The 60,948-nt window shown below is 40.0% G+C and overlaps 5 protein-coding genes across 5 annotated transcripts in view; 2 read left to right on the forward strand and 3 right to left on the reverse strand.

The window, feature by feature from the left end:
* Positions 1-4,663, forward strand: part of NMT2 (N-myristoyltransferase 2) — a gene marked incomplete at its 5' end in the record, with an annotated part of 67,398 nt that extends 62,735 nt beyond the window's left edge. Inside the window, 2 exons of the mRNA XM_081051821.1 lie at positions 1-135; positions 315-4,663. The exon at positions 1-135 is cut by the window's left edge and continues 3 nt beyond it. Of these exons, the coding sequence (XP_080907947.1) occupies positions 1-135; positions 315-335 (156 nt within the window). The 3' untranslated portion in view covers positions 336-4,663. The remainder of the gene's footprint in view (positions 136-314) is intronic.
* On the reverse strand, positions 3,429-8,137 carry RPP38 (ribonuclease P/MRP subunit p38). Its single transcript, XM_081043071.1, has 2 exons — positions 8,033-8,137; positions 3,429-4,369 (listed from the first exon to the last, which is right to left on the reverse strand). Exons 1-2 carry the CDS (start codon positions 8,035-8,037, stop codon positions 3,517-3,519), a joined length of 858 nt encoding a protein of 285 aa, XP_080899197.1. The 5' UTR covers positions 8,038-8,137; the 3' UTR covers positions 3,429-3,516.
* Positions 8,138-12,680: 4,543 nt separating this feature from the next.
* ACBD7 (acyl-CoA binding domain containing 7) lies at positions 12,681-21,809 on the forward strand. The gene is made up of 4 exons (XM_081047682.1): positions 12,681-12,818; positions 19,919-20,036; positions 20,142-20,204; positions 20,287-21,809. The coding sequence occupies exons 1-4, from the start codon at positions 12,807-12,809 to the stop codon at positions 20,358-20,360; spliced, it is 267 nt and encodes an 88-aa protein (XP_080903808.1). The 5' UTR covers positions 12,681-12,806; the 3' UTR covers positions 20,361-21,809.
* A 943-nt stretch (positions 21,810-22,752) lies between these two features.
* Positions 22,753-41,497, reverse strand: OLAH (oleoyl-ACP hydrolase; the record flags this gene model as incomplete). Its single annotated transcript, XM_081051827.1, has 6 exons — positions 22,753-22,800; positions 22,964-23,058; positions 29,255-29,358; positions 31,407-31,545; positions 41,055-41,185; positions 41,466-41,497. 6 exons carry the CDS (start codon positions 41,495-41,497, stop codon positions 22,753-22,755), a joined length of 549 nt encoding a protein of 182 aa, XP_080907953.1.
* Positions 41,498-52,370: 10,873 nt separating this feature from the next.
* MEIG1 (meiosis/spermiogenesis associated 1) lies at positions 52,371-58,065 on the reverse strand (the record flags this gene model as incomplete). Its single annotated transcript, XM_081047167.1, has 2 exons — positions 57,922-58,065; positions 52,371-52,499 (listed from the first exon to the last, which is right to left on the reverse strand). Exons 1-2 carry the CDS (start codon positions 58,057-58,059, stop codon positions 52,371-52,373), a joined length of 267 nt encoding a protein of 88 aa, XP_080903293.1. The 5' UTR covers positions 58,060-58,065.
* Between the last annotated feature and the right edge of the window lie 2,883 nt (positions 58,066-60,948).

The raw sequence follows: 60,948 nt of genomic DNA on the forward strand, positions 1-60,948 counted from the left end.
GGATTTGATGTATTCAATGCACTAGATTTGATGGAAAATAAGACATTCTTGGAAAAACTCAAGTTTGGTATAGGAGATGGCAATTTACACTATTATTTGTACAACTGGAGGTGTCCAGGAACAGATTCTGAAAAGGTATGAGAAGTTGATATATACCCTTTGTAAATGTTAACAAATTTACCAAGGAAATTCCATACTTGCTTCCCTTAGGATTAAGTTTTTTAGTAGCTTTTTAAAAATACAGATCTATTGTACTACATTATAATTTTTCTTGCTTACCTGTTCTTACTATTCCATTTCTTCCGTCCCTTTAGGTTGGACTTGTATTACAATAGGTGGATATTTACATGTATAGAACTTTGACACCACCGTGTTAATATTCCACTTACTGATTCCTGGAACTGCCACTCCAAAGAAGAATAAAAGCACAACTTAAGTGAAATCAATGCAGCTGGTAACAATCAGAAAAGATGAAAAACATCCGTGTGTGACCAATACTACACATTTCTAGCTAGGACGTTAACATTCTTCCTTTTTTTCACTGTTTACCCATTTGTAGGAGGGATGACAGGGTACAAAAAGCACATTCCTCTAATTTTCAGACTTTTGGCTATCTCTTGATGAAGAGGAGGTATTTTTCCATTCTCTAGAAAAGGGACATTTTTAATGGACGGAACAGAAGTCACAGAATTGTGTAAGAAAATCTTGCTATTGTGTGTAAACTGCTACATTTCTATTTATTAAGTTGTGGTCTGTCTGTGTAACAGAATGGAGGATCCATGTGGGAAATTTTTACTTATATCCCCTTCCTTGCTATCATTGGGAAGTTATGGAATCAGCACTTCCGTAACTCAGTGATGAGTGGTGGATGTTTACGTGTAAAGCGAGATAAAAATGTACTGGTGACTACATTTATTTCTCCAGAAGCAAAGTTGCCAAATCAATAAACAACACATTTGTACTTTAATTTTCAACAGGTCGGTGGATTGGTTCAAAAGCAAAGTTTTGTGCAAGTAAGTGTGCTCTCTGAAATAGTATACACCATGACTGACTAGACGTTTCCGCTGCTGCAACAATCCAGTTTCTTCTCAACAACAGCAAGGATATGTGAGGAAAAGAAAAGGAAAGCTCTAAAGTCAAAAGAAATGCCCGTGGAATTTACTAGTGCTATCAGGACATTGATAGTTTGAATGTTTTTATTACTTATGCAAAATTGCACATATTCCTTTAGGCTGACTTTAATTTATCATGAAGGTGTCATACTAATGGAAAATGTCTTATTTGTAAATAAGTATTCATAATTTTGTTACTGATGGTGTTTTTATCTAGAATTTGAAAAACCAAGTTTCACAGTGTACATATATATGTATATATTGCCAATAGTTCAAGTTGAAAAAAGATGCTAATTGAATCCACAGAAACTGGCCTTCACTCAAATACCGCAAAGTAAATACTTCTTCCTGCCTTTCCTCTTCCAGTGCCTAGGCTGCTCAGTTCCAGAAAATTTTAATTAGACAACGTGATGGCTTTTCCTTCATGTTGTAAGTAGTCAAATGAAACCAATTATATCTTATACCAGGCAGGAACTAGCAAACTATGGCCCCTTAGCAAAATCTAGCCCACCGCCTGTTTTGTAAAGCCCACAAGCAAAAGATGTTTTTTACATTTTTGAGTGATTGGGGGACAATAACAACATTTTGTGACATGTGAAAATTATACAAAATTCAAATTTCAGCATGCATAGTTTCATTGGAACACAGCCACCCATACATTTATGTATTGCCTGTGGTGGCTTCACGCTACAAAGGGCAGAGTTGAGATGTTTTGACAGAGACTGTCAACCAAAAGGCCTAACATGTTTGCTCTCTGGCCCTTTACAGACAAGATTTGTTGAGCCTGATTTACACTAAGGAACTGAAAGCCACTCCTGCAGCTTGCCATTATCCTCGCACCCAGCGCACAGCTGTGGTATCCCTGAATTACCAGTAGAGGGCGCACATGGGCCCCACAGTAGAGCAGAATTAGGACAGCGCTGTTTACTTTATTGCAGACACAAAGTAAGACCTCTTCATTTGGGATGATTCAAACTTAGTTGCATTACCATTTTTTCTTCACAGAAGATGAAAGGCTCCGAGAAGCAAAACTGAACCAATTCACTGAAACTTTTTTTTTTGAGATACCAGCATTAACTAAATGAGATTTTAATTTAATCTGGCATTAAGGCTAGTTGGGAATTCATGTTCCATTCATTTTTATGGCACAGTCATACAAAGTAGGTTTTCAGGTAATCGCAGAATTGCCAGTCAGAAATTTTGTCATGAGCTTACCTCATGATGAAACTATGGCACTGTTAATTTATTCATTTATAAAATTCCAGTTGTTACACATTTATATTTTTGTCATTTAAAAAGTTAACTAGCACATTTTCCTCTATAATTTAAGCAGATTGCCAATGAACATTTTAAAATAATCAGTAAAATTGCTTGTGTTTATTAAGTAGCAATTAGAACCAAATTTCAATGTAACATGCAGTCTTATATATTCAAAAAAAAACTTGTCCTGTATCCTTTGTCAACATTGGAAATGTTAATTCATGAGGTATCCCTTCTTTTCTTATTTTGCCAAGATGGCATTCAGTAAAATCTAAATGAGTGGAGTTGGCATAGTCCATGAGTCAACCAGAATGTAGGCTGAAAATAAACTTTGGCAACCCTTCCCCCTAAACTAGAGAAAGGAGCTTTTCCCAACACACACTGTAAGGAGCAGACACTTTAACACACAGCACTGATTGTGCTCCATTTCCTAACATGAAAGATGCCCATCACTGCAGACCCACCTCTGCAGAAGAGTCCGAGCTCCTCAGTTACCTTTTTATTCTCTTCTGCCTCATTTCACCTAATTACCAGCATACTTTTTATACATGTTAAATTTCCACAGAAGTTAACCATGAAAAGGGGTGAATTCTGAGACCTTATTTGGCTTTTTCTGTAAATGTCATGCCTTTCTCCGAAGCCCACGCGTACACCTAACTACAAAGTCAAATAGACAGGAAGGAAAAATGATGTATTTGTTCCTGAAGACAATGTATTGCTTGGCATTTAATATCTTTCCTTTCACTGATGACGTATCTGCCCTCCAGTTTCATCCGCCCTTCTAACTAGAACTATGTAACTGTGGCGCATTTTCCAACTTTGATAGAAAGATGGTAAGAGCTATAGGACTCAGATGTTCTTGCTCACAAGCAGTGTACCAGCCTTTTAAAAAATGAACTTATACAAGCATGGACATTAGTTTCAATAAACTTTTGTTTTGATATGCATACTTCTAAATATTTTCTGCACTTAAGCGTTTTTAAGCTCAGCATATCTGTGCTGTACAGAGTCTTACCCATTTAAAAGGAACATCACCAAACAATGTCCCAAGAATATATGTAAAAGTTAACTCATTTTATTAGTTTCAAGGCTTTTTTATAAAGCATCATTTTCCAATTGTATGAAATGATAAGTTTATACAAGATTACTTTAAAGCAGTTTTTTTACTTTTAGGTGGTTTCCTTTTTTTGTTAGGGTTTGGAATCAGTTTCTTTATTTTAAGCGGTTGTAACACCACAGCCTGCTGACCTTCAACGCGTTTTCTATGTTTAGAGAGGTCTTCAAAGGAAGTTTCCAGAATCTCTCTGCCGTGGCTTTCCAAAGATTCGGTCTCTGAATTGTCTCTGGAGTCTTCAAGTCCGTCTTGAAGCCACGGTACATTTAAACTGGGGACTCGAGGGATTACAGCCTGCACTTCACTGACGAAGTCAGGGGTGTTCTTTCTGAATCCCAAGGCCAGGACACACTTTAAGCCAATGACAGGCGCGATTCTCTCACTGAGACGAGGAACCTGACAAGCAGGAACCATTCTGCTTAAACTTAAGGGAATCAGGTGTGAGGTGATGATGGCAGGCCTGACGGACTTACACACCAGAACTAAAAGCAGCTCGTTCCTTTCCAGAGCCCTGGTGACTTCATTCACGCCAATGGCGAGCTGCCTCCGGACGTGCACAGGAGTCCACCCCGACACCTGTAGGGTGTCTTCTGGTTTCTTCTTCAGATCCTCACGCACATCAACATCTGTGCCACAATTGTCTCTGCTTTGTTTTTTCAAAAACGGCTGCTTTTTCTTTCTCTTCTTATCTTCAATCTTCTTAAGCCCAAGAGATTGAAATCTGTCTTCAAGTGTCTGTAAGATAAAGTGCATATCCTCGCTCTCCAGAGCGCTCCAGCAGAGAGTGTATGGGTTGTTCAGCGACGTCTTGACAGTTAAAGGTCTTGTCTTCCGAACAGAGCCCCTCCCTGGTGCTTGAGGGGCTGCAGCCATTCTGAAACTCCTTCATCGAGAAGCAAAACGACAAAGAGAAGCTCATATTAACGACCAATGCATGTCTTATTATCCCATTGTACTAGTTCTGATTCGTGCTAGGCTATCACACGCCTAATCACAGAGGACCAATTATATGACCGCACACTTAACCTCTCCTTTAAGATTCAGTAATTTATTTTACCGTTTTTTTCATATGACTTTGTCTTTATTCATATACAGGCAATATATGAATGTTTTGCATTACAGCAGTTACAGTGAAAATCTGTTTATTTTTGTTTATTAAAGATGTTCCATGTTTCTACTTGTTCATAATTATTTACCTTTTCAATGACTATGGTATTAATTTTACAGATTTCTTACCATGTTCTAGAATGCTCTCTAGTTAGGCTTCTATCCAACAGATATTCCCAAGCCCCTCCAATTGCAGGCAGTGTTCTAGGTACTGGGGTTCAGCAGTGAACACGTCCCCATGTCCACCTGTATGGAGCTCACAGTCTGTGAGAGCCCCAGAAGTCTCTGCCATTTATAATTAACCAGTTGTGATATTTTTTAAGAACTAGAACAGGAATATATGCACGACTGAAAATTTAAATGATACTTACATTGTATGCCCTTTTGTAAGCCTTCCTCCCTCCATCCCTTGCTGGACCAAGCTTTTTATATATCCTTCCTAAAACATTTAATACATATGCAGGCGGATAGTCACCCTTGCTATGGCTATTTAAAGCTGACTGCTCCTTCAGCTGGCAATTTGATTTTATAATGAAATTTTATAATGAAATTTAAAGATACGAATCCATTAAGGAAAAATAACCAGAAGGATCCTTACTGGGAAAATGTTATAAAGCACTGGTCTAGGGAGCATATCCTGTTTCTGCTGCCCAGAGGCAACTGCATATCCCTTTCTCTTCCCTCAGTTTTCTTCCTCATTTTCTTCCTGGGCTCAGCTAAGCACCGTAGGGACCCACATGGCAAAACTCAAGGAAGTTAAATAAGCCAGCCCTGGAGAAGTCTGCAGTTTGGAACTGTCCCTATTTTCAGGTAACCAGATTCTAGATGTTCCCTTATTCCACCCAGGTCCTTTATCACACCAAGGCCAACCCTCTGTGAAAGCCCCTGCAGGATTAGTAATTAAGTCTTCTCCAGTTAAATTCCCGGTTACCAGGCTGGCTACCGATGTTCACGAGCAAGTGTCTGTGGAGTGTGTCAGAATATATACGGCACTTTCAACATTATTTGAGTCTCATAATTCCTGTATAATTGCCCAATGTGAGGATGAGGAAATAGACTCAGACCAAATACCTTGCTCAAAGTCACAGCTGGTTTCCAAATGTAAATTTTATGCTCTTCCAATCCTGGCTGCGTCTCAAAAATAACCTGTGGCCTTTAAAACATAGAGATGGTTGGTCCCTACACTGGATCTACTCAACTGGAATCCCTGGGAATAGGGCTGTGGCATCTGGACTTGTAAAAAGCTATCTGGGTCAATCTGATACGAACGGTAATTAGGAACAATCTGCAGATGTAGGACAGGCAGCCTTTCCATGCTGGACACCCCTGAGAAACGGTCTCCTGACCTCTACTGGTCTCCAGTGCTGCTCATAAGTCACCTTACACAAAACCCCAACTGTGCTCCTTGGGGTGAGAGGTCAGACCTTGTCCATCTCAGTAGTACCCACTGCCAGAGACTTAGTGTCTGCAGCCTTCACACCAGCCCCACTGCACAGCCCTCCCCAACCCCCACTATCTCCATGTTCCCCTCCAGCTCAGGGAACCAGGGAGTAGCTCATCCAAATCTAAGGGTGATTGGCAGAGACTGGCATCAGGTTGGAGGTGGTCAGGAAGACAAGACAAATAGGATCTGACAGCTTTTGCCACACTGCAAGTCAGTTAACTTCTCAGCATTCAAACACAGAATAGTCGGATACTTAAGAGTTATGTGCTTTGGAGGGAAAGCAAGGTAGGCATTTAACTCCTGTTTTCAGAATCTAGTGGGGGAGACGACAGCCAAGAAGTTCAGATAAGCAGAATCTTACGACCTATAATCCAAAAACAGTACTGACTGGTAAGGAGAAATAACAGCTTTGGAGGAGAAAAATAGGAAGCCCTTGGCAGTGACTTTTGAGCTATTGGAGGCCTCTACTGCCTATAGGATCAAGTGCAAACTCTTTAAGGTGACATACAAGACCCTTCTCTGTCCCCATGTCCCTACCAGCCCTTCTCCTTATGTGCCCCACCATGCACATTTCACCCACTGCCTCACCTCCACGTCTGTATACACATTATTCCTCTGCCTGGAATACTACTCCCACCCTTAGCCCAACAACCGCTTTTCTTAACTCCCACAAGTAGTTCTAGATTATCCACAATGCACCAAGTCATAAAGTATTAGAAAAAAGTCATGGACTCACTGAGCTTAGAATCTATGAGCAAGACATACCGTGTTCCCCGGAAAATAAGGCCTAACCAGAAAAGAAGTCCTAGCATGATTTTTCAGGATGATATCCCCTGAACATAAGCCCTATCGTGTCTTTTGGAACAAAAATTAATATAAGACCTGGTCTTATTTTGGGGGAAACACGGTATCAGCAGGTAATAATACAATTAGGGTGCACATTCAGGTCAGGTAAGTACAGGACACTAAGGGAACAGGGAACAGGCCTCCTGGAGGAAGCGACCTTTTAACCCACTTCTAAAGAATGCCTACCAAAGGAAGTAGAAGTGGGAAAGAGTATCCAGGAAACAGCGTTAAAGGACATGAAGTAAGTTCGGTGTTGCTGAGGTAGAGATGCTCAAGAGTGGTGACATATTAGGAAAGGTAGGTAAGGACCAGACGATGAAGGTCCTTGCAAGCCTCGCAGGGGGAAGTGAGTAACGTTTCAAGCAGTGAAGTGGCATGATTACAAAGACACTGCAGAAAGATCCTTGTGGATGCGGGCCTGGAAGGGTCCCTTGCCAAGGATGGAAGCAGCAAAGGGGGTCCCGCAGAAGTCCAGGTAAGAAATGATGGTGGCCAGCCAGTCACCGCAGAGGAAGGAGATGGACCGATGCGTGCTAGTTGAAATAATCGAGAGGTAAACATCTACCCGACTTTGGGATCAACTGCGAGTAACGCAGGTAAGTGACAGCCGCCTGCAGGTTTCTGGGTCCGGCAGCGCGGGGAGGAGAGCCCGTTCGGAGGCTGCGGTCCGGACCCGGAGTTAACTCCTCCCTTTGCAGGTCGCCCCTAGAGCCCGTGCCTCGGTACCTGACTACTTAGCAGACGCGATGGTCCTTATTTTGTGGTCCGTCTCCACGTAAAGGCTGTGGAGCACCGAAGGGCCAGGCTGGGGCTGCAGTACTTCTCGTCCCCAAAAGACGCTCCACTCCAGGCCGAGGCTGGAGGCAGGAAGAGGCGGACGGCGGCGGCCGGGGAGCCCCGCAGACCTGGCGTGCCCGCAAGCCTTCGCACCCGAGCCCCAGCCCCGATCTCACCAGGGGCTCCCTCCTGCCCCTCTGCGTCCCGGGCGCCCTATTCCCACTCACGACCGCTGCGGCGCCGGCTCCACGTGCACCGCCACGCGCGTGCGCACAGCCCTCGCCCTCCCCAGCCCCGATTGCCAAACGCTCAAGCAACGTCACATTTCACCATTCTGCGTTAGCTCACTCCCCAGAGAGAAGGTTGGCTCACGGCATCGCGCGGGAGAGAAGCGAAGCAACCTTTGAACACCTGCTTGGGAGCGGGGCTTGGCGGTCCGGGTAGGGCCTTACGGCAGCAGGGCGCAGGCGCACCGTCTGTCTCGCGAGATCTCACGTCGCTATGGTTACTTGCCGCTACCTCGCTCTACTGCCTGGTCTGCGGGCGGGTCTGACGCCTGTAGTCTCCTGCAGGCTGGTCTTCTCCCCTGTCACCCTTTCCCTTAGGACCCGGTCTCTACCTTTCAGCGCCTGCCAGTCTTAGCCCTCTCTCCCTTCCCGCTTTTCTGTATTTCGCTTGCCTAAAGGGACGCAAAACCCCAGCCCCCGTCCCAGTGACCCCATCTCCATCGCATCCCCGCGGGAATCCCCAGCACCGTGAAAATCAAACTAAATGGGGGCTGAAGGGTGCTTTGAGGGGAAAAAAAAAACATGCTTCCAGTCAACAGTGTAGGCAATCTTGAGCCCCTTTAAAGAGAGGGAGTAAAGGCTGCTTTGAGTCCTGCGACAGCAGTTCAGAAAACTCCAAATGTCTGCTGAGGCTACACCAACTAATGGAGACTGACGGTTATGAATGGAGCCGCTGGGAAGTCATGGGCAATTGTAAACCAGCTGAAGAACATTTTCAAGGTCAGGCATCAGAATCTGCTGATTTACATTTGGCAAGAACTTGGAAGACAGTAGGTTACTTATGACACAATGAGCCTCTTCCCTCCCCACCCCCTTTCTTTTTCTTTTCCTATCTAACTTAGCGCCCCCCTTCCTTTTCCTCTTATCAACATTTTCTTTTTCTCAATCTCTTCACTGCTCGTTTTGTTCCCCCCACTCTTTTGTTTGGTCTAGTTTCTGTAGTTTCAATTTTCATCACTTACATGTACCTAATTGGTTATAAAGTAAACAACAACAAAAAAGCTGTGTTGCTTTTTGTCAAAGGTTATTGCAGGTTGCAGAGAAGAAAGTACACTGTGATTGTTTTAAAATCCCAATTAGAAAGATCAAAAGAAAAAGTTACAATGAGTTTGAATGTAACAGCAGGCTTTGTTTAATAAAATGAATCCTATTGGTTCATTGTGAGGAACTGTAAACATACAATTCTAAAGTAGCCTTAGATCTAGCTTCTAAGCTGTGAGACAAATGGAGACACATATGTCTAATTGAAATGTCTAATTGAAGTGTAAAGGAAATGTGTATCCGTTTTTGTCCCCTTAAGGTTCCACATTTATAGTTCCAGATTGTATAGTTAGAGTGACAGCATCATCTCAGTTTACATTTGTTCCATGAAGATTACCTGCCATTACCTTCCATGGCTCTGGAGCCAGGTTGGCTAGGTTGAAATCCTAATTTCTTCACTAATTAGGCATGTGACCCTAATTAACCCTCTATGAAGTGATACAAATAGTACCAGTTGTGAGGACTAGAAGAGATAATCTATGTAAGATGCTTAGCACAGTCCTGACACATAGAAAGTGCTTGATAATGAGAACTGTGATGACTCTAGTGACACCCTGAATTAAGAACTAAGTTAATAAAAATAAACTGTAGCCTCTGTGATTGCAGTGCTTGTGTTCTCGTTTAAGACTAGTCGTATAATTTTCACAGGAATTTTGCTAAAATGAATAACTGCATTTCAAAGATAATTTCTCTCTCATTTGTATCACACAAACATTGCAATAAAAAATAGAGGGGCGGCTGGATGGAGGTTCGATTCCCACTGGGCCAGTGAGCTGCGTCCTCCACAACTAGTTGAAGGACAACAACTTGGAGCTGGTGGGCCCTAGAGAAGCACACTGTCCCCCAATATTCCCCAATAAAATTTAAGAAAAATGGTTAAAATGGAGAAATAAAAAAATAAAGAGAAAACTACGTCAAAACACATTTCCTTTCAGTGTCCTAATTTGTTCACATTTATATTTGCATGTTAAAATAATAATATAGATTAAATTCTGTGTTCTGATTTCTGTTCCATATAACATTTTTCCATGTTTCTGAAACATAGTCTTCAAGTTATCACTTAAACCCATATATTTGGGGTCCTATACTGAATGATGAGCTTTACTTTGTAATGATAGCTCTTAACAGTAATTTTACCATGTAAAACTCAATTTGGTCTTTAAATAATAAAGCTTTCTTTCACATTAATTCTAGAATTGGACTGCTGTTAGATTTATATGCTTGCCATGATGTAGGAGTGGTTAAGATACTTGGTGATAAGTTATGTCATTAGCCACAGTCCTTTGGTGAACTAAATGAAAGGCTCTACAAGGAAGTTTGCCAATAATACAATAGAAGAATATAGGAGAATTCGCTGGCAGATTCTTCTTTCTTTCTATGGCATTCTAATCTGTGTTGTGTGTGTATTAGTTAGGATTCAGAATTCTTCAGAGAAGCTGAACCAGTGGGAAGTATGTAGACATATGAGGTCTGATAATTAAGTTGGCGAACTCGTCCTAGAAAAAGTGCTATATACCTCATTGCTGAATATCACTACAGTCACCTTTGAAGTACTCCCCTTGGGAAGCTGTGCACCGATGCCAGTGCCTAGTCCACCCTTCAAAGCAATTTTGGAACTCTTTTTCTGGAATGGCCATCTGAGCTGTCATCATATTACCCTTGATGTCCTGAATGTCATCAAAATGTCTTCCTTTCAATATTTCCTTTATCTTTGGGTAAAAAAAGAAGTCACTGGGGGCCAGATCAGGTGAGTAGGGAGGGTGTTCCAATACAGTTATTTGTTTACTGGCTAAAAACTCTCTCACAGACAGTGCTGTGTGAGCTGGTGCATGTCGTGATGCAAGAGCCATGAATTGGTGAAAAGTTCAGGTCGTCTAACTTTTTCACACAGTCTTTTCAGCACTTCCAAATAGTTAACTTGTTTAACTGTCCAGTTGGAACAAATTCATGATGAATAATCCCTCTGATATCAAAAAAGGTTAGCAACAGCGTTGCAACAAGTTCATGAACTTAATTGGCAGACCTCGTGTATATATACATATATACATATATATATATATCATATATACAGTTTATTATGAGGAATTGGCTCATGTGATTATAGAGGCTGAGAAGTCCCACAATCTGCTGTCAGAAGCTAGAGACCCAGGAAAGCTGGTAGTATAGGTTCAGTCTAAACCCGAAGGCCTGAGAGGAAAGGGTAGGTGATATAATTCTCAGTTCGAGGGTGGTAGAAGATGAGATGAGATGGCCCTGCTCAACCAGTGAGGCAGGGAGAAAAGGGGACAGATTTCTCCTTCCTCTGCCTTTTCTATGCAGGCTCTTGATGGACTGGATGATGTCCACCCACACTGGGGCGGACGATCTACTGAGTCCACTGATTCAATTGCTAATCTTATCCAGAAACACTCAGAAATAATGTTTAATCTGGGCATCCCACAGTCCGTCAAACTGACACATAAAGTTCACCACCACAGTTTAGTTGTTCTTATATATAACAACAATTGTTATGCAAGTAGTAATCAGTTACTTTAAATCAGTCACTAAGAATTTAATGGTGAGCTACAAAATCAAAGAACAGCCTCTTAGCCTGTGCTGTAGGAAGCTCTGCTAGGTAGGACTATATAATACTGCAAAGAAGCAGTATACATGTGACGCCTTTCAAGCAGTTAGGCAACCCGTAGGCGACAGCATGGTGGCAGTGCCACCCGTCCATGCATAAGGTCGGTAAGGACAAAAAGAACCTAACTGGATTCAGACCGTTTGTTATACTTACAAGACAGCAAAAGGAAGATCAGCATAATGTCCCTATCACAGAGGTCAGCCGTAGGTTTATGAGCGGTGGGTCACACTGCATTGACCACAGCCAAGCCGGTTCAGAGGCAACACAGAAGCCGGCAGCTGGGCCCTAAGGGGATGGAGGGTTGGGGGGGAGAGAAGAGAGGGCAACATGAAAAGCCCTCGTCTCAGCTGAAACTAGGGAAGTGAAGGAGAAACACCTTGTGGGAGTCTCCCCCTAGACAGGGAGGCCTTGCTCCAGGAGGAATCGCAAGGCATTCCACCAAGACTCCAGTCAGAGGGCAGCCAAGACTTAGAAATTTTAATCAAATGCGAATCAGGACGCCACTCTGTGTCTGCAGACTTGGAGTGACTTTGGGTTTGCTCCCTGGAGAACGGGGTCATATTGAATAGATGTGTACTCCTAGGTCTTGACCATAACTGAAAACTACGTAGTTAGGGTGTTTGCAGCATTTGTTCAGAATGTCAGTGTTTTTGCTTTATAAAGAGGAGAGAAGATGCAAAATACCGGCCTTTTTTATTCCTGATGAACTGTGCTTAGAGACAGGTGGGGAGACGGGAGAGGGCTGAACAAACGCTGTCAACCGTCCAGGTTTCTAGAAATTACTGAGAGAACAGAGGTATATACAAAAAAAGGAATCCCAAGTGAGGTCCGCGCCCTGGGGAGACCTCTCTGGATTTCCTGCAAACAACCTCTTGAGAAAGAATCAGGGAGCGAGACAAGAACAGAGAATAACTCATTTAAATTCCCTTCCCTTCGCCTTTCCAGTTGCAGGAGCGCAGGCGGACGACAACACATCGGCGCAGCCTAGCGGACCCCAGCGGGCCTAAGGCAGGGCGGGTGCCACTCACTGCCAAGCCCCGCCCTCTCGTGCCGACAGCCAATGGGAGTCGGTCGGGCTCGGAGCGCGGCCAATGGGAGCTGGCGGGCAGGGGGCGCTGCCCTTTAAAGAGCGGTGGGCCGCCCAGGTCCTGAGAACCGAGCCTCAGGAGTGCCGGAGCCGCTGGCGGTCACCACTATGTCCCTGCAGGTGAGCCGAGGATGAGCAGGCGTAGGAGGGCATGGTCCCCGGAGGGAAGCGCTCCAGGGGGCGTGGGGCCGAGTGACGCCCGCGGTGGAGGCGCCTCCGGGACCCCGCGCTTTGGCCAGCTGGGCGCGCGCCCTCGGCCCTCCGGGAGCTGTCGGCGGGGATCCGAGGACACCCTCCCTCTGCGTAGCGAGCGCCCCCGTAGTGCCGTGGACACCGCACCGGTGCCATCTCTAGACGGCGGGCCGGGGCTCCCGAGGGCAACTCTTGTGAACTCTGGGGACTCGTTAAATGCAAAGTGGGCGCCAGCCCAGGGAGAGATGACGCCGGGGGCTCCCGGAGACCGAGGCGGCTCTGCTCCACCGCTCTTTCCTTCTTGGAGACAGAGGCGAGGGCGGGGGTGGCCTCACGGCGCCCTTTTGCTCCTTGCTGCATCCAGGGGCTCTCTTAAGGGAAGGTCAGAGATCTGTTAAACTACGAGTTTAAAATACCGTTTTTCTGATAATGTGACAAAATACGTGTTCAGAGTGGAAATTTGGGGGGAAAGAGAACAAACATAAAGGAAATGAAAACCTGGGGAATTCCTTCACCCAGGTGATAACCGCTGGAGAGGTAATGGGTACTTTCTCGTGTATGTGAGAAGTGTGTATGTGCACATGTGTGTGCACGTGTGCAGGCATTCTTATATGTTCTATGCACATATCGATTGTGCTATTATGTATACAGTTTTGTTCCTGCACATAGCACTGGTATGAGCATTTTCTCATCATTAATTATTATTATAAAATATATTTTTTAATATCGACATAAAAATTTTATGGAATGAGCACGGCTCACTTCATGAACCATTCTTCAGGCAATCTGTTATGGAGGGTATGGCACATACTCCAGAGTCGGTGGGGTTCAAATACAAACCTCCCCCATTCCTAGCCTGTGACTTAGTTATTTAACCCCTCTGTGCCTCAATTTTCCTCATTTAAAAATGGAGGAGAGGGACTATTAAGATTAAGTGAGCTGCAGGTATACATATGGCACCCTAGCTTGTGCTAAGTGTCCAATAAGGGTACATGTGTCCTTGAACATTTACATGTTTTTACATTATTTATGACATAATTCCTATTGAACTTTGCACAAAATGGTCAAATCTTGCAAGGTCAAAACTTTCTTCCTTTTTAGCTTAGCACTTTGTTTCATTTTGTTAGGCAAAACAAATGGGATTCCTAATTCAGCTATAACCTTCAAATTTTATTTTAAAATTTCAATGTGGTTACTTCCACAGCAAAGCTTTTAGGTGAGCAGACAGTCAGGTAAACTGGACTTATTTCTTCCTTAGAGGAGGAAGCTAAACGGCAGACTAATTCTTCAAGAAGATGTGTCTTTTCGTGTTTAGGGCATTCATTATTTTATGATTGGCACATCACTAACCCCTTTCCCTCCACACACATGTTTGTATGAGCTAAGAACCGTGCCGTTCCTTGAGTGAGAATTTATGATCTTCCTAATTCAGGTCCTCAATGGGAAAGGATTGCTCACAAAGGCGTTGTCAGCCCACGTGGGAGGACCATGTTCTTTGACTGCAGAAAGCAAAGCTACATTAGGTGAGAGTCTCCCTGGGAGGCTGTCTTCAGAGGTGGTGAAATTTGAAAGGAAATTTACACAGAGGCCAGGTGGTCAGTGCTCCTAGGTGTTCACAGACGGGTTCCATCTCCAGGCAGTCAGGACGTGCTCACTGTGAGTGATGGTAGTTACACTGGGGTCACTGCTTTACCATGGCTGTGGCCAGGGGGCCTTGGGAACACACGAACAGGAAACGGTCTGGGGAGAGGCCTGAAGGCAGTTTATTTTGAAGAATCTCCACATTTGCCTGGGAAGTTATGCACACATGCATTCCACCAGGATGCTGAGAACGTGGCCCCAGGACGATCAGCTAGGCAGAGGCTGAAAATCCTCAGCCACAGCAGTCAGCCCTAATGTTTAAAAACATAACTAAGCGCCCCTTTTGCCCAGAATGCTTCGGAGTTAAATATAAACAGCTGCACACTTAAAAGCTGCTTCCCACCTGTGGTAACTTTCAGCCCCCAGCATCCACTCACATATCCATGTATTCAACAAGAGGCTCTGACAGGCCGTGCCACCTGGCAGCACTCTGTAAGGCACAGCTCTTGCTGCCGAGATGCACATTTATGCCCGCCCTCTACTGTAGATATGTGGGGGAGCGAGCAAACGCGGTCCCGCCCAGCCTGTATGTTGAGCCCTAATAAATGCTGTCCATGGTGCCTGAGGCCTTCCCTGCTCCCCTCCACCCCACAAGTGCTGACCCTCTGCTCAGCCGAGCTCCGTCTCCTCTGGGAAACTTTCTTTTACACCTGCTGCTGCTCCCCGCTTCGAGCCCAGAGCCCCCCAATAGCACATGATCATTGTTGACTGGGTCATCTCCCAGGAGACCCCCGCGCTCCTTGAGAGCCAGCTGCCCTTCATCCTGGCTGCCGAGCCAAGACCTGGCACCGCAACAGGTGTTCCACGTCTGTTAAACAGTACGACGCAAGTGATGAGCTCCGGGTGGATGGAATCAGCAGTGAAATCCAGAATATTTACATTCTTAACCATATTTCATCGTAGCACCTTCCTGCTGAGGTGGACAGGATCTCGTTTTCAGCTGAAGCTGAATCTCAGAGCTTAGCTGCTCCCACAGCCGCGTGTCTCGGAGCTAGAACTCAAATCCAGCATCTTGCTGTGAGGCCGGTGTTCTTCCCATTACAGCTGATGATGGTTGGACGGGGAAAGGCATCAGAGAGGAGGGCACCCCACCGCAGAGCAGAAGTAGATCAAGTCCAGATGTCCAGAAAGCACATGCCGGACAGAGAATGATCCTGGGCCCGCTCTGGAGCGGGCTCCTCTACCTAGTGAGGGAGGAGGGAGAGGGACCCCTGAATCTGCATGTGGCAGGGGCTGAACTCTTCCATAGAGAGGTTCTGAGACTTACGTGACATTGCCAGATGGTTCCATACCCCCTGAAGTATGAAGAACAGTTTTCTAGAAACTCCTTCCTGGAGGGCAGGAACCCAGTGTGGTTTTCGAGAAGCCTTAGAATTCTAATTGAGGCTTGGCATGCCAAGAGGGATAGAGGCGCTGTCACTAGAAAATGGCATGTGACTTTACAGCAAACAGAACACGGGAGACCCCTGATAAGCCTGAAGGGGAAAATCCCATAACCTCCTTGAATAAATAGCCCTGCCACTAAGGTAGCATTTTCATTTCATGCTTAGTGTAGACATAGTATGTGCACAGTATAGAAGATTCGGAGAGTACGGAAAGTATTAAAAAACCAGAAAGCTTACCAATAATCAAAGGTAATTTTTACATATTTTAGTATGTTTTTCCAGTCTTTATTTTTTCTTACATTACTCATGAAGCTGAATGTATGAAAACAACTGTATTCCTTGTTAAATTATAAAGTATTTTTCATGTCTTCATTGCAAGTACTTTTTTCTAGAACTAGTTTTTTTTCTTAAAGAGCCTTAGAATAAAAATAATAGTAGTTAAACTTCATTGACTGTTCACTATGTGCCAGATACTATTTAAAATATTTTACATGTGTCAACTTATTTAAATTCTCCTGACAACTTTGTAGGTAGGTGGTGTTATTGGCCTATATTCCGGATGAAGAAACAGACACAGAGAGGTTGAGAAACTTTCTCAAGGTCACACAGCTCTGAAGTGGTGAAGATGAGATTCAAATCAAGGCAGTCTAGCCCCAGACTCTGTGTTCTTAACCATGACATTATGTATGACACATTTGACAGTTTCTAGAAAGACACTCAGAAAATCATCAGGCAGCATATTTGTCCATCGTCACATGCACCCATGCTTCTCAGACCCCTGTAGGGAATCATTAAGAGACTGGGCCATTTTCAAGGTTATTTTTGTTGGAGACCTTGGTTTCTGGTTTACAAGTGATTTTTGTTCTTCACAGAAAACAGACCAACAAAAAGAAGTGTTCTAGTTGGGCTACTGCCCTGTCTCAGGTGCTGGATGGAAACTTTATCCAGCAGCTCTGCTGAGATCACTGTGGTTCTGATGTTACAGTGAGGCTATCACATTCTCTGCTGGGCCTTTGGATCCTTGGATCACAAGGGAGTCTGGCTTTGGAGAAAGAAAAAACGGGGTAGAAGTAGAATGCCTCATTGTGGGTCTCTTGTTTGATACCTGACCATTCCTGCTTATCCGTGGTCTAAGACAACAGAAGGTAAAATACAGTTCATTAAAAAAAAAAAAGAATGAAAACATTCTATTAAGGAAAACAATCATCATAGCCTTTGTATAAAAACTAAGAGGTTAAAAATGGGACAGGAACAAAGTTTCTAGGAGCACTTTGTCTCTGTGAAGAATATGTCAAGGGGGCAGCTGCCGGCCAAGTCCTGGGCTGAGGGTCCCTGGCCAGCCTGAGGGTTTTGGGGAGTCAGGCAGGTCAGGGTTACGTCATGAAAGGGGGGACAAGGTTTATTACAGCTTGTATACAGAGTTTCCAGGAAGCCAGTTTCTTTTCACTAGTCAGATCAAAGTTGGCTGAACAACTTCTCTTTTCTGTAAACATTTCTTAAAATAAGTCTTAAAAGTTTTGGCCTCATTGTTTAAAGGAATCTATGCAAGCAACGAAAGGAAATCAGAAACATTGCCCTCAGAAACGAGCTAGTCCACTAAATAGGTACAGTAATACCCATGGAGAATGTGGGCAGGGACGCACTGGGAGATAGATGCCGTGACAGGATATTAATTGGTAGCAAAGCTATTGCCTATAGATGGCCAATAGACATATGGCAGTGTGGATTTCGGAAGAGGAGAAAGTGTCCGTGAGGGTGGTCGAGAAAGCTGCATTGAATGTAACGCCATTAACATATAATAGAAACTTTTATTTATGTGCTTTTTGACTTATAAGAGCAAAGTGTGGAAATTCTCTGATACAATTTTTTTTCTCTTAAAAAATCTGTTGACCATTTTCACCCATTTCCCCCACATCCTGCTTCTCAGAACCACCAGTCTATTCAGTTTCTATGAGTTTGTTTTTTTTTTTTTTTTTTAAGATTTTATTGGGGAAGGGGAACAGGACTTTATTGGGGAACAGTGCGTGCTTCCAGGACTTTTTTCCAAGTCAAGTTGTTGTCCTTTCAGTCTTAGGGGTGGAGGGCGCAGCTCAGCTCCAGGTCCGGTTGCCGTTGCTAGTTGCAGGGGGACAGCCCACCATCCCTTGTGGGAGTCGAGGAATTGAACTGACAACCATGTGGTTGAGAGCCCACTGGCCCATGTGGGAATCGAGCCGCCAGCCTTCGGAGTTAGGAGCACGGAGCTCTAACTGCCTGAGCCACCGGGCCGGCCCAGTTGTTGTTTTTTTTTAAGTGAGATCATACAGTTTGTCTTTCTCTGTCTGGCTTATTTCACTTAGCATGAGACCCTCATGGTGCATACACGTTGTCACAAATGACAGGATTTTTGTTTTTTTATGGCTGAATAATATTCTATTATATATATCTTATTTGTTCATCCATCGATGGAGACGGGTTATTTCCATGTCTGGCTATTGCAAATAATGCTGCAGTGAACATGAGGATGCAGATACCTGTTCGAGATAGTGATTTTGTTTCTTTGGATAAATACCCAGGAGTGAGATTGCTGGGTCACAAGGTAGTTCTATTTTTAATTTTTTGAGGAACCTCTATACTGGTTCCCATCATGGCTGCACCAATTTGCAATCCCACCAGCAGTGCACAAAGGTTCCCTTTTCTCCACATCCTCGCCAACATTTGAATGATAGCCTCACATTCTGACAGGTGTGAGGTGGTATCTCATTGTGGTTTTGACTCGCATTTCTCTGCTAATTAGTGATGCTGAGCATGTTTTCGTATGTCTCATGCCCATCTGTATGTCTTCTTTGGAAAAATGTCTATGCCGATCCTCTGCCCATTTTTTAATCGGATTTTTTTTGGCTATTGAGTTATATGAGTTCTTTATATATATTCTTTATATTTATATTGACCCCTTATTAGATACATGATTTGCAAATATCTTCTCTCATTCAGTAGGTTGCCTTTTCGTTTTATTGATGGTTTCCTTTGTTGTGTATAAGTTTTTTACTTTGATGTAGTCCTACTTGTTGATCTTGGCTTTTGTTGCTTGTGCTTTAGGTGTCAAATCCAAAAAATAATTGCCAAGATCGATGTCAAGGAGCTCACCCCCTGTGGTTTCTTCTAGGAGTTTCCATTTCAGATCTGACATTCAAGTCCTTAATCCATTTTGAGTTGCTTTTTGTGTGTGGTGTATGGTAAGGGTCGAGTTTCATTGTTTTGCATGTATCTGCGCAGGTTTCCTAATACCATTTATTGAAGAGACTGTTTTACCCCCTTTGTATATTCTTAGCTCCGTTGCTGTGTATTAATTGACCATTTATGTGTTTATTTGGGGGCTCTCTCTCTTTCGTTCCATTGATCTATGTGTCTGTTTCATGCAAGTACCATACTGCTTTGATTACTGTAGCTGTAATATAGTTTGAAATCAGGAAGTGTGATACTGCCAGCTTTGTTCTTCTTTCTCAAGAGTGCTTTGTGCATTTGGCATTTTTGTGGTTTCATACAAATTTTAGGATTATTCTTTCTATTTCTGTGGGAAAAGGACGTTGGGATTTTGATAGGGAGTGCATTGACTCTTTCGGTTGCCTGGCGTAGTATGGACACCCCATCAGTACTAATTCTTCCAGTCCGTGAGCACAGAATCGCGTTTCATTTATTTGTGTCTTCACTTTTTAAATATAGATAAATTGAACATTTTCAGAATTAATTATAATTTATTCTCCATATCTTGTCTACATATCAGGTAAGTGCCAGGAGACAGGTCCATGAATTAAAATGAGTTATGATAACTCTGATGGAGCCAGAGCAGTAATAGTTCATTTCTATTTGATATCGCACCCTCCCACACCCTCCCAGCCCACTCCCTCCCCCCCACATACCCTTCTGTGTGTTCCCACTGCTTGGTGGTAAATGCCTTCAAAGCAGACGGGCCGCTTGAAGTTAGCAAACGCACTGTGTGCCTTTTCCCCTTTTTTGCTTTAGGCTGATTTTGACAGGGCTGCCGAAGATGTGAGGAAGCTGAAAACAAGGCCAGAGGACGAAGAACTGAAAGAACTCTATGGGCTCTACAAACAGTCTATAATCGGAGACGTTGATATCGGTATTTATTGTCATTTTTAAAATAGTGATATACTTTGTTTGGACAATGTTTCAATAAGCAAAGTTAAAAGTAGACCTGAACATATATCTATCCTTCTTTTGACAGAGTGCCCAGGAATGTTAGACTTAAAAGGCAAGGCTAAGTGGGAAGCATGGAACCTCCAAAAAGGTTAATTCTTCAATAAATTCGATAAACATTCTTAATTTCCCAGTACATCCGTCGGTGAGATCATCTGTTTGTATCTTTCTAGGATTATCGAAGGAGGATGCCATGAGGGCCTATATTTCTAAAGCAAAAGAACTGATAGAAAAATATGGAATTTAGAATTCAGCATGAGAAAACTTGCCTTTGAAGCCTTCATGACGATATCCCACACTTGGGGGAGAAATGCACTGTGAACTCTATGTAGCATGAATGGTTTTGCTAGTGACATGAATTGTAATCCTTAATTAGAGGTATGATGAAACGACACATTTAATGAAATTCTACTTGCTCAAACCAGGTGGGTTTTTTGTGGGTTTTTTTTTACATTTTAAAAAATTATCTTTATTTAGGTTTCTGAATTATCGCATGCATCAAAGACTAATCAACATAGAGGGGATTTTGAACATTCTTTTAAAAAATATTGCTCTGGTAATATATGCACAAAAACACTAACAATTGTTTGTTCTTTTGGCTTGTCTGCTTTTCTTCAACGGGTTAGTATGACTAGTGTAGTCAAAACATTTTTGAAAGAACCGATAACAAGATTGTTCCTTTGTGGTACCATGTGGCTTTGGGGTTTGCACTGATCCAGGGCCTGATTCCAGCCCTTACTCTGTGAGTTAGTTAGCAGGTGACCTGAGGCAACTTACTTAATCTTGCTATGTCTCATCTGTATAATGGGCGGGGGGGAATCCATCTCACAGAGTTGTAGGAACTGAGTGAGATAACTGTAGTTATTCTACCGTTGTTTTAAGGCTTCTGCTATATAAAACCTAACAACAAATCGGTTACATTTTTTTAAAAGATAAATGTATGAGTCTATAGCTCTTCAAAGAAAAAAAAAACCTACCATGGGACTATCAAATGTTTCTCTTACATTTAAAACAAATCAAAATATCAAACTGAAATGTATTAATGGTATCTAGTGATTATAAACTGTACAACTACTTTATCCCTTACGTTGAGCTTTATCAGAGTGAAAATGTAGAATCTGAAATACCCTATTGGCCCAGTACTCCGTCTTTCTTGCTGGTACACAGACTCTCTGAAAGGAGATGGTCTCACTTTAACAGTTCTAAAATCTGTTTGAGATTCCATGGGATAAAAGCCCCCCCCAAACACTATACCTCTATTGCCTGCATAAGGGTTCAAGTTTGGTATGATACGGCCAGAAGGATAGATTGATTTCATGTGACTTTTAAGAAAAAAAAATCTAGATCGACTAGATGAATTTCCAGAGAATTGTGCTGAGTGTAAAAAGCCAGACCCAGAAAGGTTTCATACTGTATGATCCCATTTGTCACATTCTGGAAATGGCAAAATCATAGTCCTGGAGAGGACCGCAAAGCAATTGCCAGGGAGAAGGGCAGTGCGGTGTCTCTCAAAAGGCAGCAGGAGGCCTCCTGTGGTCACGGAGTGCTCTGTGTTTTGACTATACCAGGTCGGTGTCCTGGCTGGAATATCACACTCGAATTTCGCACAGTGTCACCATTAGGGCAGACTGGGTAGCTCTTAGTTCTTACAACTGCATGTGGAGCTACTGTTATCTCAAAATAAAAACATTTAATTAAAAACAAATCTAACTTGATTTCTAACCTGGAAAATTTGGGGAAGTGCCGCTGATTCTCACGTCTCGGAATTTTGCCTTAAGATAGACACCTTCTACGATGACATCAACATCCGGAACCAACAATGAGAAGACAGCAGTGATAGGCCTGGTCCTTTTAATTGCGGGCCTGGGAACTCTTCGCGCTATCCAGAGGTGGCCTTCACCTGCTCGAGGTGAGGAGGCAGGTGAGGAGGCCCACCCCAGAAGCCTGGCTTTGGCTCCATCGTCGGCCTCCCATTGAAGGCTATATTAACTGGAAGTTGTTGAAATTAATAATCAAGAATCCAAACTACTTCCGTACCAATCCTTCTGTACAGGAACTCTGGAAATCATATCATACCAGAGAGTAAAGCACAGCACATATTGAATTAAACATTTAACATCATTTGCTTCATGCTATTTTTAGCTCAAATTTATTATGTGAATTTGAACTCAAAGCCCTCCCCCCATAATGAATTTTATATTACTTGTACTTTGTTAAAAAGGAATGATAAATTCTAAAAAAATATCTCCTGGATGTATTTCCCTTGATCTTATTTACAAAGACTCTCTATATGATTTTAAAATCATAACAAAACCATGAACCCTTATATTATATGATCATAAACATATCCACGCTTTAAAAAAAAAATGAATCATTTACCAAGCAGGAATTTTGTCGCCAAACTTCCCACAGATAAGATGCAAATAATATTCTAATCCAAAGATAAAGCATCATGCATGAAGCACGCCTGATCCACTTGTCTTCTCTTCCCAGATACATAAACGCCCCGTGGAGAAATACATTTCTACATAGCAAGTGTGTAACATTCCAGTCTCTGAATAAAACCAATGTGCTACTTCTGAAAAGTTAAGAAGAGTAGCTTGTCACTTTGACGGTTTTAAGACCTAAAGGAAAAATATTTAAACACTGGCAAGCATCGATAGTTCCAGACACTTGGTTATATAGTTCTTGATGAAGTTTTTTTTTTTTTTTAATTAATTTTATTGGGGTGACAATTGTTAGTAAATTTACATAGATTTCAGGTGTACAATTCTGTATTACATCGTCTATAAATCCCATTGTGTGTTCACCACCCAGAGTCAGTTCTCCTTCCATCACCATATATTTGATCTTGATGAAGTTTTCATTGGAAGTTTCCATGAGATAAAAGTGGTCTCCTGGAAGAACATGAACATCAAAATTTCCACTGGTTACCTCTTTCCACCCTAAAAATAAACAAAATTGGATTTAGTCACAAATGATACCGAAAACAACGAAAGATTTACTTCCAGTATTACCTTTCCAAGATCTGACACCAGTGATCGAGTTACTTCCAAGGTCTTGGGTTCTATAAGTCCTGTATTTTTAATTTCTCTAAGGCCTATCAGAATACAGCAGTATACTGTATAGCCTGCATCTCTCATTTTATACACGACCCACATCTCTCCATTTGCATTAAATAAAAAGTGGGCCAATTTTCTACTCATTGCGGTCACCACTAGTTGATATTAGCTGAAAATCATCGAACAAATATCTCAATAAAATACCCCGAACTGTGAAAATCATTTCACCTTTCATATCCTTTACAAAGTCTTCCGATCCCCAAAAGCATGTTAAGTCACAAGATATACTGGGCAAGAGAGATGATGAATCAAACCTGTAAACAGAAAAGAGCCAGTTAGTAACTTTTCATAATCCACATCCCAGGATCTCCGGTTAATAGTGTCACCTGAGTGAAGCGTGATGTGTTCTCTCTTCTTTCTTTTGCTGTTTCCAGCAATCCAAACATTTTTACCAGCAGTACTTCCGCCTGTCAGAGCCCATCTGTGGTCCAGGCCATTTTTCTAAGCTCATTTGACCTGTAGAACAATACAGATGGCCATAGGATGGCACCTGAGTCCCCAGTGCATCTCAGGGTGAGGCTGGTTACAACTAGTCCCTTTAACTGCCATTCCCCAGAAACGTCCACCTCTCTACTTCCAGCTCTCCATGCTCCATCAGAGGGTTGCTATGAACAGAACAAAAGCAGGTTCGCGCAAGGAGGGCCACCTATTCTCAATGTAATCACAACAGCAATAAGCAATTATCGAGCTAGGTGCTGGCAACTGTGTTCGCCACGAGGGCCCGGTGGGTAAAAAAGTATGCTCCCTTTCCTCCTGCAGCATAGACACTGGCTGGGGAGACAGGTATCAATGAAAGAATCAGAGGACGAGAGACGGGTAAGTGCTACCAAGTTCAGGGTGAGCTGCAGACACCTGACAGCTGGGAATGGGGGTGGCATCAAGCGAGTTCTCCCTGGGGAGAAGGAGTTGGATCTGAGATCTAAATGAATAGGACAAAGCTTGGCAAAGGGGAGGGAGGCAGCAGGGGAAGCGGGACACGGACGAGCACAAATGGATGAGTGGCAATCATTCAGAGAGCGGTGGAGGGATTGGGACAAATTAAGGTAGAAGTGGTGGGCAAGGGCCAGGGCCAGGCCTCATGAAGGATTTTGGTCATCCTTAGGATGACAGGACGCCATCCAAAGGAGTTAAGGCAAATGTGTCATGACCAAACCTAACTTTTCTCCCTCTGGGTATAATGTGGGGGCAGGACTGGAGGGGCGCAAGGACTCTATGACCAGTTCAGTAGCTCTTGCAATAGTCCAGGCAAGAATTCCCGCTCCTGCCCAGGATACAGAAAACTACAGGTGCCCTCCCAGCCTGACGAAGAGAAAAAGCCCGCCAAGCTATAAGATCGTAACTTTTCTTGAACTCATGAGACAGCTGAGTTTGAAAAGTAAACTAGAAACCGAATTCCAAGGAGGGCCAGGCCCTCTACGGAGAGGTGGGACGTGTAGACTGGCTCACGTGAGCAAAGCACGGGAGGGATGGGGCGTCTGCTGGACATTCAAGGAAGAAGAAATCAGCTAAAACAAAGTGCTGGAGACCAAGGGCAGTAGATGATGGGTGGGGAAGTTGTCAGATGCAGTCCACACTGATTCATAGGCCTTTTCCCATGGGCCTCCAGTAGGGGGTTCATGAGAAAGACTGGGAACAAGGCAGGAGGCCAGAAAGAGCCCCCTGGGTGGGGCAAGTGGGCCGTAGGAAATTGGCTGTGGCCATACAATAGGTGCTAAACCCTGGCACCTGTCCAGGCCCTTCTTTCCTACTAAGCAAAGCCTCAAGCTGCTGAAGGAGGGGCATCAGCCCGCTGCAGGCAAAGATCCATGGCTGCAGGCAATGGAAGCATTAACCCTCTACCTTTGGGGAAAGAGTGGAAAATGGTCGTGGTCCCACATCTGTACCAAAACTTCTACTTCTGGGGATGGAGGTAGGGGAGGGGGCAGAAGCTGCCGCCCATGACCAACCAACCACAGACACAAGGAGAAGGGGCAGGCATGCTGACAGAGTCCCACCCACAGGGCCCGGACATAGAGGGCCTGCCTAAGGATGGAAGTTCAAGAGTGTCTAGGCTTCCAAGAACTCCCCATCTTACCCCACAGGCTGACACCACACGTGGAGTAACAAGCAACCGCTGTTCGTCAGTGGGCAGAGGCACAGAAAGCCTGAAACACTGAGGACAATTCTCCAGCAGCCCAATTACCACGCGGAGCACACAGTGACACCAGGGGACTTGGAAGCTGTCATTGCCATGAATTAACGATAACAACAAAACCAAACGCAGCTCATCTGTCTCGATCAACTCCCCCCATTGACGCCCTGCCAGAAGATGAGAGGTGCTCAAATCTAGGTGTAAAAAAGTATGCACTTCATGATATCCATCTTTCAATTAAAAAATATATATCAGACACACAAGAAAGCAAGAACTGACTCCATTGTGAACAGGCAAGGCAACCAAGAGAGTCAGACTCAGTTAAGACCCAGATGCTTGAACTATCAGGGACTTTAAAACCCTGTGTTTGGGATGTCTAGGATTTCATGGAAAAGGTGGACAACATGTGTGAACAAATGGAGAAGTTCATTAGAGAGGTGAAAACTGTAAGAAAGAGTCACAGGGAAATTGTAGAATAAACAGCAACCCAGACGAGGAATTCTTTTGGCAGGATCATCAATCAGATGGACATAACTGAGGAGAGAATCAGTGACCCTGAACACGGCCAATAGGGGTTATCCAAACTGAAACTCAAAGGAAAAAAGAGTTTTAAAAAGACAGGGCATCCAAAAGCTGCAGGACAAAAGCTAACAGCCTAATGTGTGTGTCATCGGGGTCCCAGAAAAAGAGCTGAGAGCAACGGAGAAGCCCTGGCAAGAGATGAGGACAGCTTGAGTGAGTAAGAAGCAGCCAAAACTTTCCCACCTGTCACAGATTTCCGTTTTGGCCACCAGGCCCCAAGCCTGGACGTGGACAGGACTGAGAGATGCTCTCTCTATAGGTCTGCTTTTATTTACATTCGAAACTGCTGAGCTACAGAGATGAAAAGACAGAACAGACTGAGAACGTGGAAGGAGCAGGAGTGAACAGGGAAGAGGAGTCTGGAGAGCAGGGTTTGGGGAGAATTTTTGGAACTTGGAGAGAGGAAGCCAATCGTTGTGGGTGGCTATTGTGATCCGATTCACGGGGAAAGGGTGAGAATGTTAAGGGTTTCCGCATTGGATGGGTGCAATATCCTCATGAGTGATTTATCATGTATTGTGGTGTTGGGGAGGTGTCTTCGGAGAGCTGTTGAGAGTTTAGCTAAGATACCCCTGTAGGGTCCTTGAACTGACGCGATCCCTCCCGTCCGTGAGTGTCTGCCTGTCTTATCAACAATCGCAGAGTCACAAGTAAAGGTAAGTCTCGGATGTGACTCCCCCAACAGCCCTTTCCTGCCTCTCAGAGCCCACCCCTTCTGTGTCTCTTGTATAAAAGCCCCGGGGAAGTCTACCAGAACCCTGGGTTTTTTTTATTTGAATTGACCAATGGGTTTCAGGCCAGGAACCCCAAAGCACTCCCCCAGATGTGGCTCCAGGCCCTTCATCCTCTACCCGCAGCCTGCCTTGGCCTCCTCTGGGGCCCCCAGGCGTGTTGTGGACCTCCACCAGGACCCGTGAATGATGAACTTCTCTATTTCAATTTTTCCGGTGGTCTGGTGTTGAACGTGTGGCCTGCATAGACACCCTGGGTGGGGCTCCACTTACCAAATGTTAATGAAGCCACAGAGCCTTTGGGTAGTGAACTTTTTGTTGTGTTTTGCTTTCAGAAATTGCTGTGGTTAGTTCTGTGGCCAGCCTGACCTCAGTTAGCGCTCACCTAGAGGGAGTTACTCTGGTCCCTTCCTCTGACAGGTGAGACACAAACTGTTATGGAAACTTGCTCTGAATCTCCCAGGTTGTGAGCCACCCGCGGGCAGAGGTTTTGATCCTGGTTAGTGGAGTCTACAGGTGGCATGTTTCATCACATTGCAGGGCTTACTTATTAAAAACCAGCTTTTGCATACAAATGTCATTGAATGTCCACGGTGATGTGGATTACCTTTCCAGTGGGGGGTGGTATGTCAGACGGGTGTTTCTTTAATTCTGACTCTGTGCTAAGCCAGCAACTCGGACCGCTCACCCCTGGGAGAAGCACACGTGAGTGAAGGTGGTTGGGACAGACGTGGCGAGAGGTGACTAGACGCGGGGCATCCAGAAGTCGGTGGGTACACTTAATGACAGGTTGGAGGTGGGCAGTGAAGGGAGGGGTTGCCTCTATTCTCAACGTGTTTCAAGTCAGCTCCACTATTTGTAGCTGTTTGTGTAAACTTCTAGTCACAAGCACTTCTTGGGGTGACCCTACGCCCCGTTCTAGACTTTGTGGAGAAAATGAAGGAAACATAGGCCCAAGGAATGCACACGCAGGAGACGAAGCCCAGGCCAATTAGGAGAAAGGCATGTCAGAATTTAATGGTGAGTAAGGGCCAAAGGCTGGCCCCACAACAACTTTATGGGTCAGTTAGACTAGGAAGAGCCTTTGGTAGGTTTTGATTATTGGGAAGGCTTTACAGAATGGTAGGACTTCAGTCTTAGCAGAAGAATAAAGCATCAGTAGACCCGTTTCATGAGACAAAGGATTGGTCAGGTGCCGTGGAGTTAAACAAGTTCTGGAAAAAAAATTCACAGAAAAAGCCAACTACTTCTTTCCCTGGTTTACTTCCACACAACTGGAAAAGTAGGAATCTGCTTCTGTTGACCCCTCTAAGCAGATGAGAATGCTTTGGCATTAACTTATTCAACAAATATTTGTTATGTGATAAAACATGTATGTTGAACCACACACATATTATGTCTATTATTTTAAAAGAGAAATATGCTCTATCATCCTTTATACACACAATTTCTGTGCCCAGGTTCTATTCTAAGCCAGTAAAAATATCACAGGTGTCCCCCAAAGAAATGAAATCAAACTCTTAGAATGTTGTCTTCTTGTATAGGCAGTCTCAGAGAACTGCCAATCTACATTTTTCTATAGATAATTATTTCTTTAAAAAATCACTTATCTCAGTTACTTACTTGTACTTTCTAAAAATGTGTCCATCTGCTTTTATTTTGGGAGCAAATTGTTGTGTAAATTCCTCGTCAATTAAATCCTTGGGAGTGCCTCCGAAAGTCACAAGGAAAGACTTGGTTTGTTCTTCTGCCATTTGGAGTAATTTGGTAACTTGAGAGTTCTTTTCCTTGAAACATTGACAACAAAGTCTGACATTTCATATAATGTACTTGTTCATAAACTCCCTATCTAAGGGAAAAGTCATGAAAGCAAGGTTCAGAAGTGGACTTCTTTATGTACACTTTTCAGGGGAGACCTATTCCTTTTTAAAAGCAGGGAGAAGGAAGTTCCTCACCACTAGTAACCCCAGTATCATAATGCCACCCAAATGGCAATCAGGGCCTTCCTGCGGAAGGGGGACAGGAGAACAAAGGGCAGGCGCAAAGCGCAACAGGAACACTGACTTTAAAGCAAGTGGGCTTCTGAAACATTGACGTCATTGTCCCCTGTGGAGATTTCAAGAATTCTTTCCTGGCTCTGGTCCAGTTACTTGGCTGAAAGTTAATTAAGTTCCCAGCTAACCCAGAATGAAGAAGCACTAGGGTCAATATTAGCTACTAGGAGAAAAAAAGAAAAAGAAAGAAGAAGAGGGGGAGGGGAGAGGGTAGGAGAAGAGGGGGAGAAGGAGAAGAAGAAACAAAAGATTAAAAAAAAAAACAGTAAAAACTATATACATATGTTAGGAGATGCCAGGGATATGGCAGGCACTGACCAGGAATAGTTAAAGTGCATTTCAGAGAAAAGGGGAGATGATGATATTGAAAGAGATTTGAGGGTCTTTTCATTAGCCAATAGTATCCCTGCCATCTTCCCCAGGCTGGACCAAAATTCACCAGGTAGGAAAATAACTGTCATGATTCCCTCCATCCCCATGTCCCTCCTCTCTACTATCCACCCTAAGGAAAATGAAATTACTTACACAAGGAACAACGGCACTTGACAGAAATAAATGTATGGGTTCCAGCTTATGTTTGTTTTTTAGTTGTAGTGCAGTCAGCAAAGCAGTATAGGATCCCATACTAAATTTGGGAAAGAAAAATATAATAACTGTTCAACAAACTCATGATAATCCATTAGAAGTCAAGTCAGAACAAACAAGGATCATAAACACCGCAATAGTCATGAAATTGGCAAAGAAAAGCATAAGTTAGTTGAATGATAAGTGTATTAATAAAAGGTACCCTTTTCTGTCAGGATAAAAAGTGTTTTAAGACATCCTAGATAATTCAGTCCAAGATTTAGTACTTGTCTCCACCATGTCTTGAAATTTAAATTTCTTTTTCTCCTTTCAGATATATAATCACTATGTCTTTTAAAGTGTATATCAGCAGTCCTCAAAACAGGCATAGTCTGGGTTCTCCCAGAAATTCCTCAGACCTTTTCAGGTGGGCTCTGAGGTTAAAGCTATTTTCCCGATAATCCTACAATATTACTTGCCTTTTTCACTCTCATCCTCTCGAGTGCATAGCTGAGTTTTCCAGTGGCTACATGACATGAGATATTGCGATAGTTTAAACGCAGAAGCAGAAATGAAAATCTAGTTGTCTTCTAGGAAGCCAGACATTAAACAGATTTACAAAAGTATAAAACAATGCCACTCTTCTCACTACTTTTTTGGGGGCGTGGGGGAGGAGAAATATAATCTTTTACATAAATATATATTATTTATATCGACATTTAATGCATTGGTTAATGTTATTTTAAGATAAGTTAAATATCTTTAGAATTTCTTAGTTTTAATTTCTGATAGGGTAAATGGTGACATATCACACATAAACAAAAGCTCTTCAAGGTCCTCAATGCTTTTTAAAAGAATTAATGTAGTTCTGGGACCAAAAAGTTTGTGAACTGCTGTAGACATTAAATAGACATATTTTATAGACAATTCTGCTAGAGATTTCTTTGTAACTATCTTAGGGGACAAAAGAGGATCTCAGCCCCATGTTCATGGCTGATGGGGTGTAATTTACAGGCAATTTGGAAATATATATCAAGAGCTGTAACAACGTGCATGTCATTTAACCTAAATTCTAGAAATTCATCCTAAGAAACTTCTGAGATGTACACTAAACTTTCTACAAAAATGTTTACTTTGGTTTTGGAAGTGGTTTTATAACAGAAAAAGATAGAAGTAACTCGTATTAGTATGTTCACAGAAGGAGATTGATAAAACAAGCCAAGAAGCAATGTATTCTTAGAGCAGTAAAAGGCCTCCACAGCAATAGCAAGTGAAGAAAGGTCAGGAAAAGATATGAAACAGGACCTCACCAAGTAAAAATACTATGGAACTACAGTATTATCTAGAATGATGGATGCTTTTTTTTTGCCTGACCATATCTGTAACTATTATATAATGTAGTAGCCAAAATTTAGTGAGTCCTTACCATATACTAAGTAATTTATTATCATTATTTATTTAATTCTCACAAGAAAGAACTATTCGTATTCCAGCTTTACAGAGGAGAAAACTAATTCAGACACCTAAGGAATTTCGCCCAAGGTCAAGCTGAGCAAGAGGCAGTCAAAACTCCAGGGTTCACAGTCTAACCTTAAAATTATACAACCTAGCTTAAGGAACATATACTATTTATATATTTTTTTTAATTTCAAAAATAAGTGTAATATCAGTTATTGCTAGAGTCTTGATTTTACAAATCTTGATTTTTTTTTCTTTTGCCTAAAAGAAAAAAAGGTATAATTACTACACAAAGCAGCCAATGTTAAGAGTTGTGACTGGTCATAATTTCTCAACATCCATAATACTCTATGTTCCAAAGAGAAGATGCCAAAAGGAGCCCAGGATTTGCACACTCCTTAAAGAAAGATCTCAATCCATCATACCACCTGGCATTTACGTCTTTATGGTCCCTGTCGAGCAGTGTTTTTCAATCTCTTTTTCTTGTTCAAGAACAGCTATAACTGTATTTAATCTATCACTCCTTCAAGCAGTGATGAGTATAACCCATGCAAAAAGCATGCATCTCACACAACGCGAAGAACAGTATTTACCATGGACTGGTGATGGAAGAAACTCCCCCAGATGTCTTTTAAAACAGACTTTAAATACCTGTGGCCAAAAAATGCGAATGGTTTATCCTGGAGGACTGGTAGCAGAGCACAAACAATTTCCTCAAGTAGCTGGTCGGGGTCACTTGCGAAAGGTTCGTTCCAGCGACTTTCTCTTCCAGCAAGCCTTATGGAGTGCACTGGAGATTGAGAGACACACATTAATAGGTGCAGATGACGGAGACACGTGGGTGTTATAAAGGAGTTTATGTTAACATGACATGAATTATTTCAAATAAATGAATAATTGTGGTCAACTCCAGGGATATAAAATAGTTAGAATTTGCTGATAAAAAAGTAGCAGCATAAAATACAGCAGACTATATATCTGAAAAATACTCTCCAACTGCAAAGTAGCTAGACATACTAGAGGGAGCACATGTCGTTAGGTGCTTATTGTGGCTTAGCTCACAATAAAAGGGAATACCTAGAATAAAAAAAAACAAAATTGAAAATTCAAGTGCTGAGCTTGTTCTAATGGAGTGGCTACGCTGACGCCCATTGCCTCATCTAGCAGGAAAATAAAGCATCAGGTTTCAAAGGTTACCTAGAGGGCCAGGAGACAAGGCATTGGAATGCCCTAAGGTGGAGCGTTCCAACGGAGTCCTCTACAGAAAACCAGGAACCTCTCAGCTCGAAACTCAGTGAAAAGTAGACTAGGGAAAAAAAAATCTTCCTAACAGCAAAAGGAGATAATAATTGTCTGTGTTTACCTTGGCTCTGAATGGCGGTAAAGTCTGTCTGTGTGTGTGTGTGTGTGTGTGTGTGTGTGTGTGTGTATAACATATATTTGAACCAAAACCTTGCATTTATGTAATTTTAAAGTTAAAATTTATATCATCTTGGGAATCTGGGGAAAATGAAGCTGAAAAAAAACAACAGTGGTACGGAGTTTGTTTTTTACATTCCACAGATAAGTGAGATCATACAGTATTTGTCTTTCTCTGTCTGACTTATTTCACTTTGCATAATGCCCTCATAGTGTATCCATGTTGTCTCAAATAACAGGATTTTATTCTTTTTTATGGCTGAATAACATTCCATTATATATATCACATTTTCTTAATTCATTTATCTGTTGATGGACACTTAGGTTGTTTCCATACCTTTGCTATTTGTAAGTAATGCTGTAATGAATATGGGGGTGCAACTATCTCTTCAAGATAGCAATTTCATTTCCTTTGGCTGTACATGTACCCCCAGAAGTAGGCTTTGCTGGATTATAAGGTCTTCTATTTTTAATTTTTGGAGGAACCTCCATACTGTTTTCCATAGTTGCTGTACCAATTTACATTCCCACCAACAGTGCACAAAGGTTCTTTTTTTTCACATCTTTGCCGATACTTTTGTTATCTCTTATTTTTTTGATAGTTGCCATTCTAACTGGTGTGAGGTGATATCTCATTGTGGTTTGATTTGCATTTCTCTGATGTTTAGGGATGTTGACCATCTTTTCATATTCCTGTTGGCCATCTTTATGTCTTCTTTGGAAAATGTCTGTTCAGATCATTTGTCTTTTCTTTAATTGGATTTTTTTTCTATTTAGTTATATAATTTCCTTATATATTGTGGACATTAACCCCTTATTAGATATGTGGTTTGCAAATATTTTCTCCATTCAATAGGTTGCCTTTTCATTTTGTTGATTGTTTTATTTGATGTGCAGAAGCTTTTTTTGTTTGATATAGTCCTACTTGTTTATTTTGCTTTTGTTGTTTATGCTTTTTAGGTGGCGTATTAAAAAAAGAAATCATTAATACCAATGTCAAAGAGTTTTTTTCTCTACGTTTCTCTGTTTCTAGGAGTTTGATGATTTCAGTTCTTACATTTAAGTTTTTAATCAATTTTGAGTTAATTTTTATGGGTGGGTTAGGTAGGTGTCCGGTTTCATTTTTACATATGAATGTTCAATTTTCCCAGCACCATTTATTAAAAAGACTATCTTTTCTTCATTGAATATTCTTGTCTCCCTTGTCAGATATTAGTTGACTAGATATACATGGGTTTATTTCTGGGCTCTCGATTCTATTCCATTGGCTTATGTGTCTGTTTTTATGCCTGTACCACACTATTTTTATTATTATAAATAAGTCCCAGGGATGTAATGTACAGCAGGGTGACTATTTGAAAGGTCTAAGGTCTAAGAGAGTAGACCTTAAAAGTTATCACAGGAAAATAATTGTAGCTGTGTGAGTGTGAGGTGATGCATGTTAACTTTTTGAGATAATCACTTTGAAATATATATATATATGAAATCATTATGTTATTCACCCTAAACTTATACAGTGTTTAATGTCAATTATATCTCAATAAAACTGGGAAAAATTAAATCAGAATAATTTCATGCACATATTTGCAAAAATTCAAAAATTTGACAATAACAGTGTTATCAAGGATATAGAGCAATAAGAATTCTCATATACTGCTTTGGCAGTGTAAATCATTGCAATTCCTTTGGAGAACAAAATGGTAATATTTCATATAGTTGAAGACATTTATACCCTACCACCCAGAAATTCCACTTCTAGATATAGACTTTCTTACACATGTATGCAAGAAGACATGTATAAGACTGCTCTTAGAAGCATTACTAATAAGAGCAAACCAATGAAAATGACCTTAATGACTATAAAGATAAAAGTACATGTGTTATACCCTTAGACATATACCCTGTACAACTGTGTTATAGTCACACAATGGATGCTATATAATAGTGAAAAATCAATGAAGTAGAGATACACATATCCATGTGATGAATCGCAAAACAATAAATTTAGGAGAAAACAGCAAGTTTTAAAGAAATGTTTACAATATGATACGTTTATATAAAGTTAAAAATATATGAAATAATGCTATATCTAATTTGGATCAGTATTTGTGGAGGCCAAAAGGGGAGAGTGCATACAATTGGAAAGGGAGTACATGGAAAATTATTTAGTCGTAATGTTTTATTCTTTAAGTGGAGCAGTGGGAATGGTTAGGTATGAGGTATTATTCTTTATACATTTTTACATATGAACTACTGAAAAACGAGTTTAAAGGAGCAGCCTTTAATTGTCTATATTGAATCACCAGCTGTTGATGAAAACTTTGAAAGTACTTCCAACAATTTCTAAAGATTTATCTCTGCATTAATAACAGGCTCTCTTCTTCCAATGAATGGACTGTTTTTCTTTTCTGTTTGTTTGTTTGAGACCTGGTATGTGAGTAGAAAGAAAGGAGCTTGGAAAGTATGATTGAATATAGAGGTGTAGTGTTGGAAAGATAGCACTTGTAGAAGAGAGAGCGACATCGTGGAAAGGGGAAATGTCTCTTGGAAGTCTGATGGCAAAACACAGGAGAGGCTGAAAATAAGAGACATGGTAATATCAAAGAGTCAGAAGAATACACAGAATCCCCAGCCATAGAAATAAGGTGACATTTATTTTTTTTAAACTGCACTTCACCATAGCTGTGGAAGAAGGCACATCTGAACTAAGGAATAGAATAAGCAATGAAATACCTTGGTCTCACCTGTTGTTGCTGGTCAGGAATATCTAACACACTTCATAAACAGAAATAAACATAACATTCAGAATGCATGAAGTGATAAATCAAACCTTTTCAGGTAATGAAAATATTTTTTAAAAACTCAGACAACAGAAGAAAACTCAATACAACACTCCAACATGAATTAAATTTAATCAAACAAGAAATTAGAGCAATATAAGAACACGGTAACTCACAAATTTAAAATTCTGAAAAGAAATAGACAAAAAAAATTGCAAAAAGAGCTGATAGAATACCGGAAAGAAATTGAATCAAAAGACAATTATTTCAAAAATGACTGTAACAAAGTTGTCTGTGAGACAATAGATGCAAAGTATTACAATGGATACAGAGAACAGGAATAAAAGAGCCATGAAAAGAAAAACAAAGAAAGAGGGAAAAGTTCCCAAAAGAAAGTGATAATCATAAAGGCAGAAAAGGTTTCATTCAACAAAGGAATAAATGGAGACTCTCAAAAAAGCTAACCAAAATGAAACACTCAAAAAGAACTATTTGAAGTTATAATCCATGCAAATTTGCCTGGAATAAAATATGAAACTATGTATTGAAAGAACCTATCATATACTTGGGAAAATTGACTCATAATAGTCAAGTTAAAATATTAATAATTCTTTAGAGGAAAATTCATACACCACTATCAGTTCAAATGCAGTCAAGTGAACAGGAAAAGTAAACATAATGAATAAGGTAGGTGTTATGGGTACTCTGTTTCCCCGAAAATAAGACCTAGCTGGACAATCAGCTCTAATGCGTCTTTTGGAGCAAAAATTAATATAAGACCCAGTCTTATATGACATTAGACCTGGTATTTTATATTTATTATATTATATTATATTATATTATATTATATTATATTATATTATAATATATTATATTTATTATATCATATCATATCATATCATATCATATCATATCATATTATATATGAGACCTGGTATTATAGTAAAATAAGACTGAGTCTTATATTAATTTTTGCTCCAAAAGACTCATTAGAGCTGATTGTGTGGCTAGGTCTTAGGCTAGGTCTTATTTTCGGGGAAACACGGTATATATTGAACTTTGCCCTCTGAAATGGGGAATGCACTTTTCTTTTTTGCACTCATGATACATTCATGAAAATTGATAATATCTTATGAGCACAAAGAAAATCACTAGAGTTTTACAGAGTAAAAATAAAACAAACACAATCTCTGAAAACAAAGCAATACAACTAAAAATTCTAAATATAAGCAATACATTTTTAAAAGCCCCTATAGCTATTTTTTTTAGTTATCTAATTCTTGGGTCAAAAGAAAAATAGAAAATGAAATTATTGAAATTTTAAAAATGATTTTAAACATTTACTCCACGTCAGAATCCAGGAGACACAATTAAAACAATAATCACAAGAAAATTCATAGCCTTACATAGTTATGCCAAAAATGAAAAAAAGAAAATAAGTGAATTCAGTATCTCAACTCACAAATGTAGCAAAAGAACAAATTAAATGGAAAAAGTAGAATGGAGGAAAGAATAAATATAAAAAGTAAATTAATTTGTTAGAAAGCAGGAAAATAGTACAACTAATAAATAAAAATCACAGGTCTTTAAAACAAAAATCAATACAATAAGCAAATCACTATAAAACTTTAAGAGAAAAAGGGAAAAGTACAAATACACAAATAAGAGGAAATAACTGAAATTTGAGGAAATTTTTGAATATCAAAATATCTGTTTGGCAATACGCTATGCAGTACATTTGGAAATTTACATGAAATTTGTGTCTTTTAAAAATACAACTTACCAAAATTGATCCCCATAAAAATAGAAAATTTAAACAGATAATTTTCATAGAAGAAATAGAGGGAGTTACTGAAGGATCCCATGCAAAAAAAAGCACTAGGCCTAGATGGTTTTCTAGGAAAATTCTTCTAAACTTTCATGGGACATAATATCAAATGCCACCTAAACTCTCCGGAACATAGAAAAAGAAGGAAAGCATTCAAATTCTTTTTTGAAATAGCTATAACAATCATACCTAAGTATAAAATATTGAAAGAAAAAAACCCCAAGGAATTACAGCCCGACCTTTGTTGTGAATGAAGATGGATGTAGGGGCTGGCATAAAAAATAATGCCAAGAAAAGGAAATCCCAGAAAATGCTTGTATACAACTGTGCACACTCGTGGTTATGTTCTAACTAAGACCAATCTTTGCTTTGCAAAGAACAATAATGGTTCCCATTTACAAAGTAGGTTACATTTTCCAAAATACTTCCAAGCTGATCTGCTTAGTGCTGGGACCTGGAGAAAATCCTTCTTTCCTTACATCTATAGAGTAGAAGTATAGAAAATGTTTCTGTTTCCAAGTAAAGCAAGCAAGTGACCAGAAAAAAAAATCCCACAAATATAAAAATGCATTAAATACAAGGCAAAATGTCCCTATTTCCTCAATCATATTTCATCACCTCAAAGGAAACCATTGTTTTGTGTATTCTGCCATGTTTTTGTGTGCCTTCCGTATCTTTATCTGTGTATATTCTCCTATAGTTTATCTGTGTGTATAAATATATATATATATAGTTAACCTGTAAAGCAAAGAAAGACAGGTCACCTTGTTTTCTAACTGGAAAGAAAGAAATGGGATTAGAAAAGATACATAAGAAATTCAAATGATTTTTTTTCTTAAAAATATCCGAAACAACTCCAAATAATTTATGTGGATTCTCTCTCCTCAGGATGAGGGAGCTTAACTCCTTATACCTTGAGTGACTTGCTTCCAGAAAATAGAGGATGGAAAGGAGGGAAAAAGTAACCTTCCAGTGGAAGAACCTGGCAAACACCACTTCAGCCAGAAAATCCAAATGAAGAGACAGTTCGTGCACAATATCTGAACTGTACTCAAAACGATCATGGTCATCAAAAACAAGGAAAGTGTGAGAAACTGTTCCAGGCTGGTGAAGGAGATGGGACAACTAAGTAATGTTCTATCCCAAATGAGACAGAAAAAGAACATGAGGGAAAAATTAATGAAATCTGAATCAACTGTGGCGTTTAGTTAACAGTAATGCACCAACTTTGGTTCCTTAGTTGTAACAAATATACCATAGTTATGTAAGACATCAACAGGGGAAACAGAGTGAGGGGTATGTGAGAACTCTTTGTATTATCTTTGCAACTTTTCTGTAAATCTAAAACAGGTTTTCTAATTGTGCTTAAAAAATTAGAGACCTTATTTAATCAAGAGCAAAAAAAAAAAAAACAAATACATTAAAATGGTAATATTGAAAAGCAGGTACCATGTTTCCCCGAAATTAAGACCTAGCCGGATAACCAGCTCTAATGCATCTTAATGTATGACCTGGTCTTATTTTATTGTAATATATATAGACCCGATCTTATATAAGAGTGGGTCTACAATATAATATAATATAATATAATATAATATAATATAATATAATATAATATAATATAATACAATACAATACCGGGTTTTATATTAAGTTTTGCTCCAAAAGACGCATTAGAGCTGATTGTCTGGCTAGATCTTCTTTTCAGGGAAACACGGTAGTTGGTTTGTTATATTATGCTATGTAACCAGCTTTCCACGTCTGCTTATTCAAAAGTAGCCTGCAGCAGACCAACACTCTCATTAAACCAATAGAAAAACTGAATAACACACACACACAAACACACACACACACACACACACACACACACACTCCCACACATACATAATCTGTTTGAAAGCCTCAGTGAGACACTGAGGCAACTAGGACTTGCCTGGAGAGAAGGAAATTCTAGAGAAGTGAGCTGAGATGCTTTCAGCCTCTTTCCCACAATGGAGGTGTGTCAATAATTTGGCACAGGTCAAGAGGTCTAGACTCCAGGCTAAGGGCTACTTCTAAGAGAAAGAAACCCGCAGAGTTTTCTGCATTCCCTCACGGCAAGGTAGACAAAAATTGAAACATAGTGCTGCAAAGGCAGCTAGAAATTAAGAGGCCGTGATTTCAGTGAGACAAAAAGTACAGTGCTTTCTCCCTCAAGGCATTTGGTTTCTTCTTAAATTAGGGATATCAAGAGATTAGGAAAATATAAGCAGCAAATTACTGAAAAGAAGAATGGTATTTAATTGAGTTTCACAATGCTGCAAGAAAAAATTTAAGTCTACAACCCACCACCAAGATCCTAGAAAGGAAAGCGTAATAGATTCAAACTGAAGCACAGAGGGAAAGGGGGGCTAAAATATTGATCAGTGTTCCAGTGCACTGTTAGACAAAATCAACTGTTATAGCCTGTTTAATTAGAATGTAAGAAATGGAGGAAAGAGAGATGCAAAAAAGACATCTTTAAAGATGCAATGGCTGAAATTTTCCCAAATCAATAACAATTGTAAACCCACAGATCCAAAAATACCTCACTGAATCCCAAGTATGATAACCACACCAACGCACATCATAATTGACAAGAAAAGAGTAATAAACAGACAGTCTTAAAATCAGCTAGAGAAAAGAAGACAATTGCATATGTACTTAATAAATATTGCTGATGTCTCTCATAGAAAACAGCACAGGTCAGAGGACAATGTTATGTCATCTTTACAATGACGAAGGAAAAAAATGTCAACCTATCATTGTATATCCAGATTATATAGCTTTCAAAAATGAAGGAAAAATACAGACAATTTCAATCTTTGGAGTTTATTGCCAACAGACATGTTTTATAAAAATGTTTTCTCCAGGCTGAAGGAAGATGATTCCAGATAGAAATGCAAACCATACCAAGGAAGAAAGTGTTAAAAATGATAGAAAAGTAGATAAATATAAAATATATTTTTCTCATTTAAAATTTTTGAACTACAACTATTCAAAGTAAAAATAATAACAATTTACAAGTAAAATGTATGACAACGATAGCAAAAGGGCAGGATGGGGAAAGGGAAGCGTGTTGTAATGTTCTTCTCTTTTAGATGAAATAGAACAGTGTGTTAAAAGGATCATACACCATGACCAAGAGGAGATGCAATAATGGTTCAACACAAATCCATACATTGGATACATCACATTAACAGAATGAAGGACAAAAATCATGTGATCATCTCAGTAGATGCATAAAAAGTATGTAACATCCTTTCGTGATAAAGACTCTCAACAAAAAATAGGTGTACGTGGAAGGAATGTACCTCAACATACTAAAGGTCGTATATGACAAGCCCACATCTAATATCAGACTCAGTGGTGAAAAACTGAAAACTTTTCCTCTAAGATCAGGAACAAGACAAAGATGCCCACTCTTTCGCACTTCTATTAACATAGTAATGGAAGTCCTAACCAGAGCAATTAGGCAACGGGGAAAAACAAAGGCATTGAAGTCAGAAAGGAAGAAGTAAAATTGTCTCTGCTGATGACATGATTTTAAATGGAGAAAACCCTAAAGACTCTGCCAAGAAACTATTAGAATAAACGAATTCAGAAAAGTTGTAGGTTACAAAATCAACATACAAAAATCAGTTGTATTTCTGTACACTGACAACATACATTGAAAAAAGAAATTAAGAAAATTATTCCAAAAAAAGAAAGAAAACTATTCTATTTACAATAGCATCAAAAAGGAAAAATGCTTAGGAATAATTTTCACTGAGACTAATGTTATTTGAAGGTAGACTGTGATAAGTTAAAGATATATATTGTCAATTCTAGAGCAATCACTAAAACAATAAAAGATAAGACAATAAGGCAATAGAGGAGGTATATAGAAAACTTTTTTAAACATGCATTCATTCCAAAGAAAATAGAGAAAGTAGAACAAATTACAGATGGGACAAATTGAAAACAATTGAAAATAGTAGAGTAAATTAATTCAACCATATCAATAATTACATTAAAACAAGTACAGGGTTAGAATGCCATTCCTCAAAATGTCCTCGAGCTCTAATAATAACAAAACGAAGAAAACAGACTTTCTTTAGAAATATAAAAATCACCTTATTGAAGAGCAATCTTGAATGCCTATTACTATTAATTACCTACCAATACGGTAAATCTTTACTGTGCTTCAGATTCCTATATATGCATATTATCTGACTTTATAAATTGCTTAGAAGGTAGTGAAAATTAACACACCTTCCACTGAATCATGAATAGTTTGACCCCATTTGGCAAAGTAAGTGGAGCCACCTCCTCCCCAGGGAAAGCAAATCAGCTTAAAAATTGCATCATGCTTTGGGTATAAGCAGTTCACAACATTTTCATTCCTAGGAGAAAAAAATCATATATGTTTAACATCACATATATTAATTAATTGTTCAAACTGAATTAGGTGTGTTTTAATGGAAATCTTTATTAACTATGAGGAGAATACAAGGTATGATCAAAAGATACGGTGAATGTTTAAACAAAAAAAAATTATTACAGTAAAAGATACATTGCCATTAATCCCCCTCAAAATGCTCCCCCTTGCTTCAAACACACTTAATCCTTGCCACTTTCTGAAGCAGTTCTTGAAGTCCTCTTTTGTGAGTATCCTTACCTCACCCTCCATCATAATAACGCTCTGTGTCATACATCGCTTCTGATACAGCAATTTTTGTCAAATAAAAACATTACAGTGTGTCCTCATCCTGCTTATTCACTGGATCTGGCACCACGCAATTTCTGGCTCTTCCCCAAAGTCAAAATGACCATGAAAGGTAAACATTTTGAATCAATTCTGAACATCGAGGCAGCCACGACAGCACAACTAAAGACACTCACGAAAGAGGACTTCCAGAACTGCTTCAGAAACTGGAAAGAACGATGTGATCAGTGAGTTCAAAGTTAGGGGGAGTATTTTGAGGGAGATTAATGGCTTGTGTCTTTTCCTGTAATATTTTTTAAATTTAAACATTCACTGTAATTTTTTTATCACACCTCGTATGTTCAACTACAAAGTGATCGCCAATATTTCCAATAAGAAAAGCCAAAAGAAAAGGGTGAGGGTAATGGTGTGTGTTTTTTTGACAATTTGAATATATAAACTTTTAGAAATGTAGGTGAAATAGTCAGTATCTTTGTATAACATTTAGTAAGTACATTTCATATGCACTTTTAAAAAGATAAAAACGATTTAGAAATTGCCTTTCACACAATTTAGAAATTGCCTTTTATACAATTTGGAGAATAGTGTTATCTAAACAGTTTACAGGCAGCTTTGATCTCAGTGTCTTCATGATCACTAGTGCCACTTTTTAAGTGTTCAGGTACTCCAGAGCACATAATTTTCACTTCCTTCTGAGTGTTGGAATAATACAACTTTTTGCATCTGTATATAATTTTGTCACTGAAACTATTACCCCAAGATCCAAGCATCCATTCACCTAGTAGTAGGATAATTTGTTTTAAAAATTCATCCTATATGTATATATTTGTGCTCTTCATGATTTAAACACTTCCTATAAAGTTTTCAAATTGATCATTAAAATGTTTACAAAGATATAGAATCTTTCCAAATGTGAGGCCATCAATTCCATAATGATGGAATCTGTTTTGCCTCTTTTTTTTTTAAGTACCAATTTTATGAGTTGATCTCTATAAGCATTCAAAACCTACATCGACTGAGATCTTTTCAGGTAATACGTTTTCTCTAAAGGAGACTTGGTTTTTCATAATAAAATAATTGAGGGAGCACATAATATGAGGTAATTTACACAAACGTAAGCACAAATTTAAACTTCTTTGAGGGGGAATGACAATTTTCAAAGAAAAACTCCTTGCCTTATATTTGGGTAAATAAGTTAATAATTGCTGATTTTACAATATAAACAAAAATGACTAATTTTAGTTTTTTCTTTTGAAGAACATTCATACTTGAAGCTATATTCCTACTAACCAACCCCATCTTTGACAAATTCATTTGATCAGCCCTAAGTGAGAATCCCATAGGTTCTACCATTTTCTTGAAAAGTTCTAGAGTCATTTTTCAAGAAGTACGAAGCCTGGGCGTCCAGATGGCTCAGTTGGTTGGAGCGTGGGCTCTCAGCAACAGGGTTGCCGAATGGCAATTAGACTTGGAGCTGAGCTGTGCCCTCCACAATTAGATTGAAGGACAATGACTTGGAGCTGATGGGCCCTGGAGAAACACACTGTTCCCCAATATTCCTCAATAAAATTTTTAAAAAAAGAAGTACAAAGCCTTCAGTGGAGGCTACCACAGTTTGACAAAAACTGCATAGCAAATGGGTGATATTTCTGACCCTCATTTTTTTTTTTTTTTGGCTATTGAAGAGTCTAGAATAATCACTTGATCTCAACATTTCTTTAAAATAATTCATGTTTTTAAAGTAAGAAGCCCTACTTCAATCTATTTAAATTGTGTGCATTCTAAGTAACAAAAATGTGTTAGGACAAGAGTGGGTACAGGTTTTGCAGTACCTAAAGCCCCTGATGTAATTTGAGAAAGGAGGGGAGTTCTTTAAGAAAAACAACACAAAGTTATGAATACAAAATGAGGTGTAAAATCTTGGATCATTAGTTTCAAGGTAGACTCATCTTTCTTTGGGTCGGGACTGGGGTAGGAGCTGCCGTTCACTTATTTAGCGTGATGTCAGTCTCAGTGTGTCCTCAGAACCCATACTGATGGGATGTCTACACTGCACAGCAAAGCCTGATGGGCCAAGACCTCATGGGACAGTAGAGCCTGGGAGGTTAATGCCCATCGCTGCTGAGCCTGGACAGTTAGTAGAATGGCTCCCTCTCTCCCCATCCATCCAACCTCTTCTCTTAACCGAGAGAAAGAATCAGACCATTAAAACCTGCATTGCCTAGGGCAGCCAAGCCTTGGGTAGAAGCCTTGTACCGGAACTTGCCTTCTCTTTGTCTCCTCTTCATTTTTGAGTTAAACTGTAGCATTCTAAAATTTTAGAGTTGAAAGTGATCGACGAAATCATTTAATCCACTATTACTACCTAGTGAAGAAGACTATGGAAACAAGAGACTTGGGTTCAAATCCTGACCACACCCCTGTCGATGTGATGTTAGGCAAATGACTTTAGTGCTTTAAACTGTCAATGTCCTCATCTGTAAAATGAGAATAATAATAGTGTCTTACCTACATTTGAATTAAACGTATCAAAAATGCTGAGCATGTTTTAGGCACACACTAAGCAAAAAGAAATGTTACCTCTTATTACTTATTTGACAGTTGAAGAAACTGAGACTCAAGAAACATTTAGTCATTTGCCCAACGTCACCTAGCCAGTCAGTGACAAATCAGGAATTAGAACACAAATCCTGTTAATCCCCAAAGCTACTTCCCTACTTAACCCTTTTCCCATATTCTCATCATCAATATACCAGTGGCCACTAGGTGGCAGAAAGTGGAGAACATATCTGGGAAGCTTTGGTTAGAGAGTCTGGGACAAGAATCTTCTCTGCTTTGGTGTGTAAATTGAATCTTGCCTTCACCTCTCCTTATCCACGTGAGTGCTTCAGCCCAAGTCATGGATTTGCAAGTTCACCTTAAAAATCACTGCCAATTCAATACCATTTTACAAAGTGAGCAGTTAGTGACATTTACTATACCTTGCTCTAGGATCAATAGCCACCAAGTGAGGCTTCTGGGAGAAGTCCCTTTCAATCTAACAAGGTGACCTTCCAAAGGCAGAGTTTCAGAACACCCAGGCTGAGGGGAGAACCAGGCTACACACAGAATGACATACCTGGCCATCCCAGCTTGGTTTTCTCTTTCCACGGTGTGAGAATATGGAGCAAAATTGCTGGTTTCAATGCCCTATTGGTCAGTACGTCTTTGCCAGCAAAACTTCTAATCAGCCTTGTACACAAAGAAGAGTGACCAGATTTCTTTCTAAATCTGTTGACTGTATTTACTGCTCCAACCCTATTTTTAAAAAAGTGGGTTAGAAGCAATGTCACCAATGTAAACCAAACATTAGCGTTCTCCTGCCTCAGTTCATTCTCAATTACCAGTAAAGGCTTCCATTAACTGAACTTCCAGCACGAAGAAAAGGTGCAGCATTTCTAAACTTCGCAACTAAACAGCCCTGCAGGCAAATCAAGCAGAAAACACTTAACACCTACTAGAAAATTTGGATCGGAGGGGATGTTTGCTTTAAAAATATGAAAGTCTTGGTTTCCTAAATACAGAAGGTGCTAAAAAAAAAACTGAGGGTACCAAAAAAATGTATGCACTTTTTAAGAAAGGAAAAAACTGTATGAAAATTGTAAGACAATGAGTGACACCAGAATTTATTTGATTAGCGCCATCTTTTGAGCGAATGCCATACTACACACTCCGACCGTAAATTCAACTTCAAAAAATAATACATAGATAACGTCTCTTAAAATGCATGCATGTTTTAGGCACCCCTGATATTTATAAAGATATTTTCTTTCAAACTCTCAAGGAAGAGTTAGGAAGTCTAGGAAAGACTTCACTACTGTGCCGAATTTCCAATCTTGTAAACTGCAACTATTCCAAAAAGAGAAGAAAAAAATAATTAGCAAAAGATCTGTCATTTGTCACGGCTTTTATCCCTTTACATCCTAGGATTTCCTTGAATCCCAAGAAGGGACTCTCAGAACTGTTCCTGGGAGCCCAAGTTCATCCCCTAACCTACCATAGTTCTTAAGGTGCAGCGCAGGACACAGGGAACAGCAGAAAGACGTGCTTAAATAGAGGAAGAAAGACTAGAGAAGGCGGGGAATCCCCTAGTAATCATGGCCGAGAGCCATCATAAAGCTGCAGAACAGCACTGGGTGACTCAGGAGAATTTTACTTTTTGTGGAAACACTTCCTTCTTAGGTAATGATATAAAATACATAAAAAGATGTCCACTTTTATCAAGGAAAATAGGCAGTCGATGGTGATATATACATTTTCAGTGTTTACCACTGAGAGCTGTTACTCAGCACCACAAAGCTTCAACAAAATTAGGCTAACTAATTTTGTTGAAAATTATTGCTCATCCCTCTCCTGGGTATCTACCCAAAAAACCTGAAAACATTTATCTGTAAAGATATATGAGCTCTGACGTTCATTGCAGCATTATTCACCATGGCCAAGACATGGGAATAACCAAAGTGTACTTTGATAGATGAATGAATAAAGAAGATGTGATATATATACACAATGGAATACTATTCTGCCATAAGAAAAGATGAAAAAGTGCCATTTGCAACAACATGGATGGATCTTGAGATTTTTATGCTAAGCGAAATAAGTCAGACAGAAAAAGTTGAGAACCATATGACTTCACTGATATATGTGGGATATGAAACTGAAAGGAACAAAGAAACAAGACAAGTGAATAAAGAAAAACAATTCATAGACACAGACAGTACTTTAGTGGTTACCAGAGGGTAAGGGGGTGGGGGGTGGGAGATGAGGGTAAAGGGGATCAAATATATGGTGATGGAAGGAGAACGGACTCTGGGTGGTGAACACAATGTGATATATAGATGATGTAATACAGAATTGTACACTTAAAACCTATGTAACTTTACTAACCATTGTCACCCCTATAAATTTAATTTTAAAAAGTATATATATACATATATAAAAAATTATTGCTGTTTCCAATTGCAATTGGTAAAGCCCTTCTTCCTGATGTCAGTTTATTTTAGACTTGGCACATCTTGTGATTAACTATACTTGGGAGGGCTAAACTTCTACCCAGTGTTCAAATTTATGTGAGAGCTACTTCCTGAAGGCCCATAATCAAGGTCCTGCATCATTTCTCAACAGCGGAGTTATCTTCAGGTAAAAACATGTTGACCCTGCCCGCAAGAGAAAACCACTAGAAACATCTATTTGATTGGAATCCCAGAAGAGACAAAAGAGGGAATCGGGAGAGGCAATATTGCAGAGGTAATGGCTTAGACTTTTTCCAGAACTGATGCATGACACCAGCCATAAACTGAAAGATGCCCAACCAATTCCAAGCAGAATAGATTCAGAAGAAAGCGATCTATGATGTGATCAAACAATACAGTGAATGTTTAAATAAAATATTACGTAAAAGTCACATTGCCATAAATCCTCCTCAAAATACTCCCCCTCACATTAAACACACTCATCTCATCATTCTTGCCATTTTCTGAAGCAGTTTTGGAAGTCTTCTTCCGTTAGCGTTTTTAGTTGCGCTGTCGTAGCTGCCTCGTTGTCCTGAATTGATTGAAAACATTTACCTTTCATGGTCTTTTTGAGTTTGTGGAAGAGGCAGAAGTTGCACAGTACCAGATCCAGTGAATAAGGTGGATGAGGACACACCGTAATGTTTTTGACAGAAATTGCCACATGCCAGAAACGATGTATTACACGGAGCCTTTCCGTTGTGATCACAAAATATGGCTAATGCTGCTGCCGAGAGCCATCCAACGGAAAGGCAGGGACTTCAATACAGGAAGTGGCGCATCGAACCTCAGTAACTGTGTGTGACACATTTCAGCCTATTCAGTGCAATCAGGTGTGAGCTACGGCTGAGAGAAGGTGTGTTTTAAAGTGTGCCATAGATCTTCCTTCATTGTGACAATGTTCCGTGCCACACATCGCTTCTGATATATGGCAATTTCTGTCAAATAAAAACATTACAGTGTGTCCTCATCCACCTTATTCACTGGATAAGATCTGTGCAACTTCTGGCTCTTCCTGAAAGTCAAAATGATTCAGGACATTGAGGCAGCCACGACTGTGCAACTAAAGACACTCATGAAAGAGGACTTCCAGAACTGCTTCAGAAAGTGGCAAGAATGCTGGGATAAGTGTGTTTGATGCGAGGGGGAGTATTTTGAAGAGGATTAATGGCAATGTGTCTTTTACTGTAATACATTTTTAAAATTTAAACATTCACCATATTGTTGGCTCACACCTGGTACATATAGGTGCATTATAATAAAACTACAAAACATAAAAAGAAATAAAGACAAAAGAAAATATGAAAAGACAGGTGGTGAGGAAGTGGGGATGGAATATTATCTCAGAAGGAACAGCAATTAGACAGACAAAAATATAAAAAGCTAGAAGACAATATAATGCTATCTTCAAGTGCTAAAAGGAAAACTGCTAAATTAGAATTCTCAAAACAACTTTAAGGAATGGGACAAAAAAAAAACCACATTTTCAGATAAGTAACAATGAAGTTCATCACTGGAAGACATTCTGTAAATGAAATTTTAAGGAAATACTTTGGGCAGAAATGTAAATGATCCCAGATGGAAGATTTGAGATGCAAGAAGGAATGAAAAACAAAGACAGTGGTAAATATGGGAGAAAGTATAAATGGGCATTGATTGCATAAAATAGTAATTGTAATGTGTCATGGGCCTTAAAATACATATGGAATTAAAATACTGGGCAAAAATAATGGATAAGTGAGGAGTGAGTAAAGGAAGATGCTTTTATTATCTTGAAAGTTTTATTAAATGTAGACTTTAATAAACATGTATATTTTAACTTACAGGGCCAATCCTTAAAAGAACAAACAGTAAGTCATCTAAACTGGAAGAGAGAAATTTTTAGTCAATCAAAAAGCAAAGGGAGAAAAGTGAAGAAAAACAAACATAGAACAGGTAAAAACAAATAGAAAACACAAGGCAAGATGGCGAATTTAAACCCCAAATATCAGTGATTGTATTTTATATTATCTATTAACAAACAAAATTTTCTAGTTACAAAGCAAAATTGTCGGAATGGATTAAAAAAGAATGCAACTATATGCTGTGTCTATGAGATGTACCTAAGAAGGTATTACTCTTATGGTTTTAAAACAATTTCAAATGGAAAACCCTCACTTTTCAGGCTCTGCGGTGAGCACAGAGGAAGCAATCTGAAAGATAAGTCGTTATCCCACAGGCTATGGAAAGAAGGATGTGGCCCACCTGCGAACAAAGCAGAAAGAACAACCTGTGTCACTGCTCAGAGGACACTAATGCGGTCCCAGAGGAAAGGATAAGCCTTAATCTATGACCAGAAGGCAGAGCAAGAGCAAGCAGATGGGGAGAGGAAAAGTGAGGAAGTAAGCAGGGCAACAGGTCGTGAGCAGCCTTGTGAGCCAGAGATTTGAACTTGATCTTGAGAACGATGAAATCGATCTTAAGATTGGGGACTTGATGTAAAGAATGATCTGAACCTGTTGAAAGGTACAATGACCAGAATTGCCCTTCAGAATGATGGCTGGAGCTACAAGGTTGAGCGAGACAAAAGTTAAGGCAGAGGCGGTCGTAATGATCTAAGGCAGAAAGGGTGGTGACCTGACCACATCCCGATATGAGCAAACACGTATCGAATACTTGATGCTTTTATTTTTGACAGGTAGGCAGGCACTTCACAATACTGATGGTGCTATGATTATGATCTGCATTTTGAAGATGAAAAAACTTAGGCACAGAGAGGGTTAAGTGACTGACTAAAAGACACGTGTTGGTAGGGAGCAGACTCAAGCAGTCTGGCTCCAGGAGCTTGGGCAGCGGGATTCATGACGGTGAAATATTTGACTGAAAAAGGAAACACAGGAGGAGTGGGTTTGAGGGAAAGGTGACTTGTTTGGTTTGGGATGTGTTAAGTGTGAGGCCTTATAGGGGAGATTTCCAGAAAGTATTTGACCAGAGGCACCTGGGTCTGAGGACAATATCTAGAGCATCCAGGGGACATTGGAGCTAAGGCACGGAATGAGAAGGCCTGGAGAGAACAGAGAGCAGCGTTCTGAACTGGGGGTGGGTCAGAGACTCCACCAAAACTCGATGTGTACTGCAGACCTTTCTAGAAGAAATACCCCATTTATGGTGTACTATTTATGCCGGTGCCCAGTGCCATTTAGGGGAGTGGGGGTTTTGGACTCTGTCCCCCAAGTGGACCTGTGGATTCACTGAGAATGAGTGGATTTCGGGTTAAGAGTGACAGGAAAATGGGCTAGGGCAGAGCCTTGAGAATCACTAGTATTGAAACAGCAGGCAGAGAAAGAAGCTACCAAGGAGGCTTGGATGGAAAAGCCAGGCAAGTAGGAGGAAAAGTGGACAGGTGGGCCTCTTTGAGGCAGCGTGCACCCCACGCATTGCACAGCGAGTGCAAACACAGGCACCGTAGGAGGGTGTTGGGTGAGTGTCAAAAATCACCTACTTACAAATGCAACTTTATAGGACAATTTTTAAAACTCCCTATGTTCTCAAGACGCTGATGATTTTGGAAAGAGCCCAGAGCGATAGACAGCTGGAATGCCACAGACAGCTGGAATGATCAGCAAATGCTCTCAGCGAGGACACTTCGTCGTTCCCTCCGTGTGACTTGTAACCCAGCCTGTACTCTCTTCTGAAATCTCTCCAGCGCCATTGAAGTTGTCCAAAATCCCCGTGTGCCTGCAGGTGGCCCTGAGAGCTGGGCCTGATGTGGCCTGGCCTTTGTTGATTTGCTTTGGCAGTACAAGGGATAACACTCTGAACTCCTGTTCTTGACCAAAGTTGTTGCCAAACATACAGAGTAAAGAACAGTGTTTACAGAGACGAGGCCACTTCATTTAATATCCCCCAAATGTAGAGAATTCGGGCCACAGAGCTTTCAGACGTGTAGGGTTTCCCATCCCATCCCTTTGCCCCACTCAGACTCTCCACTGCGTGTGGACAGCTCAGGACAAGTGGGTTGTGTATTGCTTAAGAGGCCGTCAGGGTATCATTTTGCCTGTGTATACACCTTGCCCAGTTAGATGGACAGGTAGTAACCTATTGCTCTTGCTCTGTTGGACTCTCCGCGACTCTCCTCGACTTGACTCCCCAACGTAGCCGCGGCAGTTATATTAGTGGCCAATGGCTCGATGGTTACAGCTGATGGCCAACCAGCCACAGCTGACGGCCATCTACTACCCGAGCCAGCACGTGAGGCTGAGAGCCTGGAAACTGCTCTCTGGGGCTCTGTCCCCACACAAAGGCTGTGGCACCCCCTTCATGGTCACACACCATCTCTGTCCCGTGGGCTTGCACAGGTGTGCGTCCAGCTTCCAGGCCTTGTAACTGGCGCTGCAGTTGGAGGAGGAGTGGATGAACCTCCCAGAGAGTGTTGGGTGGTGGTGGGCAGGATCAATGATGACGACTCGGTCAGGGGAGAGGCCAGCGTTCCTAGGCCACCCGGGGCCAGGTGTTCAGCAGGCCACAACCAGCCATGGCTCCCTGTAGAGCCTACGTCCAACTCCAGAGCAGCGCACTTTCCGGGACTGCCCATCTGAGGTTCTTTTAATTATATCGGCAAAATGTCTTTTGCCACGTAAGATAAAGTACCATATCCACAGGTTCCTTTGGGGATGCAGCGTTGGGAAAGGCATAAAAGAAGCTTGTCAATCTGTTTATCTTTTCCATGATGTGTTTGTTCGAAAAGAAAAAGTACTGAAGGAGGACAATTTTGAATGGGGAAAACTAATGGAGCTTCATCCTGCCGTGCTTCTGGAAAACCAGGAGCCGGAGTTCAGTGAATTCATGGCTATGAGCCCCTCTCCAAAAATCTATTCAGAGAGTAGAACTTGTAAATACTAACAAATGAATCTTAGTGAAAAAAATAGTTTAAAAGGATATCTCTCACCTAGGTAATCTCGAAGCACTCAGGATTCACAAATTTGGGAGGAGTTCTTAGTCTTTCTCACTCATTAGCACTGTGGCTGTTTCTGCAGTGACTGGGCAGCACAGGAACACATGGTCTAGGTGGGCAACCCAGAAGCCAAATCTGGGACGAGGCTGCAAGGATAAGGAGGTGATTCCAGAAGGAAAGAAGCCCTGATGGGTGTGCGGGAAGTGGCAGGGAAGGGAGCCGACCAATAGATAATGTTACCAAGTCAGATCCAGCTGCAGGTAACTGCTGGGGAAATTGGGTGCCAGTATCACACACACACACACCTGAGATGCATTTCTCAGGAAGTGCCAAGTTGCTGGGCATTTTACCCACCTCCTAGCGGTCAGTGATGGGTTCAGAGTCCATCATCCTTTGGCATTTCCAGTCTATGCAATAAGAGGCAAAGGACTCCTGAGGCAAGAGAAAGCCCTCAGGCCACAAAATGCAGATCTGGTGGTTCAAAGCGATGGTCTTTGAAAGTGGTAAAGGCTGGGTATGTGTATGGGTGGAAGAGGGGGTCAGGGGGAGTAGAGCAGTAACCGGTACATAACGAGCCTGACCAGTGGGATGGTTTCCAATGGGGCTATATTTTCCTGTGCATCGTGGTCATTTTCCCACAGTTAAAATAGTAAAAAGAACAGGACCAAGCCAGGTGTAACTTTAATGCTTCTGCAGTTATATTTTGGAACAGAACAGGATAATGAATCGATACCAAATTTCAAGGCTTCTGAGTTTCAGAACATTTGAACTGAAGTGTGCATTTTGAATTGTTTTGTAAAATGACAAACATTTACCTGATGTGGAATGAAACAATGAGATCTTAAAAGATAATGACAAGTAACGCAAACAACAGAGGCCTAGTAAGCATAAATTTTCACTTTGTGAACTTCCTTGTCGTCACATTCCCTCTGCTTGTTGTAATAATAGAAAGTATTGTCCCTTCTCTGAAGTTTCTTCACATATCCTGTCTCTGGCCAACGATCTACCTGCACATCAACAGCCAGAATACAAACATGGTCAAGCTGGCTTTATGTTATATAACATTCTACTATCAAACAGTTAAAAGTATAACTCACACCCCAAAGTTAAAGTATAAAATTAAAAACACTTGAACTCTTTGAGAGTGTGACACGCATCCAAAACACAAGTTGAATCCTTTTACGGCAAAACAACGAAGTCGGTGCTTCTCTCTAGATTTAAATTTGTACTCAGTGGCCAAGATAGAGAAAACGTTCAAAATACTTCATTCTCCTATGTGTACAAATAATTTCAAACATGATTACTTCCTAACTTCTAAAAGTAATACCCCAGGAGGAAATTAGGGCTAAGCCCAGACCCCATTCTGAAAGCACCTAGAGCTGACTGTTGATGGCGTGATAGTGGTGAAAGGAAGCAGCTAAACTCGAGATAGCTAAGGTCCATATGTATTTCCTCATGTCCATATTTCAAGTTCACTTTTTAAAACAATTTTCTTTTTGATTGGGGAATATTGGGGAACAGTGAGTTTTTCCAGGGCCCATCAGCTCCAAGTCAAGTTGTTCTCTTCAATCTAGTTGTGGAGGCTCAATGGCCCATGTGGGAATTGAACCAGCAATCCTGTTGTTAAGAACTCGTGCTTTAATCAACTGAACCATCCAGCCGCCCCTCAAGTTCACTTTGAAACTCAACTTTTAGTAGAAATTTGAGGTCATGAGTATAGTCCTCAGCAATCTTTTCTCACCTTCCCACACGATTCTTTCTTGTATGTCATATCGGTTTGCTTCCTTTATCATTTGGCCTGAGTGAGTCTGGACAGTTTTCTTCCCCTCCTCTCCAGGTTCATGTTATGCCTTCTTAATCAGGTCAGTGCATTTCTGTTGTTGGATATGTTTCCTCTGGATTTGTGAGATGTACTCTCTCATTGTCAAAAATCTAATATTCAAGATTCATGGTCTAGAAAACCAAATATTGTTCTTCAGCATCATCTCTATAGGCAGCACTTCAATCCTCACATTCCCCACTTAAAAAGCACGTCTTTCTTTTTTTATTTAATTTTTATTAAATTTATTGGGGTGACATTGGTTAGTAAAATTATATAGGTTTAAAGTGTACAATTCTGTAATACATCATCTATATGCTGCATTGTGTGTTCACCACCCAGAGTCAGTTCTCCTTCCATCACCATACATCTGACTCCCTTATCCCTCTTTGACCACCCCCTTTGCCTTTACCCTCTGGTAACCACTAAACTGTTGTCTGTATCGATGAGTTTTTATTTGTTTTTCTTGTTTGTTTATTGCTTTCGGTTTTATATCCCACATATGAATGAAGTCTTATGGTTCTCGACTTTTTCTGTCTGACTTATTTTGCTTAGCATAATAATCTCAAGATCCATCCACTTCTTTTTTGTGACAACTTTTTTGGACAACTTCTGCCACGTTGTCACAAATAGCAGTGTTTCATCTTTCCTTATGACTGAGTAATATTCCATTGCGTGCGTATACCACATCTTCTCTATCCAATCATCTACAGAAGGACATTTTGGTTGTTTCCATGTCTTGGCCACTGTGAATAATGCTGCAATGAACATAGGGGATGTATATATATATATATATATATATATATATATATATATATATATATATATATATATATTTGCAGATAAATGTTTTCAGATTTTTTGGGTGGACACCCAGGAGAGGGATGGCTGGGTCACATGGTAGCTCTATTCTTAATTTTTTGAGGACCTCCATACTGTTTTCCACAGTGGCTGCACCAATTTACATTCTCACCAACAGTGTATGAGGGTTCCTTTTTCTCCATAGCCTCTCCAACACTTGTTATTACTTGTCTTGTTGATAATAGCCATTCTAACAGGTGTGAGATGGTATCTCCTGGTGATTTTGATTTACATTTCCCTAATAGCTAGTGAAATTGAACATTTTTTCTTATATCTCTTGGCCGTTTGTGTGTCTTCTTGGGAAAAGTGTCTGTTCAGGTCCTCGGACCATTTTTTAATTGTTTGTTTGTTTGTTTTTTTTGTTGTTGAGTTGTATGTGTTCTTTATACATGTTGGATATAAGCCCCTTACTGGAGGTGTTGTTTGCAAATATCTTCTCCCATTCAGTTGGTTCCATCTTTGTTTTGGTGATGGTTTCTTTGGCTGTGCAGAAGCTTTTAAGTTTGGTATAATCCTATTCATTTATTTTTGCTTTTATTTCCCTTGCCTTTAAGGTCAAATTCATAAAATTCTCTCTGAACCCACGGTCCATAAGTTTAGAACCTATGCTTTCTTCTATGAAATTTACTGTTTCAGGTCTTATGTTTAAGTCTTTGATCCATTTTGAGTTTAATTTTAAGCCACAACTTTCAACTGGAATATCCATACAAAGGAATACATGTCCTTCCTTATTTCTAAACAGTTTGTTTACATTTTCTTCTGGTGTCTCATTTATTTAGGAATTGGCAAAAACAGGTGGCAGCATATCTGATGAACCTTGGCAGGCTCTCTGATATGTACAATATAGAAAATAGTCATGCTTTCTATTACTTAGGTCCGGCCCACCTTTCGTAGTTTCCATTGCCCTCAGCAGAGAAAGGAAGGTGTTCACAATACACCATTACAGCTCTTTTCCTCTTGGGGCCAGCAGCAGGTTCCCTTTCTTTTACTAGGTTCTTGAACACCATCTCATGCAGTAAAGAAACAGTACGTACAACTGCTGCTGCTTCAGAATATCCACACCACTTCCTATGGGATAAAGAAGCTTCAAAAAGCTATGTTGGTTCTGTGCTCATCAACCTCTAGACATTTTTCTTTTTATACCTCTTTGCTATTTCATAATTTTTACTTCTTGGCTTTTTACTTGATCACTCCCCTTCAATCTAGGAAAAACTTTGCTCCTGAGAATATGATGGAGAAGAGTGCTATGGTCCTCAAGTACAACTCTCCTTAGGCAGGGAGAGCAGCAAACACTAACACTGCCCACATCAAACAGGACAGTACAAAGAACTTCACTCACACCCCCCAGGCCACTGTCTGCTGGCAATGACATTCAAGGCAAACCTTCAGTGACCACCCTGTCTACCCTTCAAGGCCCACTGCAAATGCCTCTGGGGGCACGAAGTCTTCTCTGAGGATGATTGGCAAAGGAAACGATATTTACCTTCCTCTGAATTCCTGTGCTTCTTTTTGTAAGACACATGTTTTAACCTGCATAAGGTTTTATTGTTCTTGTCATTTCCCTTTTTTTAAAGTTAATACATTTTTATTTAAGGAATTCCCCGTATTGTGATTCCTTCCACTGCTTTAGTTCCTGAGTTTGAGTCTTAATCCTTTTTAAAAATCATTTTTGCTCAATCCTTAGTTGTCATGTCAGGGACACCACGATTTGTTCTGTTATTCTAAATCTTCTACTCCAAGATACAAGAATAATAAAAGCTATTCTTCATTGAATACGTTCTGTTCATTCACTCAACATAGTATTATTAAACATGACCATGGCAGGCACCTCAAACCCGTTTTCATTTTATTCCTGTGACAGTTTTCTGACATAGGCACTGCCATGGCCATGTGGCAGTTGAGCTCGGTGAAGTTAAGACCCTTGGTCAAGATTACCCAGCTAACATCAGGGAGAGCCCGGTTGCAACCTCTAGACAGACTGAATCCTGTACTCTTCCCACTGGCTCACTAAATTTCCTGAAGTCGGACACGTGCTTATGTGTTTAATCTCCTGAAGCGCTTGGCACAGACATTTGCACATGGTACGTACCCAATAAATGGGTGAAGCGAAATGCAAAACCTCTCCATAACTGCTAAGTCGTACCGTGACTAGGGTTGTTCTTCCCTTCATCACACACACACACACTCACACACACACACACACACACACACACACACACCTGTCAGGTGCATTTTGGGACTTCCTCTTTAAGGATGTTCTTATTGTTCTCTTCAATCTGATTTTACCTCAATCACAACAGTATTGGACCTGGGGGTGCAGGAGCAGCTGTATCTATGAGCACATTGTATGATCCTGGGTCTTACACAGTTTTTAGGGGCATCCCAATCTTAAGGTAAGGTATGAGGCTTATTTTTGAAGAGCATTGAAATGCTCATGTTTGTGTTTTATCTGTTTAAAAGCCATGGATGATACAGTAACGAACGCTAACCTCTTGGTAATGGGGACAGAGTACAATGTTAGCAGATATCAAGAGGACGGATACAGTCAGCCCTCTGCATCTATGGATTTTGCATCTGCAGAATCAACCAGCTGCAGATCAAAAACATTTTTTTAAAAAAATCCCCCAAAGGAAATTCCAAAAAGCAAAACTTGAATTTGCCACGTGCCAAGCACGGTGCCGCCATACCCTGCTGTAGCTGATATGCAAATATAGGTCATATGCAAATACTATACAATTTTATAGAGGGGACTTGAGCACCCAAGAATTTGGGTATCTGCAGGGGAAACATCACAGTCATCAAATCTTCACTTGATCAGTGTTTTTAACTTCATTCCTCACCAGCCTTACTAATATCTGTTAAATTAATGTCCATTAAATTAAAGAGTCCATTACATTTTAGCTCTGTAATGCCTATTCCTTTTCTTATCTACTTATTAAGAAAATAGTAAGTAGAGATCAAAGAGTAGAATGAAGAAGAGAATATACAGATCTAAAAAGTCTACACATGAATTAGTCTGAAAAATGGTGAGTTAGTGCTAAAAAGAAAATTAAAACCTAAGTTAATAAATACGTTGTTGTAACCCCAAATCTGAACATTAAAACACATTTCTGAGTACTGTCATATTCTACAATATTCTTCAAAAACTCAGTCACCTAGTATCCAGTAGAATAAACAAATTTTTAAAAGAATCACATTATAAACTGGTGCCATGTCTAGATTTCAATGTTGTTTCTGTAAAGCAAAGTCATGTCTCTAATCTCTCAAGAAAGTCTGGAATGCACAACCAAAGTCAGGAGTTGTTCTCAAATGTTTTTTTGTGGATTTTTTTTTGTCACCTATAATTTCCATAATAAACAGAATTCAACCCCCTTATAATTCATGGTCAAAGTAGAAAAGAAACTGGAAAGAAATAATAGCTACACAACAAACTGAATATCTGATAATAGAATTACCTGAGCAAGGAAAAAGATTCTGCTTTTATGGTCTACCATAAAAGATTCATTGATCAGAGCACAGTTATTCAATAAAAGCTAGAAAATTCTTAGTATTTCCATGCTGAGGGACCACCTCTTTCCCTGGCCTGTCTGAAAAATCACTCTTCTGGGCCTTAGCCCCCTTGTCAATAAAACAAGAGAGTTGGAGTAGAATTCCCTTTCAGTTATTCTCTGGTTCTTTGTTTTATTTTAATGCTTTTCACCGTCTAACAAACTCATTTGAGTTCAGGTTTGTAAAGGCATATAGCTTACCATAGAAACTTGTTTCACTTGTTTATATTCCATTTCATCCCGATATCCTGCTTGTTGAAATCTGTATAGATTTTCTATCTCCTCCGACCATTTTTTGGCACGACTTATTGATCTTGGTTTCATGTCAGAACTAGCCATGGCTACAGAGGTCTAATTACGAATTAATTCTGAAAGATGTTAAAACAATTAATAGATGACATATAGTGTGACAATTTGGAAAGTCTCTTTAAGAATGAACAAAATTAGCATTTAAAAGTAATTAGAGAGTTGAAAATCCTATTAACTATGTTAAACTTTAAACATTCGGTTCCAAGACTGAGAAAGATTCATGCTCTACTTTGGAAATAAAATTAAACCCTGAATACATACAGGGTTTTACGTACATAGAGAACTGTTTATTTCTTCATCACATAAAATTGCGTTCAGAGTTATTGAGTGGTGTCCTAAAGGCTGGATACTAATTCTGGTGTTCCTGGCAATAGTTTACACATTTCTGAAACCGCAATCATTTTTTTTTTTTTTTTAAATTTAGGGAGGGTGCAGCTCACAGTGGCCTATGCGGGGATCGAACCGGCAACCTTGGTGTCATTAGCACCACGCTCTAACCAACTGAGCTAATCGGCCACCCCACACAATCATTTTTAACTGCTCAATCGATTGGCAAAATATCCTACCACCATCCCATTTGATTATATTCAAAACTGCATCTAATTTTTTCTCCTAAAAAGAAAATGTAAGATTAATCTCCTCACTCTCTGCTTTTTCTTCTTGCTGTGAAGCAATGGTTTCCTCTTTTTCCATTTCTTCCCTGTTTGTGGACACCCTGAAATCCATTTATTCAGGTCCCTGGGGCCCTGATCTGTGGTATGAGGAGATAGACAAACACAAAGCCCGTGAAAGCTGTAGGACTGTCATGATACTGAGATCGCTGATTTTAAAACAATGTGGGAGGTTATCATTAATCTTTGAAATTCAAATATTCTACTCTAGTTCATGTAACTGTCTATTCACCAAACTCCTTAGCCAGTTCTTCAAAGACATAACCTTGCACTTGTTTTCTCAGCTACTCCTTATTACCAATATGTATCAGTCATTTAACTGAAATACAGTGCCCAGAATTTTCACTACGATTCCTTGAACCCATTCTATTAAAATATGTTTCTATTGGCTGAAATACATTAAAATCAGACCTCACAATGTAGATACTGTAAATAAATTCATATTAAAAATATTTTTCAATTATAATGACAAATACTCATGTTGAAAAGGTCAAGAAATACTTTAAAGTACAAAAAATAGAAAGGCAAAATAATCATGACATCAATTAGCAATATCCATCCTTCATAACATCAGGTGAATTTCATCCCAGACATGATGAGTTAAAAGGACAGACTTTAAAAGTTTTATAAAAATGACTATTACAATAAACTATTACAATGACTATTACAAGTGTAAAAATTTAGTTTTACTTGGGTTTAACAGTCGGGGAGGAGAATAGGAAATGGAAATAAAGTTGACAGAATTGCAAAGTTTCAGATAGTTTCTTTGATATAAAAGATGTAGCCCCAAATTCCCTCAATGGTTTAAAAAAAAAAAAGAAAATGAAGATTGTTAGGGGCTAGGAATCCCTTCTTTGAGCCCCATGTATGAATCACACACAAATACTGATTGACTCTTTTCTATAAAAAATCAGGATATTGGTTTTATGCTTCCTCCTATCTCCTCTAGATGCTTATTACATCGCTTATTTAACATTTGAAAGTTGTTTGGACGTAGTTTCAGATTTAAATGAATTGAAATGAAGCCATCTGAGTCATACCGTTCTTATTCTAATGAAGACAGCAACTACATCAGAGGATATATCTTTAATATTGTTTGCTTTTTTTGCAACGTGCATACTGACACGTAATTGACCAGATCAAAGAAAGTTAAGGTATTGGTAATATTTGACATTTAAAAATTTTTTGATCTTTATTAATTTAGGTTCAGGCTCATATAGTATTTTAAGGCAATACATTGTTCTGTTACTGTATAAATTTATGTAAAATTTGGAATACCTGACAAGACAATAGATAAACCATATTTCAGTGAAACCCTTGTCCTTCAATTCCATTCATTTTAATGGAAGTTCCACTGACTGCTTCATGTTGCACAGTATAAGAGATGAGACTAATAAGTGAGTCGGACACATGTGGCACAGCCTGATAATCCATTAACATATATGATTATATAAATATACACTCCATAAAAATGACACTAAGAAACATGAAAGGAAAGCCAGTACAAATTCACTATGTTAAATACATTTTCAAAAGTAGTCATGTTTTTTATGAATTTAGTGGCTATATTACTTATATTTCTTTTACAGATGAAACACATTTTTTAAAAGTAGTGGTACAATCTGAATTTTTGTTTTACCCAAGCCATTTTTGCTTTAAGCTTGGCTTTTTGATACATAGTAAAATACTTGACTCATATTCATTCAAAGAACATTTTCCTGAATGTCATCTATGTAACCTTTTGTCATATTCAAACAGAACAATCAGGTCAACTATACCTACAAAACTGCTACATTTTTATGTAATGAGTGAAGGGGGGTCAAAAAGTAAAAAGAAAAAATATATATGGTGCATTACTGAGCAGCACCAGAAAATAAAATACTTAGTTATCACATTTTTTATTTAATAGTCCCCCTTATCCACGGGGGAAATGTTCCCAGACCCCCCTGAAACCTAGATAATACTAAGCCCATATAGACTATGTTTTTTCCTATACATACATACCTATGATAAAGTTTAATTTACACATTAGGCAAAAAATTAACAATAACTAATAGTAAAATAGGACGATTATGACAACGTACTGTAATCAAATTTTTGTGAATGTGGCCTCTCTTCGTCTCTCTCTTTCTCTCTCTCTGATAATCCATTCTGATAACTGACATGGCTACTCTGACGAACGAGCTGGGAGCATATACAGTGTGGAGACACTGGATAAAGGGATGATTCATGTATTGGGCAGGAGGGA

Source organism: Rhinolophus hipposideros (assembly GCF_964194185.1).
Source record: "Rhinolophus hipposideros genome assembly, chromosome: 1".
Classification (NCBI taxonomy): domain Eukaryota; kingdom Metazoa; phylum Chordata; class Mammalia; order Chiroptera; family Rhinolophidae; genus Rhinolophus; species Rhinolophus hipposideros.

Coding starts and splice junctions, on each gene's coding strand:
- ACBD7 (XM_081047682.1), top strand. Junction 20,037..20,141: donor AATCGGAGACGTTGATATCG/GTATTTATTGTC, acceptor TTCTTTTGACAG/AGTGCCCAGGAATGTTAGAC. Junction 20,205..20,286: donor AGCATGGAACCTCCAAAAAG/GTTAATTCTTCA, acceptor GTATCTTTCTAG/GATTATCGAAGGAGGATGCC.